This window comes from Rutilus rutilus (genome assembly GCF_951802725.1).
Source record: "Rutilus rutilus genome assembly, chromosome: 14".
NCBI classification, from domain to species: Eukaryota; Metazoa; Chordata; class Actinopteri; order Cypriniformes; family Leuciscidae; genus Rutilus; species Rutilus rutilus.
In genome coordinates, this window is record NC_140219.1 from 777,344 (window position 1) to 838,291 (window position 60,948).

General features: G+C 40.4%; 1 protein-coding gene across 1 annotated transcript; it reads right to left on the reverse strand.

Moving 5' to 3' along the window:
* Positions 1-50,298: 50,298 nt before the first annotated feature.
* On the reverse strand, positions 50,299-58,472 carry LOC311304130 (uncharacterized protein; the record flags this gene model as incomplete). Its single annotated transcript, XM_084430991.1, has 6 exons — positions 50,299-51,081; positions 51,175-51,457; positions 51,543-51,830; positions 51,872-52,385; positions 55,710-55,970; positions 58,397-58,472. The coding sequence occupies 6 exons, from the start codon at positions 58,470-58,472 to the stop codon at positions 50,434-50,436; spliced, it is 2,070 nt and encodes a 689-aa protein (XP_084287117.1). The 3' UTR covers positions 50,299-50,433.
* Between the last annotated feature and the right edge of the window lie 2,476 nt (positions 58,473-60,948).

Sequence of the window (60,948 nt, forward strand, 5' to 3'; positions counted from 1 at the left end):
ATCATTCAAACTAAAATTGTTAGAATATTTCCTAATAACAATATATGGATGTCTAGTGATCTTAAGGAATGTATTCGTGAGAAAAAAACATGCTTTTAAAAATGGTAATATTGAGTTACTCAAGGAAAAAAGAAGCGAACTAAGATCGAAACTGAGCAAAGCAAAAATAGAATATAAGGATAAAGTTGAATGTCAGTATTTCTCAGGAAATGCCAAGAAAGCATGGGAAGGTTTAAATGTGATGATGGGTCGGGAAACTAAGCAAAACCGTGGCCTGAGAGGGAGAGTTTTAAAAGAAAATGTCCATGAACTAAAAGGTATTGTGCTGGAGTTATTCCAGTACTTGCTTAATTCTTTAACAATGCCCAAATTATGGAAAATATCCTATATTGTGCCTATCCCTAAAAAAACCTGGAGCCACTGAACTAAAAGATTTCAGGCCCATTGCCCTTACTTCCATCTTAGGAAAATGTTTTGAGGGAGTTATAAGCAAACATATTACAGCATCAGTTTCTAACAGCTTAGATCATCTCCAGTATGTTTCACACCCTGGCAAAGCACCTTCAAGCCCCCCCCCACCTTGCTAGGGCCCAGTTTATCGATTTTACATCTGCCTTTAACAGCATGCAGATCCACATCTTGCTGCAGAGACTTATCGATATAGGAGTAAATGGTGGTATTATCCACCCTGTAAGGGACTTCCTCTCTGACCGCCCTCAACAGGTTCTGGTTAATAATACTCGGTCTGACATCCTTGTGCTTAACACTGGCGCCCCGCAAGGGACTATTCTATCCCCATTACTCTTCTCCATTTATACAAACGAATTCCAATTAGACCTGGAAAATTTTCGGTTGTATGCAGATGATATGACCCTGGTTGCTTTATTAAAGAGGGGGGACATAGTCGGAGAGGAAGTATATAGAGCACATGTGTCATCTCTCCAGAAATGGTGCGATGAAAGTTCCTTAGAGATAAATGTAACAAAAACACAGGAACTTGTCTTTCATGAAAAGGACCCTTATAATTAGGGGACAAATTTTAGGGGACAACATTTTCGGTGAAAACACAGACTACATTTTTAAAACCTGTAACCAGACAAGACTTTTGTCCTCAGTGAGTGTGCGAGCATGTCTGCTCAGGAATGGTATCGTGAAGCTAGGTCATCTAATGGATAAAGATGGATGGAAATCTGTCGAAAATATTAAGGAAGTGACTGGTTTACGATCACAGAGACTTGTTTCAAAAATGACGGAGGAAATCTCTCTGGCAGTACAAAGAACTTATGGAGAAAGTATAGCAACAGGACAAATGTCAAATCAGAATGACATGATAGTTTTTCCAAGGATCAAGATTTCGTCACTAATGTGTGATGAGAATGAAGGGGAGGTTGCCGATTCTATCTTGAATTTACAGACACCTCAACTGGAGTATCTGGATTGTGCTTCGAAGAAGGCACTTTACCACACAGCAGTTAAGGTGATACACCAGAGGTCACTGAAGAGACAAAAAGCTTCCAGATGGCTAGAGTTGTTGGGACCAGACTTCCTTGTTAAAAACAGGTGGAGGACCCTGTACAAACTCCCTGTAGAAAAGCGAACTGGTGATCCGCAGTGGAGGATCATACACGGGGCGATAGCTACGGACAGGCATGTGGCACACCTGAACCCAGCAGTGGGGGGGCAGTGTAGGTTTTGTGGTGAGGGTGAAGATCTAGAGCATCTGTTTTTAAAATGCAATTGATTAAATGATTTGTTTGAATTACTTGCAGCTTGGTTTCAGGGGTTTGCAGAAGAATTTTCAGACAAAATATTTATAGGAGGGTTGAAATATAGATTTTTATTAAGAAGGAGAGTATGTTTATTGAATTATCTAATAGGGACAGCAAAATTGGCCATATGGAAAACAAGAAAGAACAAGGGCCTAGAGTTGGCAGCAACAAATTCTAGAGTAATGTGTGTGAGTCTGGTGGCAGCAAGATTGAGGATGGAATTTACATATTACAGTCTCACAAATAATGTACCTGCTTTTTATGAAATCTGGTGTATCAATGAGGTTCTATGTGTTGTACATGATGATCAATTGGTCTTAGGTTTTAAAAAATTTTTTTATTTTTTTTATTTTTTTGAATATTACATTTTATTATTATTATTATTGTGAATGAGATATAAATGATGTCTAAATAAAAGTTGTTTAATCCTCTCTCTCTCTCTCTCTCTCTCTCTCTCTCTCTCTCTCTCTCTCTCGTGCTGCGTGCCTCACATGTCCTCTTTTTCATGGCTGCTGCGTCTCCCTTTTTAATCCGTTTGGAAACCGCATCTCAATTGCCGCCCCAGCTCTCCTCCTCTCACACCAATTCCACTCAATAGGGTATATGTCGAACGTCGCATGACGAAACCGGAAACCTGGTCTCATCGCATCCGCTTGTCATAGAAAGTGTTAACAGCCGTATGAACTGATGCCGATATCTATGGAATTTTAAGGTAATCAGCTAACCTACCTATCTCACTTTGTTATTGGCTTTTTATTCTATTTAAATATCTAAACGTTAGTGTGAAGATTTTTTTTTTTTTTTACTTTTAAATATCGATCTTCACATGCGAGGGACATTGGTTATGATCATCTTTGCTCGCTCCTTTTAAGTTATCTTGAGTAAAATAGTAAAAAAATGCATGAAGCACATACAAAAGACCTGAACCGGAAGCGATGCGTTCTGTTTTCCGGTTTCGTAATGCGGCGTTCGACAGATGCTGCGTTCCAGTCCACTTTTAGACACGCACTTGCAAACTTCCCTAAGCACTTCCCCTCGGGGGAATCCCTGCCGCCATTTTGAAGTGCGTTCCACTTCGTGAAGTGGACGAGGGAAGTTTATATGGACAGACCCTCGTTCCCTCGATTTTGACCGAGGGAGCGAGTCTGCTTCAAATGTACACTTCAGGCACCTATATGTCCCACAATGCAACACGATTGTGACGTCACCGCATATCTCGTCTAATCACCACCACACAAACAACTCTATGATATATTAATTATAATTTTTTTTAAATTTAAAACAACCCAAACACACCTATAAACATTTGGATGCTGCATTAAACAAATTCTTAAAGGGAAAAAAATGTAAATAATAAATCAACTCCACAGCTGATTCCAAGTGATCAAGGGCTTAGGACGTTCCAGTTCAGCCCATTGCAGTTTCCGCCAGTAGTGGGCACTCGCAATGACGTACATCCGAGTGAACGAGAGGAAGGGAAGTTAGCAAGTGAAGGGCATGACAATTTTGGACTGGAACGCAGCCATATACCCTATTGCCCCGATCGGCCATAACACACGGGGAAAACTGGAACCGGCCTGGTGTTGCACCGGAAGTGCTCCCCCGTAACAACAACTCCCGTGCGAAAGGTTCCGGCTCCGGTCACCCCGTGACAGTACCATCTTATCAACTACCTATACACATCTTCTCTTTGAGCTTGTTTGGTACTTTTCCATCCTCACAGAACTCTTGACCTAATTTAATCTGATTTATCCTGTTCTGACTGAGACACAGAAATACAGACTTTTACATGAGGCAAAGGAAAATCTCCAACACAAACCCAAACATTTGGACTTAATAAAACGCAGTTTTGGAGATACTTACAGCTGAGACACATTTTAATGGGGGGGGTTTGGTTCTAGTAGTCAAGGTCCACCAGAAGATAATTTTTTATCAATAATTCTAGAAGCATGAGTTAGAGGACATGAGGCATCAGTATATTTTAGATGGATCATGGAGAAAGTAGGTTATAGTTTCCATTCTGCTACTAATATAGTCTGGAGCAAGGATTTGAATGTCTCAATTAGTGATGAGGATTGGACCAAAATATGCAAAAATTGTAAAGTAATGTCGAGGAATTTGGGAGTATGACTTATACAGTTTAAAATACTGAATCGTTTTTATTGGACCCCGATCAGGTTATTTAGGCTTGGCCTGAAGGACTCGGCCGAATGCTGGCGATGTGAGAGAGAGGACGGAGACCTGATACAAGCTCTGTGGTCCCGTTCTAAAATACAAGAATTTTGGTCTAAGGTCCATAACTATATTCAAAGAGGTGTCAGAGCGTTGCTTTCCATTTTGTCCAGGTTTATATGTCCTTGGAGACCCATCTTTTTAAGCCCGGATGTAGAGACAACTGAATGGATTCAAATAAGTATTATGATTGGGAGACAAATTATAATGAGAAGCTGGCGGCTGCCATCTTTTCAAGAATGAGTTACAGAATTGGGCAAAGTTTGCGCTTATGAAGGAACAGCATACAGATTACTTGATAAAAATGAGGTCTAAAGGATAAAGTAGGGCAGATATCTGACATTTATTGCGGGTATAAGATGATGATGGGGAGACACAATATAAGAGTTGCTTTAATGTATACGGTGAATAACTCTTTGACATAGCTATTTTAATTTAAGTATTATTTTTTGCACATTTATTTATGTATTTGTATTATTTATATATATTTGCTGTGTTTTTTCTTTTTTTCTTTTCTTGCAGATGTATTGTAGCAATCTTCATGCAACTGTACTGACACTATATGGGCGGGGTATATGGGTGGGGTATATGGGCGGGGTATATGGGTGGGTAATTTGGGAGGATACAATTATGTTTGGAGAATAAATGTACTGTTTTGTCAATCCGAAAGAGAAAATAAAAAGTGTGAATCATATAAAAAAGAGGTTGTACAGTGCTGCAATATTAAAAACGCAAACGATAATGAATGTCTGAAGGTAACTTACTCGCTGTACAGCTTTTCTCATTACAGTGAAATCATCCAAAAATTGTTCAGACTGAAGAGGATCATCCAGAACTTGGGGGGATATTCTCTCAGCATGACTGAAGATGGACAGAACATAATGGACTATATCATGGGAACATGTACAGACAACACAGTTCTCTCCTGGCTTCAGGGATTAACTCATCAGATTGAATTTGTGAATCTTGTACGATTTCTTCTGGAGAGGTTGAGTCACATTCCTGAGGATTTGACAAAGCCTGGCGGAGATCACATCGACATTGTGTTTGTGGCTCATGGCAGAATTGTCGATGAGTTTATGCCAGCAGGAGGACTGGTGCCCGCACCTAACATCAGAGACACCATTCTCTACTCTCCGTGGAACTGCAGAATTGACTCCAACTCTGCATATGCAATTGCTCATTCGGGTTTCATTCGAGTGACAAACAGACAGTTTTACATCTCTCCGGCTGAGGTTGACAATATGGTTTACTGTGAGCCGGACCCTTTGCCAGATCACTGGAATGGCATGCGAAGATCTCTCCACAACATCCCAGGGATCCTTCTAGCCCCTGTGACCCCTGAAGAAGAAGCATGGACCCTTTTTCACCAGTTTTGGATGAATAGAATGGAAAGAGAAGACCGTGTTATTATTCCATATCTTGTCCCACAACATCAGGTAAATGCATTCGGAGAGATCCCCCTGTACATGCTCATATTTGTGACATCTTTTTTACTCATGCTGTCTAATAAAACAGCTACTGTGCACCTGGCTGCTTGTTTGGGCCGTGGCAGAAGTCCATTAAGGCCAGAAGAGTGGCGAACACAGTATGCCTACACAAGTGATGGAACGGTTATGACTGTGAACATGGGTAACAGGAACGTGGACTCTGTGTTATACAGAGCCTTTAGATCATTATTTGACACTAACCGTAGATAAATCAGCTGAACGGCCTCTGGGTCAGTCCTGATGTGTAGTAAACACAGGGCTGGAGAGCGACCCGGAGCGGGGCAGTTTAATGACCAAGACCAGACCATTGTTTTCATGTTTAAAAGAACTTATATTAAAGAAGTGACAGTTCAGGTCTTTCTATCCCATCATATTTACCACTGACATGTTTCAACAGCAACATGAAGATATATAACAAATTACATACAGAGTATTGTGCTATGATAATTACAACTGTAACATTATGGAAAAATGTTTGGTTTCCAAAAAAAAAAAAAAAAACTTTTACTTTTCTATTTCCAATTCAATTAAATTCACATTTATTTTTTCAATAATTACTAATCTACTATTAAAAATCTGCATTATATACTGTAATTATATTAATAACTTTAATCATCATACGTTTTTTTTATCCATTAATTTGTGTCTTAAGGCCCGTTCACACCAAGGATGATAACTATAAAGTATATAGAACTTTATAAAAATCATTCTCAATATTAAAGAATATGAGAGTTCACACCACAACTATAACGATAACGATATAGAGAAACAATATCGTTGGATAATATCGCAATATCACTTTCAGAACGATTTTATCATCTGATGAATGATAAAAACATTGGCAGCCAATCAGAATCCATCGTGCTGTAACGAGCTCGAGCATTTAAAGAGACAGACAAGCTTATAATAATCAGAGCGATATCGCCCGCTGGTGTAGACGCTGATATAGTTATAGTTATTGTTCTTGGTGTGAGCGGACCCTTCCACCCTTCCATGATAACACTTATACAATAACAAACTAATTATAAATCATTTGCAAACTATTAGTTTATTCATAGATTATTAATAGTATCGCTAACACATAAACAGACTATACACAAATAGTGAGTTCTTCATTCATTGTTACTGTAATAAACAAATTTTTAATTAGCTCATATGTAAAGACTTAGATAATGGGTTTTCATCCTTTGTTAAGAACTTGAATCTGATGTATTTTAAACCATATATTAAATGAGTTGTTAATATTCATCAAAACATTAAGAAGTCATTAACTCACGGTAAATAAATGCTCTTATATAAAGGGAATTGATGCAAATTTAAGGCTTGATTAGTGTCTATAGAAACACTTTACATGGAATAATGAATAATAACGGTAGGTTTAAAGATCATAATCATGTCCTCTTTTTATTCCTTTAATTACATTTGAAATCAATTGTAATCAATGTCTTATTCTTAGTTTTTCTTATTTCTTATTCTTATTACATTATTTGTTGTAAACCCTTTTTACGTAAAGCACGTTGAATTACCATTGTGTATGAAGTGTGTTATATTAATAAACTCGTCTTGCCTTGACTTTTGTGTGACTTAATCTAAAGTGTGAAATATTTAGCCCAATAAAACATTTATTAACGATAAAACATAACTGATTTATTTATTATTAAAATGGCTTGACAGAAAGAAACATCACACAGCCATTGGAATTTGTATAATATACAACACACACACACACACACACACACACACTCTCTCTCTCTCTCACAAACACACACACGCTCACGCACTCTCACACTCTCTCTCTCTCTCTCTCACACACACACACACTCTCTCACAAACACACACACGCTCACGCACTCTCACACTCTCTCTCTCACACACACACACACTCTCTCTCACAAACACACACACGCTCACGCACTCTCACACTCTCTCACACTCTCTCTCTCTCTCTCTCACAAACACACACACGCTCACGCACTCTCACACTCTCTCACACTCTCTCTCTCACACACACACACACTCTCTCTCACAAACACACACACGCTCACGCACTCTCACACTCTCTCACACTCTCTCTCTCACACACACACACACACACTCTCTCTCACAAACACACACACGCTCACGCACTCTCACACTCTCTCACACTCTCTCTCTCTCTCTCTCACTAGGGTGACCACCTGCTAATAAGCCCAAGGGGGGACAAGGGGTATGTTTCTGAGGGACAATGTGGGACACTGCCTGGCGCGGCGGTGCCCCCACCCCACGGGCAGACTCACTGATAGTGGTTTACCCATTTCTAGCACATACCACCTTACATGGTATATTAATAATGCCCTATTCCCCTAAACATGTGTAATTGCTGATGTATGCTCATGAATAGGCCAACCATTGTGTATTTTTTTTCTAAATAAAGATTCATAATATTTTGAACATTCAATGAATTGACAGATGCACTTCCACTTACAATTTACTATTTAATTTTATTTATTTTTCATTACAATTTATTCACTTTAAATAAATTATAATATAAAATTATAGGATTAACAGGAATTGTAGTTGCTCAACACTACAGGAACAGTAAAAAACAAATTTATTTAAAAAAAAATACGATTGACATCGTAGCCTATTCCCCTCCATGTCCGACTGAGAAGGACGTTTTGCAAAGGTCACAAAAAGCCCTCTCGGTATCCCCCTCAACACCTTTCAGCCACAAATATTCATTTTCCCAGTCTTTCTTGTACCCACACCTTCTCTTTTTAATTGATGATGGCGGTGCCTCTCAGACTCAGTCTCTTTCTCCATTTTTCGAATTGGAAAGCGCGCATCTAAAAGTTCCTTCCCATTGTGTCTGGTATGCACGTGCGTGCGCTGTCATGACAACAACGAAAAAGTTGACGACAACCTAGTCAGCAGTTCAACTGAGGGGTGGGTGTGGCAACAGTAGCGTGCTGAACTGTCAAGTAATGTTCGTTTGTCTGCTTGGGGCTCGAGGATATAGAGCGACCAACTGTTTTTTTTTAGCAAGCATAGATTATGCGTGACACGGTCTCAATTTGCGGGACGCATGAATTGGGCTTCAAACGCTGTGCGCGCACGCGCTACGCGGGACGGGTGGTCACCCTATCTCTCACACACACACACACACACACACTCTCTCTCACAAACACACACACGCTCACGCACTCTCACACTCTCTCACACTTATGGCGGCAAATCAATGCCAATAATAAACGAGCGCACAACTGATGCGGGCGCGCGCGGTAAATGACATACGCGAGAGGATAACAGATCTACACGCGAAGAAACGGGAACTCGCGAGCTCATTCAAACCCTGCGCGCGCGCATGACATCATCTCTGCACGCAATACAAGCCCTCGCGTGCGCGCATGATCATTCCCCACGCGCTCGCGCTTGATCTGCTCTCGCCTGCTGCTTTTGCTCGCTCGAACACTTTTATTTTTGGCAGTCGAGGGGCGGGACTTACTGTTTTAATAACCTCAAATGTCATTGGTTACTTTCCCCCTTTTCCAGAAGTCAGTTGCGATTGGACGCCTGTCCAATGACTCGTAATTCACTTGACTTGAGACATGAGACATCACTTCATTTGTTTTATTTATTGTGTGTAATGTGATTTAATGCATTGTTAGATACTTTATTAACAGAAAGTCTTATTGCATTGTGTCGTTAAAAGATATTTAGGCTACAGACTATGATGCATTTCCATGGTTATTAGCATTGCAAATTGACCCAAATTTGTATACATTTTTACATTTTATATTTATAACACTGTGATTTGTGATATTGGCATTAAAATATCTAAAATAAATTGGAGAAAAATGGGAATGTAAAGTCATACAGGTGAAACTCGAAAAATTAGAATAAGTTCATGTGCAAAAGTTTATTTATTTCAGTAATTCAACTTACAAGGTGAAACTAATATATAGACTTGTTACATGCAAAGTGAGATATTTCAAGCCTTTATTTGTTATAATTTTGATGATTATGGCTTACAGTTTATGAAAACCTTTTCACAATATTCTAATTTTGAATTTGTTTCTATTTTTGAACTTTTGCACGATGTTCTAACTTTTCGAGTTTCACCTGTATTTGCTGTATATCACCACTACATTACCACTATACTCTCATTCACCACTATTTACGTTTACCCAACCAAAATTATATTAGTTCTGTGAACCTCAGAAATGTAAAACGTGACCATTAAATAGTTGCAAATATAACAAGGGCTTTGGGTGAAAGATACATTACTTGTTTATCAATATTCAAGAGTTGTTGTGTAAGCTTTTGTTATCATCCTGTGTATTACTATTATGTCCATTTTGAGTGGTTTATTATATTTTCTATTAAATGTAAAAGGGATTCTGGCTTCTCAAGTTAAGATACAGTACACAGCATAAATGATTACACCCCTCTGAAACCCAACAAATTCAGAATTTTTTCTTTATCTAGGGCTTTTTTTTTTTTTGAAGATATGTTATGTTCAGATGGGGTGTAATCATTTATACGGTGTACTGTACTTGCCTCGTACTTTCTCTTATTAGGTTATTAGCTTACAAAAAGTTAGATGGTTAAGATCACTATATAATATTTTAATATCTAATTTGCTGGGTTTAATTTTGTTCCTCTATATTTTGTAGCAAATTCTGAAAAGGCATTTGTAAGCTAATTCATGCTGTGTACTGTATCTTAACTTTGAGAAGCCAGAACCCCTTTTGCATTTAATAGAAAACATAATTAACCACTTATATAAAAATTTATAAAAGATTTGGTCAATTTGCAATGCTAATAACCATGGAAATGCATCATAGTCTGTAGCCTAAATATCTTTTAACGACACAATGCAATAAGACTTTCTGTTAATAAAGTATCTAACAATGCATTAAATCACATTACACACAATAAATAAAACAAATGAAGTGATGTCTCATGTCTCAAGTCAAGTGAATTACGAGTCATTGGACAGGCGTCCAATCGCAACTGACTTCTGGAAAAGGGGAAAAGTAACCAATGACATTTGAGGTTATTAAAACAGTAAGTCCCGCCCCTCGACTGCCAAAAATAAAAGTGTTCGAGCGAGCAAAAGCAGCAGGCGAGAGCAGATCAAGCGCGAGCGCGTGGGGAATGATCATGCGCGCACGCGAGGGCTTGTATTGCGTGCAGAGATGATGTCATGCGCGCGCGCAGGGTTTGAATGAGCTCGCGAGTTCCCGTTTCTTCGCGTGTAGATCTGTTATCCTCTCGCGTATGTCATTTACCGCGCGCGCCCGCATCAGTTGTGCGCTCGTTTATTATTGGCATTGATTTGCCGCCATACACACTCTCTCTCTCTCTCACACACACACACACACACACACACACACACACACACACACACACACACACACACACACTCTCTCTCTCTCTCTCTCTCACACACACACACACACACACTCTCTCTCACAAACACACACGCTCACGCACTCTCACTCTCTCTCTCTCTCACACACACACACACTCTCTCTCACAAACACACACACGCTCACGCACTCTCACACTCTCTCTCTCTCTCTCACACACACACACACACTCTCTCTCACAAACACACACACGCTCACGCACTCTCACTCTCTCTCTCTCACAAACACACACACGCTCACACACGCTCACGCACTCTCACACTCTCTCACTCTCTCTCTCTCTCTCACACACACACACACACACACACACACACACACACACACACACACACACACACACACACACACACACACACTCTCTCTCTCTCTCACAAACACACACACGCTCACACACGCTCACGCATTCTCACACTCTCTCACACTCTCTCTCTCTCTCTCACACACACACACACACACTCTCTCTCACAAACACACACACACGCTCACGCACTCTCACTCTCTCTCTCTCTCACACACACACACAAACACAGCGCGGGCGGCAACTCAAACTTATAAACCGCTCATTAACACAAAACTCAGAATATACACAAAAATAACCACATTCAAACACATTAAGTGACTCAATCCAGCATTGCAACATGTCATCCACCGATACCAAAATCTTGACTTCATCTATTATATTTCAACACTTTATAACAGATCTATATTATGCATCATACCTGTCTCGATCAAGTCCAAAGCGGTTCTAGAGAGCGGGACGCGATTGGCCATCAGTGAGTGGAAATGACATCCAGGAGCGTAGCACCAGATGTTGGGCCCCGGTCACAGAACCAAGGACTGGGCCCTCACAACACCACAAACGCCCAACACTGCTTTATTTTCACGATTATTCAAAACTTATTTTTTTATTTTCACAAGGTGAAATTCAGAGGGTCAAAAAGAAACCATTAACATATCAACAAATTCATATAATACTAACATAATAAATATATATATCCTGACCTGCATAAATACTTTGAATCAAGCAATCAAAAAAATCTTATGCTAGATCCTTGACACCTACAAGATTTCATTTACAAAGCCCACTGGCGAGGTTTCATGTTAGGAAAGGCACTTCTTAGTGTCATGTATTTACTAGAGCAAGAAATACGATGACTAATAGTCTTGATTTTGATTATTTTATTTGCTGATTAACCAAAAGACTTTCAGTCAGGAAACTCAAACAATACACTTTCAGTGCTCTGGTAGACTGCATTTCTCTTGAAGGCGCGCTCCTTTTTATTGGGAGCTCTCACAGCCAATCACAAACATCGTTGCTCTCACAGCCAATAACAAACAAGATCAAAAGTCAACTCAAATACAAATGTTAATACACAACACTCCTCCCCTGAAATCTGGAACTCAGAATTTTACCATTTCAAACCACACAACAAAACAAAAATAAAACAAAACATTTGTTTTGTTTAGGTCTCTCTCTCTTTTTTTTTATTTTTTTTTTATTAATTGATTACAGATCCAATCGAATCGGGGGCTTTACTTGCCTCTTAGGTCTCAGTGCCCCTTCCTGAGTTACAGTGGTTCCTGGAACCCCTAATTCTAACGGCTTTCCCTGTACAGAATTGTTAGAATCCTCATCTCTTACATGTCCTGACACAATGCCATGAGGCCTTGTTTTTACCACATCCTTGTTAATTACATCATTCTGACACGGTTCATCATTTAACTCTGGTTGTTGCAATTCCGAACCGATGAGCTGGTTTACATGTCTCTTGTACAATTTCCCAAATACTTTTACCAAATATGTAACAGGACCTAGCACCTTAACCACACTTCCCGGTACCCACTTGGCACTTTCCCCTCCCTTGTGGTTTCGAACCAAAACTTGTTGTTTTGGCAAAAACTGTCTGACATTTTTACTATGAGACAGTTTAGCTTGCTGAGCTGCCTGCTTCTGCTGCATGCTCTCTGTGAAACTAGGTTTCAAGAGGGACATTCTGGTTTTGAATTCTCGCTTTATGAATAACTCTGCTGGGGTTTTTCCTGTAGTAGATTGGGGGGTGCTGCGGTAACAAAAAAGAAAATTGTGGATACAGTGCTGTAAAGACAAGTTGTCATTCTTTCCCTTTTCCAAAGCCCTTTTAAAATTTTGCACCAACCTCTCTGCAGCGCCATTAGAGGCTGGATGTTATGCCGGGCTCCGAATGTGTTTTACCCCATTGTTTTTCAAAAATGTTTGAAATTCACTCGCCACAAACTGCGGCCCATTATCAGAGATCAATTCATCAGGAAGGCCCCAATTAGCAAAGTAACCCCTTAAGACCTCAATGGTCTTTCCTGCAGTGGTACTAGTCATCAATGCAATTTCAGGCCAGCGTGAGAAACTATCTGTTACTACCAGAAAGTTATATTTCCCTTTTTGAGCAAAATCCACGTGAATTCTTTGCCAGGGCCTATTAGGCCAACTCCAATTATGCACAGGAGCTGTAACAGGCTGATTCCTTTCTGTCTGGCATGTTTGACATGTGCTCACTAATACTTCTATGTCTGCATCAAGGTTAGGCCACCAAAAATGGCTTCGAGCTAGGGCCTTCATCTTCACTATGCCCTGATGATTGTGATGCAGTTCTGTCAGCATTTGTGATCTTAACACTTCCGGCACGATCACACGGAAACCCCAAAGAACACACTCAGATTCTACAGTCAGTTCTGTGTTTCTCAAAAAATATGGCTTTAGTGTATCCTCTGTGACGTGTTTTGGCCAACCATTTAGCGTAAAATGTTTCACTTTCTGTAACACTGTGTCCAATTTTGTCTGTTTTGCTATTTCTTGTGCCGATATTGGAACACTATCCAAAAAGGAAACTCGGAATCGTAGTTTACTCTCATTACTCTCAACAGTCAGAGGTAAACGTGACAAAGCGTCAGCGTTACTGTGTTGCAGGGAGGGTTTATATGTGATGTCATACTGATACGCAGCTAAAATCAGTGACCATCTCTGTAATCTCGCTGCAGCCAAGGTTGGTACGCCTGTCTTCGGTCCGAATATCTTGACCAACGGTTTGTGATCTGTATATAGCCTGAATTTGCGCCCATACAAGTAGTCATTAAATTTAGTCACCCCAAAAATAATACTCAGAGCCTCTTTTTCAATCTGCGAATAGTTAACTTCAGTCTTTGTTAGTGTACGTGAGGCATACGAAATGGGCTTTTCTGTACCGTCTGGAAATTGGTGTGAAATTACTGCCCCAACCCCATATGGGGATGCATCACAAGCTAGGATCACCGGCAATTTAGGGTCATAATGTGTCAGCACCGGTGCCGAAGACAGCCTTGATTTTGTGCATTCAAATGCACTTTGACATTTTTCTGTCCATTTCCAGTCAGCATCTTTGTGAAGCAACTCAGTGAGTGGCTTAATTTCACTCGACAGATTTGGTATAAATTTACCATAATAATTCAGCATGGCCAGAAATGATCTCAACTCTGATACATTTTTAGGCACAGGGGCTTTGTCGATGGCTTCCGTTTTCTCCGGGATTAGGTGCAACCCTTCCGCATCGATGACATGTCCGAGGTACGTTACACTATTCTGAAAAAAAGAACATTTTTCTTTGTTTAGCCTAAGCCCATGTTCTTCTAGACGTTTCAAAACATTACTCAAATTTTTCAAATGCTCGTTGGTGTCTCTTCCGGTTATTAAAATATCATCAAGATAGCACACAACACCCTCTAATCCTTGCAAGACCATATCCATGGTACGCTGGAAGATTGACGGCGCACTAGCGACCCCGTATGGTAAACGATTGTACACGTATAATCCCCGCTGCGTATTAACAGTGAGGAAAGGCTTACTTTCTTCATCCATTTTCAGTTGAGTGTACGCTTGCGTCAAATCCAGTTTTGTGAAATGTTTTCCCCCAGCTAGGGTAGAGAACAAATCCTGCGTTTTGGGTATGGTGTACTGATCAATGTCTAGCCACGGATTGATCGTCACTTTATAATCGCCACATATGCGAACTGAGCCGTCCTGTTTTGGGATACAGACAAGGGGCGCGGCCCACTCGCTGTGTAATACCGGAGAAATGACTCCTTGTTGCTCTAGTTCATTCAGTTTCTTATCGACGGCCTCCCGTAGTGCATAAGGCACCGGCCTCGCTTTGCAAAAGTTCGGTTTTGCCTCAGGCGAAACGCGCAATTTGGCGGTTACCCCGTTCGCGCAACCTAATTGGGAACTAAACACAGCTTTGTGGTCTGCGCAGATTTTCTCAACCGGATCGCGTATGTGATTCACTCGAGACCAATCCAAATTTAGCACCCTGATCCAATCGCGACCCATAAGAGCTGGCCCTTTTCCTCGCGACACTAACAAAGTTAGTTTTAAATCTTGCGCCCCATTTTGAACTTGGACATTCATTTTTCCCAACAATTCCAGGGGTTGATCAGTGTATGTTCGCAAGTTCAAGTTACACGGTTGCAATTTTACCTTTTTGACCAGTACAAGCTCTCAGAAATGACCGACACAGCGGCCCCAGTGTCTACCTCCATACACATTTTAACCCCGTTACATCTCACCATCACCTTGTATGGTTTCACATACCCAGATACGTCCGTAGTTACTGTGTGCAGTCTCAAATCAGTTCGTTCCTCGGCAACATCCGACGGCAACGCCACGGCTCCATAAAATGAATCTTCCCGTCTGTCCATGAAGTTCACATCCGCTCCGCTCCGCGATTGAAAAGAACGCACAGTCATTTTTCCTGTTGACCGTTGCTGCTCCTTTGATTTGAAATCAGTCCGCTTATTCTTACAGGCCCGTTCCAGATGACCAGCTTTTCCGCATCCCCGACACTGGAACTCTTTGAACTTGCAGTCGCTCGGCCCATGTCCTTTCCCCAGGCATCTGTAGCACTCTCGGCCGCTGATGCTCCTTGACTCCGGCCGCAACGCCCTGGACTCACGCTGCTTCACTCCCCGCAGACCTAGATGATCCGTCCGCATATACGAAGGGGGCAGTCCCTTCTGCATAGACTGCATTCCACTGGTTGTACACTCAAAATTGTTCGTTATTTCCAGCATACGTGCCCATGTCAGGCCTTCATCACTTGCGGCATTTAACAGTTTTCGGCGCAGTTCTTTGTCAATTATGCCACACACGAATTGATCTCTTAGCTGCTCCTCCAAGCTGGCGCCAAATTCGCAGGTGCAGGCCAGCCCCTTTAAGCTAGCTATATAGTCCCCAAAAGATTCTCCCACTTGCTGTCGACGATTTCGGAACGTGAATCTTTCAGCCAACACATTCTTTTTAGGTGTATAAAAGTCTCTTAATGCCTTCAATAAGTCCGAGAATTCTGTCTCGCTCACCTTGCTCGGTGCAATCAGATCTCTTAGCAGTGCAAAAGTTTTCGGACCAACCACAGACAAAAATACCGCTCTCCCCCGGTCAGCTTCAATCTTGTTGGCCACCAGAAACTGCAAAAGCCTTTCTTCATAGTTTTCAAACGTTTCCGACGTTTCGTCGAACGTTAATCCCGTGTCTGTACTGTAGAGCGCCATGCTTGCTTCTTTCTTTTAGCTAATCACGGCGGGAGTGACCCGCTGCAAAATACAACACATCAAAGTCCCATCCTCGTCGCCAAACTTGTCATGTATTTACTAGAGCAAGAAATACGATGACTAATAGTCTTGATTTTGATTATTTTATTTGCTGATTAACCAAAAGACTTTCAGTCAGGAAACTCAAACAATACACTTTCAGTGCTCTGGTAGACTGCATTTCTCTTGAAGGCGCGCTCCTTTTTATTGGGAGCTCTCACAGCCAATCACAAACATCGTTGCTCTCACAGCCAATAACAAACAAGATCAAAAGTCAACTCAAATACAAATGTTAATACACAACACTTAGATCTTTGAAGTCCAACTTATTAGCTAGTTGGCTTTCGATGGAGAGAAGTGCCAAGCTGTTTAGCCTATCTTGAGACATTGCTGATCTCAGGTAGTTCTCAACCCTCTGCAACAGTTACTGGTAAAGTGCAGAAAATCCTCAGTGCAATGCACACTTCTCCAAAAATACTCTGCAGTTGCATCTTAAAGACGGCATTACGAAGCTCAAATGGGGCCAGAGTAGTTGGAAATGTTGCAGAATATACTGATTTCATTTTCAAATTCAGAAGTCAGGTCTTCTTATCAGTCTTTGACCTGCTTCAGTTATCTGAGCTTCACTCAGTACTGTCAGCTTCAGAACGGGAGCAAACGCTTCACATATTTCTGCTGTGATCTGAAACCTTGTGCTCAGTTCACCAATGATGCGCTCAAGTGCAACGAAGAAAACGTGTTTGAAAGCTGTCTCTGCACTGTCTTCGCTTGCATCATCTGCCATGTGTTTTCTTTTTCTTTCCCGTCTGTCTGCCTTGTGGAACTGAACGGGAATCTCCAATGCTTGTGCAACTATAGGGAGGCTTCAGCCAGCAAGGAGGTCCATTTATTGCGGATGCCCTGCATTTCATCTATACTCTTAAAAATAAAGGTTCTTAAAAGGTTCTTTGCTGAGGTATATGGTTCCATGAAGAACCTTTAACATCCAAGGAACGTTTCCACTGCACAAAAGGTTCTTTGTAGCGCCAAAAGGTTCTTTAGATTATAAAAGGGTTCTTCACCATCAATCTCATGTGACCTCACATTGTTGGAGTAAATTTATGTTTCCCATACACTGATTTATTTGTGGCGGCCTGCCACAACATCTACAGTGACCGCCACAAATAGATTTGTTCTTCCTATGTTAACTAGACTGTGGCGGCCCGAAAATATATTTAAACTTACAATAGTAACATAAAAGGAACATTGAGAAGGGCTCTTTGCAGTACAGAAAAAGGTTCTTTATGGCACTAAGAAAAAATAGGTTCTTCAAGGAACCTTTCAGTGAAACCCCCTTTATGGTTCTTCCTGGCACCTTTATTTTTAAGAGTTATTTGCTGCCTCGATATCGAGAGAAATATCTCCGGCTTGATGGACGATGTTTCTTTACTCAAAGCACTGTCGTATCTTCACCCACACAGTGAGAAGGACAACAGAATCAAACGTTGTGAAGTACTTCTTGAGCCCATGTGCTTCAGACCTGGCTTCATTGGTTAAATTACATGTGGTCAAGACAGACTTTATTGCCTCAATGACAGAGGGCAAGTGGGATGTCACCGCACGAACTCCATCGAGTGTCAGTCCATGTAGAGAGCAGCCTGTGTTTCCTTTCAAGATTGACCACCTCTCTGGACTTGCACTGAAAAAATTGTACAACCGATTGATAGAGCCCAAACATGTCGAGACCTCAGAGTAGACTCAGCTGCATGCACACCGACCAGGCTGAGGCTATGGGATGCACAGGGGAGAATGTTGCAAGTGGATTGACTTTTAAAATGTGTGCTTGCACACCTTTCACCCTCCCCTCCATTACCATACCCTTGTCCTCTACAGTCTCCTAATGATATATCATTGTTTTTCATCTCAGAGATTTCCCTGCCAGTCTTTTTATGGAAGTCTACAAACTTAATAAACCTCTCAATAGTCTTCCACAAACCATTATCTTTGTCTTCATACACACATCTCAGCATAAGCACATTCTGTTGTGTGATATATCTGGTGATGAGTAATAGAGAGCATCCCTTCTCTCTGCTAGGATATTTCTGAGGACTCTTCTGCCACAGAGTTCAATGAACTCCTTCTGTGTTTCAGCACTTAGATAATGAGATAATTGTGAGGGTTTTTGTGTGTGTGCTCATGTAAAAGGGGATCGTAGTGTGATAGCAACTCAAGTGTACCAAGAAAGTTGCCGTTAGAGACATCATCTAAATTTGATGTTTTACCCCTGAATGTGAGATTCCTTCAGGCTAAATGAGGGTCACATCCAAAAGCCTCTCCAGAAGTGCTTTATTTTTCTCTACTTCTTGTTGCCACTGTTTGGAGGAGACTGTCAACACCTGTTGCTGCAGTTAAGGGATGTGCAAGACTTTTCCATTTCAGCTAACACTGCTTATGTGGGATGCTTTTCTCATGTTTTGTACATTTTTCTCCATGTAATATTGGCCAGCTTTAATCCATCTTTGCTATTGTAGATGGCTTGGCCAGCTCATGGGAGAACAGAAGGCATGGGATGCAGTAAATTGCTTTACAACTCTTACTGTACATCAGCCGATCTCTTTGGGTTTGTTCACGGCCATTTGCATACTGATGGTATTTTGGAAAGGATTTGCCTTCCATATCTATGAGCTCCACATCTGATAATGTTGTTGCACCTGCACAAGCCAGTTTGCTAACAATTAAGTCTCTTTGAACATTATTTATAGTTGCAGGCCATAATCCTGGATGTCTTCTGCCAAACAGTCTTCTGCTAAAGCATTCTGCTCTGTCTTTTCCTTGGCCAGATGCTCATCACGACGACCTTTATCTTTCCTGCTCTTTCCATCCTCCTCCTCCTCTGGATCTTCCTCATCTTCTCCTTCCCCTTCCTTCTGCTCACCCTCAGCTACACAAACACACTCTTCTACAAACATAATTGATGATGTCCGTGCCACTCCATAGCATTTACTGCAATAAAACAAACTATATATTCTTATTATAATTTTCACAAAAACACTGCCTCTGAAATAGCGTATTCATTCAGTTACATATAGCCGGCTGATTACAGGAATTTAAGGTGTCACCTGTCACACAGTTCACAGTTAGTGCTGTCAAGGTGCCAATACCAGTCAAATCTCACAGTTCTCGGTACCAGTTGCAATAACATGGCAAGAACTTTTAAAACAGACTAATTTTACCTACTTAACTATTTTATTTATTGGCTACTGTTTTTATTATTGCTTGACACAAATTTCATGATCTCAATTAAATTATTGTAATTTGAATCCGATCTTGATTCAATATCGATTAATTTGGATAAATATTAGGTACTAGGTATAAAAAATATCCCACCTACTGCTGTAAACATACAGCGAGAGCCCTGTAAGCTGGTATTATTATTAGAGGTTAAAATAACAACTCAAATTTAATATAATATGCTTGTTGTATAATATAATAATGTTATAATATTTTTAAAATATATGTAAAAAATAATTAATATGTTATATGCAATATAGTGCACATATTTAGCAAAATACTCCTCTCTATGGCTAATTTTTCTATGGTCATTAAAGGTAAATGTAACGTTATGTTTTATTGACCTCTTTCTGCGGTTAAAGAACACTGATTGCTCTATATTATGTATGAGGGATATGTGGATATACATTTTGATAAGTTGTACGGTATCTTTCAACATACCTATGGTTCATTCGTGTTTATTTAGGCTAATAAACTAATGAAGAATAAGAGATGATCGGTTCACATGCCGCTTGAACTGAGGCACAGCGATCTGTCACGTCACATTTACAAACGCCAAAACGGTATTTATTGATTGAATTTCGAAATAAAATTGACAGAATCTGAGAATTAGTTTCATGTTAAAAGTGAACTGCTCTGTCTGTCTGTGTCAGTGTCCTCTTTGCACTGTGATTTTTCTCTGTGTGAGAACATGGATGTGTGGCGTGAGGGAGTGTGAGTCTCAGTCTCAGTCTCAGTCGGCAGCCCTGTTAACAGCAATAATACAAATTTAAATAATAGCTACATTAAAATGTTGCCTTCAGTTTTTAATGACGGTAATTCTGATTTGTCTCTCACTCATACGCCCAGCAGGCTTCTCTGTGATTGGCTACAGTGCTCAACAGACTTCTCTGTGATTGGCTACAGTGCTCAACAGACTTCTCTGTGATTGGCTACAGTGCTCAACAGGCTTCTCTGTGATTGGCTACAGTGCTCAACAGGCTTCTCTGTGATTGGCTACAGTGCTCAACAGACTTCTCTGTGATTGGCTACAGTGCTCAACAGGCTTCTCTGTGATTGGCTACAGTGCTCAACAGGCTTCTCTGTGATTGGCTACAGTGCTCAACAGACTTCTCTGTGATTGGCTACAGTGCTCAACAGTCTTCTCTGTGATTGGCTACAGTGCTCAACAGGCTTCTCTGTGATTGGCTACAGTGCTCAACAGGCTTCTCTGTGATTGGCTACAGTGCTCAACAGGCTTCTCTGTGATTGGCTACAGTGCTCAACAGGCTTCTCTGTGATTGGCTACAGTGCTCAGCGCTGCAAACAGAAACGCTGTAAACCTGGACCGTTCGAAAGCAGCCGTACATCTGTGTGTATCTAATGAAGTGTGTCTGCGTGTATCTGATGTGAGGTGTATCTGCGTGTATCTAATGAAGTGTATCTGTACTCAGTAAAACCAGTAGGCTACTGCAGATATACTGGTATCGTCACATTTGCACAATTTCATTATTTAACGTTTGAACAAAGTATCGGTAGGCTACTCTTGACAACACATACTTCACTGAGGTAAAGATAAGTAATAAGTTACAGTTTTCTCTCGCAAGTCTCACCATTCTTCTTACCCCCCCCCCCCCCCCCCCACACACACTCAAAACACAACAATAATATTAACATTTAATGAAGATCAAGCAAGTGTGAATGAGCACCGCAGTTACGCCAGTTTTCAGCGTCTGCCGTCTCACTATATCGGGACGTGGACATATGAACTCCATCAGAAGCAGAGCTGCAGTGAAACACTTTATTCTGATGCAGCAGATACTCTACTGACTATGAGTAACTTTGTGAGTCTGTGTCAACTAATCCTCTCAGTCTACTAATACTCAACTCTTATAGTCAACAGAATGTCTAAAGAGGATCATCAAATTAAAGTCACCAAAAAATCCACTGTTTTGTTGTAATTAAATTGTTCCATTATCATTTCATTCCATCATTTTGATGCTAAATTTCTATTAACTAATAAAGACAAGAAGCAAAATTTGGGAGAAAAATAAAATGGAATTTTGGCATATATATATATATATATACCACATATATAGACATATATACAGTGATATTATTGTTTATTATTAATAAAAACGGGCTCTTCTGATATAAGCTTTAATCACTGTAATATTAAATGCCCACAGCTTCTGATTGTCTGCATTTCTCACTGCTGCTGAAACACACTGTAAAGGGGAACAGTTCAGCAGAGAATAATATTATATTATTACAGTATCAGCTGAGGTTTGCTCTCGCTTCAGGGCTTAGATCTGAATTTGACTTTTTGGGCCCTATCTCACACCCAGCGCAATTGACTTTGTACAACGACGCATGTATCATTCCTATGAGTTATTTAAACCATGTTTAAACAGTTTTATTTGTGATCAAACACATATATGCGGAAAAACCTTGAACTAATTAGGGAACTAAAGAAAACGGTAATAGAGCAAACAGAGTGAAAACTTAACTAAAGAATATCACACACACTACAACATGGAGTTTGTTGTGTATTTCTGTGGACAATGACGGACAGAATCAGTCAATAATATCCTAAAGCACACACCAAGTTAAGTCAGGTTAGCAGTTTAATACAGTCTACATGAGCAGCAAGTGAACTGGAATACACACGACCCATCTGGAGACGCCATTACTCAGCGGGTTTACTGGATCGAGTTCAGTCACACTGGCTCACGGCAAGAGGAGAGATCTGCAAGTCTGATCATCTTTATTTCAGTTCTTTCAAGGTCAGCCATGAAACTGCCAGATACTTTATCAGCTCCTACTGACAGTTGAACCAGTTTTGTTTTAACACACTCATGATAACACAGTACAAGGAGAATATTGAACATCTATATAACTCAGCTAGGTAATTTAATGACAAGTTGTTAAACATTATACCAGTGCCAAGATAACGGCAATTACAGTGTTATAATCAGCAGCGCAATTGCAGGTAGAATTAAAATGAATCACTTTGCATGTTTATTGAGAACATTTATGAATGAGAGGCAGAGATAAAACATCTTTATGTCTACACTGGAATGAACTGTGTGTGAAAGAGGATTTGAACACCTAGAATACATTTCCAAAACATATTTCTGAATCTTAAGACTCTAAACACATCTTAAAGATCTTATAGCCTCTTATGTCCATCTCTCCTATAAAATAATCCTGCGATATCCTCTGGGACCCAGGAATAGACTTTTATCCACTGTAGTGGACATTATATTGTAGTGAATTTCTCTGACATCATACATGTCACACCTGGGTGTCCTGTAAAGAGCAATCAGGACTTTTCAGAGATACTGAATGTTTGGAGGTTTACCATGAAAACAACTTCTCCTTGGTCTTTAAAAATGTCTGACATTAATTTAGTGATCAAATGTAGGAAATATGATAATGTATTGTAATTATCATTTAAATCGGACTACTTTTCAAATTGTATTTCATAAACCAAAATCTCAGGAAAATGTTATGGGGTTTCAAATAAAAAAAATACTTTCTGTTCCAGAACAGGGAAACATCAGGACTACATGTTTATCAGGCATTCTGGGAGACACAACAAGTGAATATGGGAATAAATTATACATCAATATTCCTATAAAATATTAGATATTATTATTAAAATGTTGCTAATTATTACTCCAATTATTACACTTCTTTTTTCATTAAATGTTGCTCCAAGAACACATTAATGTGCACATTAGATACAGTGTATAGATACATTGCATTGAATGGGAATATTCATTTATGGCCATTTTACCCACATATTGCATCAATTTCATTTAGTTGAGAATCATCTTTGTACAAATTTTGGTTAAAAAAAAATCCTGAAAGCCCAAAATTTATTGGATTTGGATTTAAAAATCCCATTGTTTTTTCATTTCATGTCATTTTATTTTTTAAACAACTTAGTCCTGGTGTCCACTACAGAGGACATAGCATAACGTATGCATAAAATATTATTTTTCAAAAATGTTTTTTTTTGTATTATTATTATTATTATTTTACCATTTGTTTCTTATGCTCTGAACAATGTGATGACATGAAAATTCAAAAAACTTTTTTTTTCTGGGTCTCAGGAGGATATTTGGTTTAGATGTGGCTCACTGTGTCATCTTCTATGCCTTACAAGGATGATAAATAACTAATAAAAAAATCTATTGAATTTTGCCTCATTGATGCCTTTATTATAAACTTTATGAAGAAGGGATGCACTGATACCGGTATAGGGCCCGACAGTGTGTGTAGTTGTAGCAGATGTAGGCCAGTAAGAGCTGTGTGTAAACCTCACTCCCCTAATCTCAAGATCTCAAGAATATTATGTTGGATATGTGCAGTCGAGCTCTAGAGGCTGTGCCGTCAGGTCGGATTCACGTCTAATTTTATTGGGTCTGTCTTGGGTTGGGTTTTTCTTTAAAAAAATTATTTATGCACATCGGGTTCGGGTCAGAAGTGATTCGGAATCGGTCCAGATTTAGGGACCTGAGAAAGGCCTCTGACGTGCAGCTCTTAAAGGGACAGCAGCCTAATAACCATCTGTCTCTGTCCTCAGTGTTCATCCAACAACAAAATACAAAGAGAAAATCTCTCACTGCTCTTGACTGAATAACTTTTGTAACTTTAATAATGATTTATATTTATTTTACACAGTGAAGACTATGCAGTTTTTTTAAACATTTGATTACTTTATTCAATTTCTGTACCTGAAAATTGTAATGTTTCACTGGTATCTAAAAATTTTAATCACAACCAGGCCAGTAGAAAACAATCCCTATTGTTGAGCCCTGGAGCAGCTCTACATATTCACTGTGCTATTACATTAAAGATAAAATATTATAGAACAATAATATTAACAGTAAAGGTAACAGTAGCTCCTACAATACAATTTAACAGGCATAACTGGGCATGAAAAAACTGCTAAGCCAAATAATTGGATTAGTATTGTTTTGGTTTCTCTTCTGGACATTTAAAAAAAATAAAAATGCAAGAAAATCCAGGTATCGGTATCGACAAGCACTGAAAATGAAAGTATCGGTCTCGTTCTGGAAAAGTGGCATCGGTTCATCCCTAATATGAACATCTCCCTGGGTGTGACGACATACACTGGAGGGGAAAAACATTTGCTTTTACATTATTTCTGAAGACAGAATTATTAGATTTTGTGTTTTTGATTCCATTTGATTTGAACAAAATCTAAAAAAAGTTACATTACTGTAACAAAATATGGTTTTGGGCAGAAAATTATCTATTTGGCTACATAGTTAATGCGATGTAGGTGTGTTGTGTGCTAAGAGTTTAGAAAAAGCTATTACAGTAGTTGTGTTTGGAATAATTGTTATTTAAAGGTGCAAACCCATACATGCTTAAACAATTGCCCGATGGGCTGAATGAGCCCTTCTCTGATCACTGAGATTGTCTCTATAAACCTGTAAAGTAAAATAAATAAGAGGGATTCGGGCCGGAATTTTAGACTGGGCGTGACGTCATGCGCGTTCACGGCATGCTCACATAGCTATGCCTGGCAGGTTTGTGTATTCGCCGGCATTCTCCGTAGAAGATGGATTGTAAGAGACCTGCTTGTAGTTCATTTCAAACACCAACGCAAACTCCACGTAAGATAAAAAAAAGAAAACTTTTGTCTAGTGCAACCAAAAGGGCCAAATTGGACTCAGACAGGCGTCGGGGTAAGACGAGAGTAAACATAGGGAAGGCTGATATATAAGTTAGATAATTAGACACAAATTTTGAGCAAATTACTGCTTAATTAGGATGTATTGCTATTGGAATATGCTACTTAGCAGATCAATAAAACAGGCTAAACCCCCGCAAATCTTCGGCGGATTAGCCTGTTTGGCTTTTATGGTAACGTCATAGTGCCATTTAATTGTTTATTACCTTGAGACAATTGAGTGTACTTTTTTGACCGACTGTGTAGCTTTGAGCTTTTACAAAGTAACAACTTATATTGTTCATGAACGTGTTTCCATAATAATACAATCATAAGTGGATACAGTAAACACATAACACAGTTCAACATGGAGATAGATGGAAATAAAAAACGAAGTTTTCTACTACCCCCGTTTTTCCCTCACACATAAGTGTGTAATTTACTCAATTGCCTTTCCTTTCACATATTTAAAATGACTTGCAGATTTATAACTTTATTACCTCTGAAGACATTATGATTGTAAACAAAAGATTTGCGGCTGATGCTCCTTTGGTTATGAACAGCTCGTGCTCGTGCAAGCGTGCGTGTGCGTGTGGTCCATGAGCGTGCACACCTCTGGCTGCAGTTTCGCTTGCCGCCAGAGGTGGCATAGTTCTGCAAAAACTCAGAAAGTTGCTTAATGCACCTTTAATTCCATTGTAAATATTCTTCTAAGATGTTATATTTCAATATCATTCCTGCAGAAACACAGAGTTTGCCATCATTCTGATTTAAATGTGCTTTTATCAGTTTTGAAAGTGCGTTCATTTGTAAAATGTGCTGCAAATATGTAGTTTTGCAGATGGTGAAGTATGAATGACACAAGTGTGCTCAATGAATGCGTTTTGTGTGAAAGTAATGAAAAATTATTCTCAGTTTGGTACAAATAGACTTCTATATCTCTGAACGAGTGAAGAGTTTTGCAAATATAAGTCTTCAGTGTTGACAGATGGAAATAACTGTATATTCTGGCCACGTATGATAACGGTCTGGACTGTATTTGCATCAGGGCTGTGATATATATACGAGTGCACTGGACAGGGTCAGGGAACTGAAGAGCTTTAGTCTCCTCAACTCATTCACAGGTGATCCTTCACAGGTAAGACATGCACAATATTTCACATGTGACTTCAAATATGGTGTCTCGTTTCTTCGAATTTGTGATATAAATTATTCTTTTTGTTTAAAAGCAGAGGCTCTCTTCTTTCTTTTGATATATTGCATGTTCAGATATTCATAGAACAACATATTCTGGGGGCCGTGAAACTCACAATCAAAAATGCTGGTGGAGAAAGAGTTATTAGCAATGTTAATGTCCACCACTCCTCAACTCTACATTTACAGGAGATCCTCCACAGGTAAGACATGTACAATATTTCACGTGACTTCAAATATGGTGTCTCGTTTCTCATTTTATATTAGGAATGTCCTTTCAAATTTGTGATATAAATGATTCAAACTATATATAATGTGAAGCAAACTAGTTCCATAAAGTAGAATTTATTATATATTTATTATGAGCATGTTGTGGGTCTCCTCTTCTCGTGATGTTTGGTGATATTCCCCAGACACTGAGCTGAAGCTGATGATGGGTTTCAGCGTGGTCTTCATCTTTGCTCTGCTACAGATCTGCACACTGTGTGATGGGGGGAACTCAGAGGATCTTTCTAACATCTCTGGTGTGTTCACCTTCAGTTCTTGTGTTCAACATTCTGCAGAACTCCTAAACTAAACTATAATCCATAGGGGCTTTCGCACCAGATAGTTCCAGGTTCCCAGAGAAATAATGGTTCCCTTAGGAACGTTTTCGTGGTTGCGTTCACAGCGCCAGTAGGAACTCAGAAGGGACGTAAGACACGTTTGTTGACTTATTTTGACGGCGCTGAGAACGACGGCTTGCATTCTCCTGTTCATTAGTGTATGATCTGTCTCATACGTCATTAGATACTGTCATACACAGAGAGGAGACGATGAAGAGCTATTAGCGTATGTGTGTGTTTGATGTCAGTGTTGCTGAGCAGAGACACATGATCATGTTCCTCTCGTCTCCTCAAAGACACGGTGGGTTTCTCCTCAGTGTAAAGGTTTAGAGGCTCATCTATCAACGTCTTCCATTTTCGTAGAGTTAGTGTCTGGAGTAAATATATAGGCTGTAATCTGTGTGTTTACACAGCTTTTATTAAAAACGGCGGGTGCTGGTGTTTCACGTGCGTTCGGCCAATCAGCGAACACGGATAATTCCTATAGAGCTGGTTTAGACCGACTCTGAAGTAGGAGTAAATAAGTTCCTCCAAAAGGAATTCCTGGAACTAAAATCGTTCCTAGTTCCTGCGGTGCGAACACGCTGACATCCGGGAACGTCCAGCAATAGTTCTAGGAATCATGAAATGGTTCCTCCGGTGCGAAGGCCCCTCATGTGTGAAGCTATACTTATTTAAAATTATTATAATTAACATAAGTTATCAGTCTTTGATTTGTGTGTTTCTTTTGGATTTGTCTTGCAGACTCTTCTAACCATCCTCATCACCTTCATCCTCGTGAAATAAAGCTAAAAAACATTTTCAGCATGTTTTCAGCTGGGAAAGATAAGGACCAGAGCATTCTTGACATAAACACTAACCTGGAGTTTGTTGCATCAAAAGTTCCACCTAAAGATGCAGTTAAAGGTTCTGATGCCAACAACAATCATTTTTACGTTCTTGGATCTGGGAAATGTAATGAGGTGAAGTTAGAGATAATTAAAACTTCAGAAATATCAAGCCAAGGTGCCAATACGGCAGAACGTACATTTCTAGTGAATAAAGACAACTTTGAAGTTTTAGAGTGGAAAACATGGGAAGAAATACAGAATGACCAGATTCCATCTAACCCAGTAATGATTTGCAATAAATTCTATATTATTCACGATGACACTGGTCTCCTTCAGGTGACCAAAAAATTTTTCAAAAAGAAAAACAACATGCAAACTGAAGTTTTCTGCCTAAACAATGACATAAAAGAACAGCGTTTAAAAATTGATGATTATGTAATCAAAGAAGAGAAAAGCTCAGAAAGGGAAGAAGTGCTGAAACATTTCACAGCTCACAACAAGAACTGTAAGTCAGCCAAACATGTGGTGAAGCTGGATCACGGCAGCGACAAAACAAGATCTTTCCTAAAGAGCCGTACGCATACGTTTGGAGGAGCGATAGAGGGATCAGTCACTGGTAAGATTCCAAAATTAGTTGACTTAGGTGGAAAACTTACTTTGAAATATGACTATAGTCGCTTGAAATCTGAAACGACATCGAATCTTACTAAGGTCCTGCACTCAGTGAGTATGGAGATAGAGGTTCCACCCAACCAATCTTGTGTGATTGAGATTAAAAGCAAAACCTTTAGTGCTCGAGTCCCGTACTCTGGTCAGCTCATCCGACAATACAACAATGGTAAAGAACGCAACACCTCCATTAACGGCATCTACGATCATTATGAAATAGCAAACCTTGAATCATCTGTGTATCCCTGCACACCCGTGACAAATGCGACGCAATGCTGAAATACATGAAACCTGCGTAACTTCGGAATAAATAAATGCCATGTTGCCGTGTGTGTTCATAACAGAATGTAACAAAAAATGTTTAAAAAAAAATCCTTTCTTTCAAATTATTTCAAGAATGAATTAAATTGAATTTTAGCATGCAAACAGGGTTTTTGTTGTTGTTGTAGTTGTTGTTTTCTCAGAAAAAGAAGAATAAAAGTTTGAGGGGGAGGATTGTGCTTGACGTCCTGGGTCAATAAAGACTGGGTCAAGGAATTTTTTTTATTTGATTTGATTTGATTTATTTGACAATAGAATTTAAAACAAGTACAATCAAGCCCAAAAGACCAATTCATACACATCTTTAAAAAGAAACTGTCGAGGATAAAATACACAAAAAAGCCATAGGCTTATTTCCATTGTGGTCCTCAGAAAATGGACGAGCAGTTCGTAATGGGAATGAGATCAACACAACACACATCATCATACACATAATACCTCAAACATTGTTAAAAAGACATTTTTTAGATAATATTTCTGGAACTTTGATTAATTTCAATGATTATAAGATTATTTTAGGCGCGGATTTCAATGCTTGTGTCCACCCTGAGTTAGACCGCTCCTCCACTGACTCTGTCACAACGCCCTCATCAGTACCTCTTAATAGCTTAATTGCAGTGCTCAATGTTGTAGACCCATGGCGTATTAAAAATGGTCATTCTAAAGTTTACACATTCTATTCTGCCCGTCACAAGTCGTTCTCTAGGATCGATTATATTCTGGTTGATCCTTCTCTAGTCCAATACATCAGTACTATTGATATTTTGCCCATTTTGATCTCGGATCATTCACCGGTTATCACTATAGGTGCTAAAGTCTCTAAAGTCAATAGATGGCGCTTTAATACTACATTATTATACGACATCTCCTTCCTAGATCAACTTAAACAAGAATTAATAATTTTTTTGGAAATTAATTCCCACTGCCATAATCCACAGACGTTGTGGGAAGTTACAAATGCTTTTTAAGGGGTAATTGCATTTCATATTCTGCCAAAGTCAAGGCCTCTAGGAATAAACGGTTTGAGGAGCTAGAAAAAAAGATCAATGATCTAGAATAGATCGTCAACAGGCTTGTGCTTTTTCCGATAAGCTTAATCAGGAGCTATTTTTATTGAAAGCAGAATATACTTCTCTATCTATATCCAAAGCTGAGTTTATCATTCATAGAACAAAGCAAAAATACTATTTTAATGCAGATAGGCCTAGCAGATTGCTTGCACTGAAACTTAAAGAGTGCGAATCTAAAGCCAGCATTGATGTTATTAAAACTGACTCTGGTGAAATTACTACGGACCCAAAGGCTGTTAATGATGAGTTTAGATCATTCTACTCTACGCTGTATTCTTCTGAGGTCTGCCTTGACAGAGGAGAATGTAGTGATTTTCTCAGTCACCTGAATCCAAGGGCGTAGGTTTGGCCTCAGCTTTGGTGGGGACATCCCCCCTCCCCCTCCCCCTGGAATTCTTTTGTTGTAAGATACCAGTGCTTTAATGGCGATTTCAGACTGTTGGCAATACAGAATATCACAATACAGAAGTGAATCTACTTCATCTCATTATATTGTATCCTGACCCCAATACACCATCCTGTATAGTGTCCCTAAAGAGCTAGTATAACTGTATAATCTCAAAAATGCACTCTCAAAAAATAAAAATAAAAACCTGAGACTGTGTAATGCTGAACAACCAAACGTTTTATTAACATAAATTATTAAATAATGAACAAATGAATAAAATACACACGTATCATAGTATGCATTCAACACAACAAATCCATTATTATTATCTATTATTATTATTATTATTATTATTATTATTATTATTATCCATGATTACAGTATTCCATTAATACTAAAATTGTATCTACTATTCTATATCAAATTCTTTTGATATATTCTATTCTTAAATATTAAATTCTTAGGCTACACTCACTCACAAATACATTACATACATTACATAAATAGAATGTAGAAACGAAAAATGTCTCAGATCCACTGTTTATGTTGACTGCAAGATTCTAAGTTAAGGTCAGCTAATTAACATTCAGTGACTTGCTAACGTAACATTCTATCATGATAGCGCGACTTCTATGAGTCTATCAGTGCTGTGCTGCTAACACAGTCTAATCAATACTCTTAACCTTAGTTGAAAGATTGCTGCTGCTAGGTTTAACTGTAACAACATCCTGGGTAACACATACGATCACCAATACTATTTTCCACAGTAGAATCTGCATTTGAAAGCCTGGTCAGTCACTACTACTGCTAGTTTATTTGTGTGGCTAGTTATTTTGCCTACTTACACTCTGCTTTATGAAAAAGCTTCGTATGTCCCCTTTCTTCTTCTTGGGTGGCATAGCTGATCTATCTACAAAGTACAAAAAGTGGCAAAAAACGGAATATTAAAATGTTTTACTCTGGCCTTTGTATGTGGCAGAGAGACAGCCCTGGTAACTTACCGTCGGCGTCGTCGACACGCGCACGCGCACACACACACACACACACACACACACACACACACACACACACACACACACACACACACACACACACACACACACACACACCACCCGCTCGCTGCCAGTGCAAGCACAAAAGTAGTCCCGGCCCGCGCGTGTAGCCTGTCAGATACACCGCCGCCAATCAAATTACGGCGTTTCTTGTACTGTCGTTGTTTTGGCCGTTGGAATCGATCCAAATAGCAGTTCAAAGGAGCTTGCTGAATATTGGTGGGGACAAATTTGTCATCTCAAAATATTGATTGGGACTAGTACCTAGCGTCCCCCCCTAAACCTACGCCCATGCCTGAATCTTCCCACTTTACCAATATCTGCTCAAGAATCACTGGATGCTCCTCTAACACTGGAGGAACTCCACAATGCAGCTAAATTGTTGCAGAAAGGTAAATCTCCCAGCCCTGATTGAATTCCTCCGGAGTTCTATCTAGCTATCTGGGATATTGTGGGCCCCCTAATTCTGAAGTCCATGAATTATGCCATTGATCATGGCACACTTCATAGAGATCAAAATGTTGCCATCATTACCCTGTTGCTTAAAAAAAGACAAAGATCCACTAAGTTGTTCTAGTTATTGTCCAATATCTCTGATATCAGCCGACGTCAAGATCCTAGCCAAGGCATTGGTTTTAAGATTGGAACCATATATGGACAATCTGATTCTTTATGACCAGACTGGCTTCTTGAAGGGCCGTTTAGCATCGGATAACATGCGCCGACTATTACACATTATTGATACGCTCAGACCACCAATGCTACTTCTGCCATTTTTTCTTTGGACGCTCTCAAAGCATTTGATAGGCTTGAATGGGATTATCTGTGGGCTGTTCTGGAGCGTTTTGGATTTGGCTCCAAGTTCCTAAATATTATAATTAAGGATATATAAATGTCCTTCTGCTTCCATATCAACAGGTTTCTGTCAGTCACAACCTTTCTTACTTCGAAGAGGTTGTCGGCAAGGTTGTCCCTTGTCACCAATCTTATTTGCACTCTCACTAGAACCTCTCGCACAAGCTCTTAGACAAAACCAAACAATAACACCTATAACTATTAACAACTCACACCACCACATCTCATTATATGCCGATGACATTATGCTTTATCTTTCAGACTTAAATACCTCTCTACCAGAAGTTTTGCATTTGTTCAACTCCTTTAGCACTATGTCTGGTTATAAAATAAATTGGGATAAGTAATCCTTAATGGCACTTAATAGCATTACTAAAGCAGCATCTCTACCTAGTGGCCTTGTCTTTGCTAATTCATGCACCTATCTTGGTATTAAAATTGCTGATTCTTTGTCTAGGATTGCTCAGACAAATTTTTCTGAAATCAGTCAGAAAATTAAGCAGGACATACAGAGGTGGGACAACGTAAAAATGTCAATGCAAGCTAGAATTAGCACGGTTAAAATGAACATTTTACCCAGAGTTAACTTTTTATTTTTCATGCTCCCGTGTTTTCCTCCCCCAAAATTTTTCAAAGAAATTAATTCATTAATCTCTAAATTCATCTGGGGTGGTAAGCGTCCTAGAGTCAGTCTTTCAATATTACAGCGTGCAAAACTGCATGGCGGTCTTGCACTTCCTAATTTAATGCTCTACTGCTTTCCAAATTAGGGCCATGCGTGTCTGGGTGGACACTCACTCCAAAGTACCCTGGAGAAGCATTGAGTCTGACCGTGTTCTTCCCCATAGACTTCAAGATCTGCCTTTTACTGGTGTAGGCTCAAGAAGTTTACATCAGAAGTTCGGAAATATTATTTCAGTTACTTTAAAAGCTTGGTTCAATGCAGAAAAGATTACAGGTCATGCTAATAAAATCTCACGTCAGTCTCCTCTCTGGAACAATGCCCGCCTATTATCTGGTAATCAACCTTTCATTTACCCTTCCTGGTCCTTAAAAGGTGTGTTCACATTTGGTGATATATTCAATGGCAGTGGATTGCGCGCATTCCAAGACATTCAAGCGGATTATTCTTTGCCAGGTACCTCCTTTTTTATGTACTTGAAGTTGAGGTCTGCCATGAAAGCATACGGGGTACCTTGGAATTCTAGCCTAGATGATCACCCATTGTTAAAGTGGTTCAAAAATACTGGGAAAATTCAGGCCACAGTCTCCTTGATTTATAAACAACTACTTGAATGTTCATATAAGACCCTGAAGGTATTAGCTGTGTGGGAGAGAGAACTCTCATGGTTGGGCTATAGTCCTGACTGGAATACAGTTTGGTCAAATCTCTGTCTTACCTCCAAAAACCCCTCGCACATTCTTATTCATTTCAAAACTGTACACAAAATGTATTGTACCCCATACAAGCGATACTTGATGAAACTCTCATTAAATCCTAATTGCAGTCTGTTTAACAATAACTCTAAAGGTACTTTTTTTGCATATGTTTTGGGACTGTTCAGTTATATCCAATTTTTGGAAACATGTAGTTCAAGTACTAAAACATATCACAAAGTTGCAGTTTGACCTTGACCCCTGTCTTATGTTGTTGAATGATGATTCCTCATACAACTTTACGTTAGTTCAGAGAAGATTGCTAATGTCTGGTTTCACTGCTGCTAAAAAAAACAATTATACAGCAATGGTTCACTCCTGACATGGATCTTAGAAGATTCTGGCTGCTGTCTTTTCATTATATTGCTTGTTTAGAACGCAGCATTGCAAGGATTAATGGGGCTAGAATACAAACGGTCACTTATTGGAGTAGTACAGCCCAAGCTCTAAAAGAATTGTTTTAAATTGATGATGCATTATTCTGTGCTGTAATTGGCTGCTGGGGTTTATTTGTATGTTCCCTTTAAGTTACCCTTCCTTGTGTCCTTTGTGTGTTTTGTGTCTTTTTCTTTCATTGGTATTCATGCTGTCATCCAACATTTGTAATGTTATTATTTCAAATAAAAGAAAAAAACAATCACAAAAAAAAGTGTTGGTGTGACGGCGCGTCAGCGGTGGTCGCTGTTAAAGAGCATTTCCTACACTTTACTGCAGTTCAGCTTAAAGAGCAGCTGAACACTGCAGACTTTATCTTTATCTGGTTTATCAGTGTGTGCTGTGGCCATTTCCCCTTCAGCACATAAAGAGCTCGTTTCCTACACTGCAAAACATGCTTTTCTTACTTAGTATTTCTGTCTTGTTTCCAGTCCAAATATATAAATATTCTTAAATCAAGATGCATTTACTAGATGAGTAAAATAGCATAAGAAATTCTGTTGTTTCCTGATAAAAAAAATGTAAGTGGGTTTTTGCTTAAAACAAGAAAAAAGATCTGCCAATGGGGTAAGAAGAAAAAATCTATTAAAATGGAAAACATTCCCACAATTGCTGATCCAAGCGCGCTTCCTTATATACACTCTTTTTTTGGGGCGGGTGCACGATGAAGAGCTCGCATGGCAATGTCCATTGGCTCGTTTAGTTTACACTCAAAGATGATTGGGCTCTCAGCCTAGACCAGAATTCATCAGTTCACGTCTGACGTAACAATCCCGTTCCCTCCTTCAGGGAACAGAGGTTACATTAGTAACCTAGACGTTCTTCATTCATTGTTACTGTAATTAACAATGTATTATTTTTGAGAAATAAATGTAATTTTCTCTCTTCACAGTTCCTGCTCTAATCATGGAGGAAGCAGATACTTTATGTGATTCGCTCTTCCGCTGGCTGGAGAACCGAAAGGAATGTGCAGGAAAGCTGCTGGAACTGGCGCAAGAGCTGGAAGATCATCAGCGGAGCAACACCACTCAGGGGGTCGGAGCCACATCTGTTCTCTCAATATCTGCAGGAGCAGCATTTTTCTCTTTCATCAAATATGTGACCAGCGATTCCACAGCGGAAAAGGAAGGTGTCAGTACCTTTAATAAAGCTTCTGAATTATTTAAGGAAGATGAGAAGATTGGCACAAACATTCAGAAGCAACTGCGAGATCTGAAGGACAGGTGTGGAGAAGCGCTGCTCGGGGCTCATGCTGATGAGCTGAACTGTGAGGTCACCACTCTACTTATGTGGGCTCTGGCCAGAAGTCACATGACACCAGGTGGACTGGCTCCAGTCGAGGACACACACTTTATTTGCAAAGCTCTGGGACTCGATCATTTCCCTGAGATCACGAGAGGCCTGAAGGTGTCGGCCACAGAAATGATGAAGAACATTGGACGAATTGGCATTAAAGCTGCTAAAGCAGGATCAGAGGTATCAGCTTTCTGTTCTCAAGCATCCCATTTGAAGAAAATTGCGACTTTGAAATTCGCTTGCTGTGACTATTCAAGAGAACAACATGAAATATTCACTGCATTGCCTTTATATGTTAGACAGTGATTTTGTGATTGTGACTTTCTATGTACAGGGTGCGACTGGTTTAGGCATATCTCTGTACGACCTGATTATGAAGAGTGAAGAAATAGCAAACAGAAGTGGGATCACGGAGGCCAGCGAGTTCCTACGGGATTCAGTCAGGAAAATACTGGAAGGCCGACAAAAGCTAAAGGAACAGCTGGATGCAGTGCAGTATGATATTTAATTTTCTACACATTTATAAAATTGTATACTAAATTTATACTAATTTATCTGTCTTGGCCAAAGTCAAAATGTCAATATGTATTTGTCTGAGATTGTACATTACTGCAATATTGAAAACGCAAACAATAATGAAGGTCTGAAGGAAACTGACTGACTGAATGACAACTTTTCTCATTACAGGGAAATCATCCAGAAATTGTTCAAGAGCCTCATCAAGGACTTGGGGGAATATTCTCTCAGCATGACTGTAAATGGACAGAGTGTAATTGATTATATCATGGGAACATGTAGAGACAGCACAGTTCTCTCCTGGCTTCAGGGATTAACTCATCAGATTGCATTTGTGAATCTTCTACGATTTTTCTTGAAGAGGTTTGAGCTCATTCCTGAGCATTTGAGTATGTCTAGCGGAGGTCACATACACATTGTGATTGTGGCTCATGGCGGTATTGTCGACCAGTTTATGCCAGCAGGTGTTCTGGTGCCCACAGATAACATCACAGACACCATTCTCTACTCTCCGTGGAACTGCAGAATTGATGCCAAAACTGCATTTGCAATTGCTCGGGAGACCATTCAAGAGGCAGACAGAGCGTTTTTCAATATTGCTCACTGTGAGCCGATCCCTTTGCCAAATCACTGGAACAGCATGAAAACATCTCAAGAATCTCTCGACAACATCCCAGAGATCCTTCTATCCCCAGTGACCCCTGCAGATGAAGCATGGGCCCATTTTCAGCAGTTATGGCAGAACAGACGCTTGGAAATAAACAACCGTGTTATTATTCCATATTTTGTCCCACAACATCAGGTAAATGCATTCGGAGAGATCCCCCTGTACATGTTCATATTTTTACTCACGTCATTTATACTGCCGCATGATAGAACAGCTACTCTGCACCTGGCGGCTTGTTTGAGCCTTAAACAAAGGCCAGAAGAGTGGCAAAGACAGTACGCCTACACAAGTGATGGAATGTTTATGACTGTGAGAATAGATCAGCAGGACATGAACACTGACTTATTCAGAGCATTTAGTTCATTATTTGACACAACAAACACAGGGTAGGAGAGCGACCCGGAGCAGTTTAATGCATGAGACCAGCCCATTTTTCTCATGTTTAAAATAACTTATATAAAAGAAGTGACAGTTCAGGTCTTTCTATCCCATAATATTCACCACTGACATGTTTCAACCACAACATGAAGATAAATAACAAATTACATAACAACTATTGTGCTATGCCGGTTCCAGCTGTAACATTATGGGGAAAAATGTTGGTTTGCATTTAAACAAACATGAAATATTTCAGTAGAAAAAAAAACTTTGACTTTTCTATTTCCAGTTCAATTAAATTCACGATTATTTTTCATTTGCTTTCTTTATAAAACGTATGGGTTTAACCTGTATCCGGCATAATTACTAATCTACTATTAATAATCTGCACTATATAATTATATTAATCATTTTAATTATCATACGTTTTTTAATTCATTAATTTGTGTCTTAAGGCCTGTTCACAAAAATAGTTCTCAATATTAAAGAATATGAGAGTTCACACCACAACTATAATAACGATATAGAGAAACAATATCAATGTAATCACTTTCAGAGCGATTTTATCAGCTCATAAACGATAAACACTGGCAGCCAATCAGAATCCAGCGTGCTGTGACGAGCTCGAGCATTTAAAGAGACAGACAAGCTTATAATAAACAGCTCTAATTGTTTGTATCTCCTTTATTTAATTGCTTATCTTTTCTTGTATCCTCATTATTGTAATTTTTGTCCAATTTTTTATTATTTTTTTATTTCTTTATTCTTCTCTCCTCTGGTGTATGTTCCGTTTCATGTTATCATGTTGTTAGTGTAATATTTGTTGACTTTTGTTTCTCTATATCTTATTAAAAAAAAAAAAAAAAAAAAAGAACACCAAACATAACCTGCTTTACAACAAAAAAAAAAAAAAAAAAAAAAAAAAAAAAAAAAAAAGCTTATAATAAACAGAACGATATCGCCCGCTGGTGTAGACGCTGATATAGTTATAGTTATTGTTCTTGGTGTGAACGGCCCTTACACCCTTCCAAGACAACACTTAAACATTAATAAACTTATTATAAATAATTTGCAAATGTTAGTTAATTCATAGTTTATTAATAGTATCGCTAACACATTAACAGACTATATACAAATAGTGAGTTCTTCATTCATTGTACTATAATTAACAAATTACTTTTTAATTATCTCATATGTAAAGACTTAGATAATGGGTTTTCATCCTTTGTTAAGAACTTGTATCTGATGTATTTTAAACCATGTATTAAAGGAGTTGTTAATATTCATCGAAACATTAAGAAGTCATTAAATCACGGTAAATAAATGTTCATGTTTAAAGGGAATTGATGCAAATTTAAGGCTTGATTAGTGTCTATAGAAACACTTTACATGGAATAATGTATAGCCTAATAATGGTAGGATTAAAGCACATTATGTGTCCTCTTTTTATTCCTTTAATTACATTTGAAATCAATTTTAATCAGTGTATTATTCTTTGTTTTTCTTATTTCTTATTCTTATTACATTATTTGTTGTAAACCCTTTTTATGTAAAGCATGTTGAATTACCATTGTGTATGAAGGGTGTTATATTAATAAACTTGTCTTGTCTTGCCTTGACTTTTGTGTGACTTAATCTAAAGTGTGAAATATTTAGCCCAATAAAACATTTATTATGGATCCATTACTTTAAAAGTTGACCATCACTTAACTCAAAACAAACATAAATGATGCAGAAAACATAACTAATTTATTTTTTATTAACATGGCTTGACAGAAAGAAACATCACACAACCATTGGATTTTATGTAAAATACAACACACACACACACACACACACACACACACACACACACACACACACACACACACACACACACACACACACACACACACACACACACACACACACACACACACACACACACACACACACAGGGGCGCTGCTAAGGATTTTGGGCCCCATGAAAAGAATCTTGACAGGGCCCCCAACACAGCTGAGACTTTTTTCATATTAATTTACATAAAATCATGGTTTATGGTATTTTGACTATCATTCTCATATATTTAAGTCAATCAGACAATTGAACTCCATCCCATGTCCACACCCGTAATTTGTCCTCTGTAATACTGCACTACTTCAGTACTGTATAATGTATATACTGTGCATAGCTGTACATGTGTCATATAGTGTATTCACATATATTTATATTTGTATGTATGTGAGGCAAAGCCGTGCACCCGCTGCACCCTGCTCTATCGAAACGTGCTAACTTGTCGAAAAATGCTACCGTAGAGACCTGGAGCCTCATGTACAAAGCGTACGTATGCACAGAAAAGTGCCGTAGGCTACGATCATTGTCACGGGCGGTCCACTAACAATTTAGGCCTACTTACAAACCCACCTTTTCGTGTGAAATATTGGGTAACATACTGTCGACCCTTTGCCTCTTTCCAGGGTTTCCCCAGGTTTGATCACCCCAAATTTAAGACTTTTTTAAGACCTTTTTAAGACCACTTTAATGAAAATTAAGACCTACATCGCACCCATTATGCAGTCGTAAAACACCAGATCAAATTCCAATTATGACTATTACTAACAAATGTTTTAATTAAAAATACATTTATTATAAAAAAACTCATTCAACAACACACTGCAAAGTGATGTTTTTGGTAAATATCAAACATTCATACCAATAAACAGATAAACTAACTTTTCAAATCGTCTTAGTAAAGTTTCTCAGCATTCAAATTGCTTCAGCCATTGCTTCAGAGGGGTAGACAGATAGGTAAGAGAGATATAGATAGTAGGGGTGTAACGGTTCACAAAATTCACGGTTCGGTTCAATACGATACACTTGTGTCACGGTTTGGTACGTTTTCGATACAGCAAAAAGAAATAAATGCCAGAGAATTTTTTTATTATTATTATTATTATTTTATTTATTAAAACTAATACACTTTGACCAATGATGGAGCTTTAATAGACTCTTCTTAGGAGGATAAACAAAACAGCTCCTTGGAAAAAAAATAAATGTAACCTAATATTGTAGTAGTTATAAACAAAGGTCTATTTTTAGTTCAGATTAACATTTGAGGGCAGCAATTGTATTCATAATGTCAAAATGAAACCGACGTAATGTTACTTGAAGCCATTATAGCCTACTATTCCTGCCAAACTTCCATGGTTGCAGTTAGTGTTACTACAGTAAATCCATGGTGAATTTTGCAGATCTGTGAAAGCTAGATAGTTCATTCATGGCACGATGTTTCTTCCTGGCTTCCACGCGCTGTTTGATAATGTGAATGTTTCTCACTAGATCTCACAGCGATGTTATTACTTCTGTGGCGAATTCAAATGATTTATTTACTGGATCTCTTATTACCGCTGTGTAATAGTGTCGCTTGATCAAGATCGCTCGCGCTGCACTGGTCCAAACTGATAAACGGTCCTTCAACCACACAATAACGAGCAGTTTCGTTCCGCTTACATTACGTTTGCACATTTGATGTTGGACAATGTTGTGGTCGAGCCGGCGTCTCTTACATTATGAGCGCGCTTGCCACGCGCAACGCGCCTTAATTTGAAATAATGAAATTTTGGTCGGCAGGAAAAATGGTCCAACGAACCGTTCGGTTCTATGATACTTCATCACACCGGCGCTATAAGTGAAATCAAGCTGTTTGTGTTGCCTGGATACAATTTGGGCGGACTGAACCATTTTATGATAATCGAGAGGGGGGGAGGGGCCCACGGACGTTTGTGTTTCCTAAACAAATACATTTTTTGACACCAGGAAACAGCAAATAGAATAATTTAAAGTGAATAATTTTTACTATCAAATATTTTTTTAGCACCACAATTTTATTGGGGGCTTCTCTGGGCCCCCTCTTAGTCATGGGCCCCGAGAATCGTCATAGTTTACCCCCCCCCCCCCCCCCCCCCCCCCCCCTTTACAGCGCCCTAGGGTATAACAGAACTTTAGTGATGCAGAAACAGTCCGAGGGGAACTGGGGCTCATAAAGCCAGGGACCGTACGAGAACTGAAGGGGTTTTACAGACACACTCGTGTGGCAGAAGCAGGACTGAACTGTTCCACAGGGTTCCCACGCCTTGGTAAGGACTTTCCAGGTCCAATACCCTCACATTCAGGGACTTAATGTGGGAACATTTCAAGTGAGAGCAAGGTTACATCGTGTTACCTTGTAAGATATATTGTTACAGTTTTCATGTGTCAAACACAACTATGCAAAAAAGCTTTTTTTGCATTTATTTTTGGCCATATGACAGAGATCTGATATTCTATTTGTTGTAATTGGATCTCTGGCAAGTCATTCTTTGCAATCTTCTTTGGTGAGCCAAATATCTTGAAACTTGCATAGGCCATGAAGTGTTGGCGAAATAACACATTAGCGGAACAGAGGGAATAATATGAAATTAAATAAATTCAAGCACTTTCAAGGCCCTGTATCTGTGTGTTTATTTGCAAAACCTTTCCAGAGCCTTGACCTTTTTTTCAGATTCACAAACTTTCAAGGATTTCAAGGACCCGTGGGAACCCTGGATCCAGGAGATGATGAAGATCATGAAGAATCTCGAAGCATGAGTTTAACAACCACTTGAGTCAGTGCAAATCACACACACCACAACACCAAACACACTAGAAAGCTCTTATTTCAATATACTTTGACAGGTTCAGCATAAGACACACATTCATAGAAGACAGTAAAACCACTTGAATATGAAGAGCAGAGAACTACAGCTGTACAAGAGTGTAAAAGAGCAGAGAACAAACTCTACAGTTCGTTTACACCAAACATCTCAGACTCATTAACAGTTAAAGTTAAAGACACACACACACACACACTGTAATGAGGGGTCAGAAGCATGTGGATCCATTTGCAGAATATCTTTAATAATCAAGAACAGGGTCAAACAGGCAGTGTTCAAACAACAGTGGCAGGAATATCAGACCTCACAGTGTGTGTGCGTGTGAATGCTGCTTAAGTAGAGCAGATAATGGAAAACACCTGTGCAGGTGATTAGTCTCTGTACGGGGTGCATGGGAAATGTAGTCCTGGAAAGTCAATACTCGGGTGAGGGTGCCCTCCGGTGGCCATCGGAGAGAGCCACAGAGGTCTGATTCATGACACACACACACACACACACACACACACACACACACACACACACACACACACACACACACACACACACACACACAGGAGAAACTCGACGTGAACAGGGTATTCAACAAACATTCAGAACAAATGTTACAAAATAATAAAATAGCACTCCAGTATTAAGTTAAGAATACTATGCATTCTCAAAACTTGAAAATAACAAAATGTCATTTGAATTCCTGAAAAGAAGTTCTGCAAATCAAACCTCCAATTAGTCTTATATTTAAGAATTTATTGGGTCGTTTCAAATATTAAGCATATTATTACATATTCCCAACACTGGGGACGTGCACAAGGTCTCTGAAGTGACACCAATGATTAATAATGTTACAACAATCAACCATGACTGTGTGATATGAGTTCTGAGAGAAGAGTCGGCGTCCTTGTAAGATGCCGTGCCAGCCGACCTCCGCTTCCCACCATTCTTCTGACCAATGTACAGTCACAGGACAACAAGCTCTGTGAGTTAAGGGCTTGAATCTCCTACCAACGAGAGATGAGGGATTGCTGCACCACGTGGACAGGACGAGAGACCTCTCAAGGAAAAGCAAAGGAGGAGGTGTATGTTTTATGATCTATGTCTCTTGGTGTGATCGGGGAACGTACCGTCTGTCAAGGCCTCTTGCTCTGATCTGGAATTCCTCACTCTACGGTGTCAACCATTCTGGCCACTGAGGGAATTCACGGTTGTAACAGTCACTGCCAGTTACAAGGCATGCTATCTGGGGGCTATGTTTATCTTCGCCACTAGGGGTCACTAGTAGCGCTCCATGTTTAGATTTAAAAGGAAGAATGAGTGCCCACTACTGGCGGAAACTGCAATGGGCTGAACTGGAACGTCCTGAGCCCTTGATCACTTGGAATCAGCTCAAGAGTTGATTTATTATTTACATTTTTGTCCCTTTAAGAATTTGTTTAATGCAGTTTCCAAATGTATATAGGTGTGTGTGGGTTGTTTTAAATTAAAAAATATATATAATTAATATATCATAGAGTTGTTTGTTGTGGTGGTGATTAGACGAGATTTGTGGTGATGTCACAATCATACTGCATTGTGGGACATATAGGTCCCGTCACATATAGGTACTCTGTCAAAATCGAGGAGGAACGAGAGTCTGTCTATATAAACTTCCCTCGTCCACTTCACGAAGTGGAACGCACTTCAAAATGGCGGTGGGAATTCCCGAGGGGAAGTGCTTAGGGAAGTTCGCAAGTGCGTGTCTAAAAGTGGACTGGAACGCAGCAATAGTGTGATTTTAAAAAAGGGGGAACTAAAAATAGCACAAAATTACTGTATCTAATCTCTGTGATCTTCAGGGTTAGGCCACATGTTTTCATCAACATCACATCTGATATTATCCAAGGCGATGCACCTGGGATAAAACTGCTTGGTATGTCGGATCCACCCTTGGCAATCATGAACTGTGATGTCCCTGCATCCATGGCTCCAAGGAGGGACATCTGGTCATGTGGCTGATGGTCATAAACCTTCCACCTCCATGCAGAAAAGAACTCCTCTATGGGGTTGAGGAAAGGTGAATAGGGTGGAAGGAAGAGAATTACCAGGCTTGGGTGGACTTGCTGGACTTGCAAACCATGCTGTTATTGCTTGCGAATGATGGAAAGCAACATTGTCCCAGGTAAAGGTCCTCATGTTTTCACCCTCCTGCAGGGGCGTAGCAAGCTTTTCAAAAGTGCGGGGGATGGATGTGGTTTGTTTATTAACAATAAAAACGATGACTACAATGACAGAAGGGTACAAAAGGTATAACATACAAGATATAAAAAGCTTCCCATTTAAATGAGTGATACTAGAAAAGTATAAAAACACACACACGGAAAATAAGTCAAAACTCAGTTGTGAAAATACACTACTGTAGACTTGCTAAAGAATCAGAAATACTTTAATAATCTTTAATATATATATATACTACTGGTCAAAAGTTTTAGATCAGTAAGATTTTTTTTAATGTTTTTAAAAGAAGTCTCTTCTGCTCACCAAGGCTGCATTTATTTGATAAAAAAGTAATATTGTGAAATATTATGACAATTTAAAATGACTGTTTTCTATTTTAATATATTTTAAAATGTAATTTATTCCTCAGATGAAAGCTGTATTTTCAGCATCATTACTCCAGTCTTCAGTGTCACATGATCCTTCAGAAATCACTCTAATATGAGGATTTGATGTAAAAATCTAATTATTATTATCAGTGTTGAAAACAGTTGTGTACAATTTTTTTCAAAATTCTTTGATGAATAGAAAGTTCAAAAGAACAGCATTTATTTAAAATAGAATATTTTCTAACATTATAAATGTCTTTACAGTAACTTTTGATCAGTTTAACTCATCCTTGATGAATAAAAGTATTAATTTATTTTATTTCTTTCCCCCAAAAATAAAATACAAATTCTTACTGACCCCAAACTTTTGAAGGGTAGTGTTTAATGTTACAAAAGCTTTAGATTTCAGATAAATGCTGTTCTTTTGAACTTTCTATTCATCATAGCATCATGAAATAAAAATGTAAAAAACTGTTTTCTCATTGATAATAATCGTTTATTGAGCATCAAACCATCATATTAGAGTGATTTCTGAAGGATCATGTGACACTGAAGACTGGAGTCAGGGCCTGAATTTCATTTTGGAAAATGGGGGGGAAATCCCCCCTTATTCTTATGGCGGGGATTTTTAATTTGAGGGGGGAGTTTAGCCTTTTTTTTATTATTATTACATTTATCTCGCCTAAATGTATGCTCACTCATTGTATTTTTACAATTGGGTAATTTTGTTCTAAAGAATTTACACAACACAAGGAAGCTTGATTTCAATCTTTGAATTAAATTGAAAAAAGTAGCACAAATAAATAGCCTACAATAGAATAAAGATACCAATAAAGAGAAATAAAGAGAAAAGTTTTTGCTTAGGTCTAACACTATACTAAATACTAAATAAATTCCACTAGAAACAAACCTTGTTGTATTATTTTATTTTAATTTAATACTGTGAAGCTGCTTTGATACAATCTGTATTGTGAAAAGCGCTATACAAATATACTTGACTTGACTTACTACAGAGACTGAATAAAGTAATCAAATGTAAAATAACACTGGGTAGTATTTTAGTCCTGACTAAGTTAAATACATAGGCTATTAATCCTGATTCCTTAAAATGAAAGCTATGTTTTGTTTGACAACCAAATTAATGACAGACACATATGGCTGCTGTCACTGTAAGAGCTCGTGCACGGATCCTGTTTTCATTATACGGTCATGTGCGATTTATGCTTATTTAAGACAAAACTGACTGTGTTTAGAGGATACTCACCAAGACCGAAAATTGACATAATTTTTGCATGTTTTTGACTGTTAAAGCGATGTAATCCACGAAAAATAACTTTTGTTACTTTTGTTAAACACTCGTTCAAAGTACCTGGAAAAGGGAGATGTAAATAACCATAACAATAAGTTCCCGCCTCCTCAGCACGAGCTGACCGATAAATCTAACACACCTGAGGCGGGAGTCTTAAGGCAGAACAGCCAATCATCAGCCGGTCACACTCAAAGCCGGTGCATGTTTGAGAGGAGGCAGCCGCAGCGAGCGCTGACACAGAGCGGCCAGAGAAACGGAGGAGCGACTGTAGTAAGGCGTTTGTGCAAAACTGCGGAAAAACTGCAGAAAAAGTGCGGGTGTTGAACCCTCTCACCGGGAAAAGTGTGGGTGTTAAAACACCCACATCCCCCACGGGTGCGACGCCCTTGCCCTCCTGATCCTGCTCTGGAACCAGGCGCTGGCGGAGATCACTGAGAAAGGCAAGGAGGCGCTCGGTGTTATAGGGTCCATACTGACATCTGTGAAGGAGTAATCCTGCATTTGCCATTGCTGCACACATGGTAATGTTTGCCCCTCTCTGTCCTGGCACATCAACTGTGGCCCTTTTTCCAATTACATTTTGTCCAGGTCAACGCCTTTTGGCCAGATTGAATCCTGCCTCATCTATGTATATGAATTCATGAGGGGCCTGGTTGGCTTCCAATTCCATAACTCTCTGAGACAAAGTTTATGTAAATCATGTCATTACTGTATACTATACTGTACTGTAACCTATTGCTGTGTAGGTTACCTACTTGCAAAGTGCAAAGCTTATAGAACTGGACATTGAATTGAATATACACTATAGCTGGACATATTGTTGTCGTAGCTCCTTGACTCTCTCAAAGGGAACAGTGTAGAGCTGCCTCATCCGCACTCTATGTTTGGACAATGTCCGTGTAATGGTTGTGAGGCTGATGCTTTCTATATTGCCAAATATCTCATGGTCCTCCACAATTCTAGTTTTAATTTCATGCAGTTTTATTGCATTATTTGCAACAACCATTTCTACAATGGCAAGCTCTTGATCATTATTGAGGAGCTTTCCTCTTTCCCCAGAGGGTGGAAGACGTTGCATTCTTTAGAGAGACAAAAAATTCAACATATGCATTACAGTATGACCTTATTGACATGTCAAGTGAGAATAGAAACAATCCATGTAAAATGCAATACTAACCTGTTGGTTGGTTGAAAGATGCGAATAATGGAGGCAACCGTTGACCGCCTCAAATTGGGCTGCACTCTTTCACCAGCCTCTCTTAGTGAAAGGCGTGGTTGATTACTGTACATGGTCAATGATAGTGGCACAAATTCCATCACTGCCTACTGTACTTGCAGCCCTTGGAATGCCACCACCACGCATCCTTACACCTCTACCTTGCCCTCTCCCTGGGCCTGCTCTTCTCCCTGGGCCCCTTGCTCTTACTCTTCCTCGTCCAGAAATTACAGTGTTTGTCTTTTTCTGTTTCTGTTTCCAAAAACATCACTCCTCAAAGTCCTCATTTTACTGTATAAGTGTCAATGTAATAAATAAAAAAAGCCAGGCAGGAATCAGCTGTGGTTGGCCAAATTTACCCAACATAAATCAGCTGTGTGTCGTCAATTATTCAATTGTTTGTTTATTATCAGCTGAGATATATTGTTTTTGAACTGATATCATTGCAGAAGCAGAGGTTTTCATACTGTATCTAAGGTTTGGAATATTGTTTTTGCTATTGTGGGATGTTGTGTGTTGTGTGTTGTTGGGAGGTATAGCTTGTCTGTTAAGAAAATATAAGTATTGTGGAAATGTGTTCACTGACTGCATATTGTGTGAAAACGACATATGTGTGAATGGTATGGCCACAAAAGACCGATGCTGTGCTAATTGTGTTTAGAGTTTTGAACAACTGGTTGGACAAACGCTTGTTAGCGACAAAAAAAAAAAAAAAAAAAGATTTTCTGCTTCAAAAAAACAAAAACAACAACAACAAAATGCATGCATTTACATTACAAACAAAACAAAAATGTAGAGAATAAAAAAAAAAAGAAACTGCAGTGCAAAACACAATCTATGATCAGTACAGTATACTGTGTGTTGTATAAGGGCAGACCTGACACATATACAATAATGCAGTTTCTGTAATTCCATCTGATGATAGTGTTTTTATGACATTGTGCTGTGATTGACTAAATGTTCCTGTTGGAAGAGAACATGTGTTCGTGTTTTGAATAATTATTTGATTTTGAAACATGTTTGCAGTGTTTTGTTAGACATAGTGTATTGTGTTAGTGTATTATTGTGTTTTGAAAATGAGTTTTGGAGTTTAGTTTACAATGTGTGATTTTGAGCATGAAATGAACCGTTTTGCCAGTTGTGTGTTTTAGGTGTGTTGGTGCGTTAAGAGTTTAGGAAATTTGTTAAATGTATTGAAAAAACTGTCATAGCGATTGTAAAAAAAACTGTAATTTCAATTATATATATATATTTATTAAATACAGGTTAACTAGTTTACATCAAATGTACTAATATATAAAATAAAAATAAAAGTAAATAAAAACCAAGTAATTTACAAGCTTTAACTGCAGGAGGCGCAATGGCAAGGCATCTCACACCGGAGACGTCCTTGGTGAATCAGCGTCTGATGGACGTGTCATTCCAGTCCTTTACCTTTTTTACATGTTCAGAAGTCTCTCTCCTCCTGGAAACTCCCTCTGCATACGTTCAGTCTTGTCCAGCCAATCGGTCAAGCCCAAAGTCTTGAACGTCATTATTTCTGGAAAGCCCCTCAGGTCTTCCGCATATAAAGCACTTCGCCTCTTCATCCTCCTCCTTCTGGACCTTTTCTTCATCGCTGGATCTTCTGGATCTCGTCCACAACACATAGACGGTAATGATTGCATTTCTCTCCTTTCTTTAGCAAAGCTCTTTCTAATACATGTTCAATTCCTCTCTACTCTGCTGTAATAAATAAATGCTTACAACATTCAGTGTGGTATATTTTTCTATATAAACCATTTTCTCAATAAATGACCTTTATACATCACCAACTGCAGTGTCTCTTCTTTATAAACCATTTTCTTAATAAATGTTTTTACAAACAACAGTTGTGGTGTCTTTTCTTTATAAACCATATTCGTAATAAAGAACTTTAAAATAACAGTTTCAGTGTCTTTCTTCATGACAAAATCTTAATAAACGTGTTTATAAAAACAAGTCTCAGTGTCTTTTCTAATGAACCAGATTCAAGGGTTTCTTATAAAAACTCTTTACAGTGTTTTTCTTAACAATAAGGTTTCTTATACAAAGTTACAATTATACTTAATACCCTATTATAAGCCTATACATATGAGGCATTAATCAGAACAGAATAAATTACGTTTACTTACAGTTTTTTACGATTGCTATGACAGATTTTTTATTACTTTTAACAATTTTCCAAAACTCTTAACACAGTTAGCACTACATCCGTCTGTGTAAGCTTATATTAACACATTTCTTGTTGCACAAAATGCATACAATTAACACACATTTAAAATGTGTTATATTGTGTATTTTGAAAATTAGTGTTGGAGTTTAGTTTACAATGTGTGATTTTGAGCATGAAATGAACCGTTTTGCCAGTTGTGTGTTGTAGGTGTGTTGGTGCGTTAAGAGTTTAGGAAATTTGTTAAAAGTATTGAAAAAATTGTCATAGCGATTGTAAAAAACTGTAACAAAACACAAATCCATAACGTCTCACCCAATTCCCCAAACATCCTATTTTCAGGTCAAAATGAAGCTCTACACTCAAAACCATTCACTCTTGCTGAAAAACCAAACTTTGCCCTCAGACAGGACACACAAGCCCTCAAAATCACACACACTACAACATAGTCGCAACATAGGTGCAATACATTCAAAACAACATTTCCAAAACTGGTAAGTTATGTTGCTTGTGTTCAACAAATCTGACTCATGGGTCAAAACAGGGAATAGTGTTTATAGATTAGGGAAATGGGTGTGCCTTTTGATAAATGGCATTATGGTTTTGAAATTTTAGTTCAAGAGCCTGGTTATAGTGTTTAAGCAATCGAGAAAAACTGTAATCAGATGCCTTTCTACACATTTTACATTTAGCAACTGTTAATCCAGTAATACTGCTTCTGCTTATTTGATCAATACACTTATAAAAAATATTATTATAGATTGTTCCTTCAAAAGGATTCCCTTAAGACTTCAATATTTCAATATTTTGACCTTGTTTTTATCTCTTATTCTTTAGACGAACACTTTGATATCGTCATTTACAGTTTTTTCTGATTGCTTAAGCACATTTTTTGTAACTATTGGCTATTTTTGCAAAACTCTACACACAAATAAGAAAACCTTTCACCCAATTATCAAAACATTGTAGTTCTCTTGCAAAAGCGAACACAGCTAGATTAACTCTTCACACCTTCGTAAAAATGGTGTTTTCGTATCAAACAGTAAACACAAGTCATCATCTACTAAGCACACAATGTGCCAACTACACACTGATGGTATGAATACAAAACACATCTGGCTTTTGCTTTCTCTGTGTACAGATGTCAATTTGAGATCATACTTTTGTCATAGTGTCATGTAAACATATAAGGATCCAAACTTCAAGTATTGGTGTTTCACACTCATCAAAACCAAAGACCAAAGACAAAGTCAGAACACAAAATAGTAATTTCACAAAAAAAAAAGGAAAAAAAAAGACAATCAGCCTCCATCATGTCGTCTTTCTGGGTCCGGCCACAAAATTTCGTCCACATCGCATGCGATATCCTCCAGCCCAAGGCACCGGGGAAAATATCTCCTTGAATGCCGTATCCAGGCCTGACATGATGCCTGGTCAATATCTCCACATGCCTCCTCCATTGCCTGTAAAAGGGCTACCTGTTGATGAGGATGACGGTCGTACACTTTCCAGCGCCAGGCAGAGAAGAACTCCTCGATGGGATTTAAGAATGGAGAGTATGGAGGGAGGTTGAGTGCCATGAAGGATGGGTGGTCTGTAAACCAGTTGCGGACCAAAGCAGCCCTATGGAAACTAACATTGTCCCATATGATGACATATCGGGTATGCTCTGGTCTCTGAACAGTGAGCATGTCATGTAAGGTGTCCAGGAATGCAATAATGTGTGCAGTGTTGTATGGGCCTATGGTTGCATGATGGTGAACAACACCATTCTGGCTTATAGCTGCACACATGGTTATGTTACCACCACGTTGTCCTGGGACATTGATGATGGCACGGTGTCCAATAATGTTCCTGCCACGTCTCCTGGTTTTACTGAGGTTAAAACCGGCCTCATCTACAAAAAGTAGCTCATGTCCCATGGCATCTGCTTCTAGTTCCATCACTCTCTGGACAAGACAAAACAAATGCAACACATCAGGCCCATGCACAGCACTACAGTATGCACTTCCAAATTCAGAACCAATGACACTATAGCTTACCTGCACATAGTCATATCGCAGTTGCTTTACACGTTCTGTGTTTCTCTCGAAAGGAACTCTGTAAATTTGCTTCATTCTTATTCTGTGGCGCGCAAGTACACGACTTAGTGCAGAAATGCTTACACTGTGTATATTTTGAAAGATGGTGTCATTATCAATTATGCGCTGCTGTATTTCGCGCAGTCTTATTGCATTATTGGCAATCACCATGTTCACTATATGGGTCTCTTGCTCTGGAGTGAACATTCTTCCTCTGCCCCCAACATCTGGACGTCTAGCAATTCTGTAAAGTAACAATTTCAGTATTTTTGCATGTATGGTACTGTTGTGTTTCTCATTAGAGTTTGGCAGTACCACAAAGTACTTACCGATTCTCATTTCGAAATGTCCTAATGATGCTTGCCACAGTGTAGCGGCTCAAATTAGGCTGAACCCGTTGGCCAGCTTCCCTCAGGGTCATCCCATGGTTGATGACATGGTCCACTATTGTAGCTCTGATGTCATCAGTTATTCTATTTCTTACTCTTCTTACCCTTCCTCTTTCCCCTCCTCGTCCTCTTCTTGCTCCTCCTTGTCCTCTTCCTCTAACTTCCTCTAACCCTCTCGCTTCTTCACCTCCACGTCCTCTCCCTCCAACTTCTTCACCTCCACGTCCTCTCCCTCCAACTTCTTCAACTCCACGTCCTCTCCCTCCAACTTCTTCACCTCCACGTCCTCTCCCTCCAACTTCTTCAACTCCACGTCCTCTTCCTCCAACTTCTTCACCTCCACGTCCTCTCCCTCCAACTTCTTCAACTCCACGTCCTCTTCCTCCAACTTCTTCACCTCCACGTCCTCTCCCTCCAACTTCTTCAACTCCACGTCCTCTTCCTCCAACTTCTTCACCTCCACGTCCTCTCCCTCCAACTTCTTCAACTCCACGTCCTCTTCCTCCAACTTCTTCACCTCCACGTCCTCTCCCTCCAACTTCTTCAACTCCACGTCCTCTTCCTCCAACTTCTTCACCTCCACGTCCTCTCCCTCCAACTTCTTCAACTCCACGTCCTCTTCCTCCAACTTCTTCACCTCCACGTCCTCTCCCTCCAACTTCTTCAACTCCACGTCCTCTTCCTCCAACTTCTTCACCTCCACGTCCTCTCCCTCCAACTTCTTCAACTCCACGTCCTCTTCCTCCAACTTCTTCACCTCCACGTCCTCTCCCTCGGCCTCCTCTGATTCTCACTCTTCTCACTCTTCCAGCTCCTTCCATTGTACTCCACACAGACAGCTTACCTGTGGCTTATTTATAGTGCTTAGGCTGATTGCAAAGTGAACCTATTATCTAAAACAGTTTTCACATGTGAAAGTGTGCCAGACAGTTGGCAAAATAGTGTTAATGATTGCCATACATGTGTATTATTTTGCTAGGAGTGTGTTGGAAATTTGGTAATTGAGTGTAAGCAGTGAGTTGTGTTTAAAGTTCTGCAAAAAGAGTGTTGTGCAGTGAATTGTGCCTACAGTTTTGCAAAGTGTGTGTTACAAAATTGCAAACTGAGTGCAAAGCAGTGTTTGTGCTTTTAGTTTTGCAAACTCAGTGAATGGTTTTGCTATACATATTAATAGTTTTAGAAATTGTGCTACAAGAATCACGATTAGCGCTTAAGCATTCAGAAAAAACTGTAAACACTGATCTACTTTCAAACCCACATTACAGTTTTTCTCGATTGCTTAAACACTATAACCAGGCTCTTGAACTAAAATTTCAAAACCATAATGCCATTTATCAAAAGGCACACCCATTTCCCTAAACTATAAACACTATTCCCTGTTTTGACACATGAGTCAGATTTGTTGAACTGTCACTGCAAAACTCTACACACAAATCCCTTCATTTCTCATTGCCTACACCATGTTATAATGTATAAAGTACTAGCATTCAATATTGTTCACTCAAGTCAGCACAGCTTCAGCTCAGTTACACACACAATTATCCAGGTGGAAACACTAAGAGTCAAAATTTAACACACTTCAATCAGAGCCTTCAATAGATGGATAAAAGTGCACAAATCAGTTTATTGAGTTTTGGAACAATGGATCCATAAAGACATGAAGGAAGAGATCGAGGAGGAATAAGGAAGAGGAGGAGGAGGAGGAGGAAGGGCAAGAAGACAAGCAGTCTCAGATGAAATTCAAGCCTCTAGTTGCCCATGTCTTTGTCAGTTGTGTGACTATGAGGGAGGCTGGGCTACGAGTAAGGCCAAATTTGAGTCGCTTTACCGTCGCCTCGAGAACCTTCAGGGAGGAGTGGTGGCAAACACAATTCTATCACTGAATAAGAGACAAACTTTTCCAATAGTCTTTGATGAGGTTTATTTTCTTGCAAGAAAAGGCCAGCAGTCGTACAGTCACACAGAGCGGCTGCAGAGTGTGCAACATAACTTGCCAGTTTTGGAAATGTTGTTTTGAATTTATTGCACCAGTGTGTAAGACTATGTTGTAGTGTGTGTGTTTGTGAGGGCTTGTGTGTGTTTGTGAGGGCTTGTGTGTGTGTCTGAGGGCTTGTGTGTGTGTGTCTGAGGGCAAAGTTGGGTTTTTCAGCAAGAGTGAATGGTTTTAGTGTAGAGCTTCATTTTGACCTGAAAATAGGATGTTTGGGGAATTGGGGGAGACGTTATGGATTTGTGTTTACAGTTTTGAGAATACGAGGCATAGTTTCAAGAAATGAGTTTAGGCAATCGAGAAAAACTGTAATACTAGAAATTTCTGTTACTTTCACCTCTAGTTGAGATTTGTATCATTTTCTTTTTAATTTCACTGGTTTGTTTGTTCTGGTCTGCAGATTCAACTGTAATGTTATCATTATTTTCTCAGTCCCACTTATCTCTGCTGTTTCACAAAACTCAAAATATTATATTACTCATATCTCAATAAAGTGCACAGACAGCCATTATAGCTGCTTGCTCCTTCAACTCTCGTTAGGAAAATTCTCTAGACATCATTATTTTACCACTAAAATATAGAATTTTCCCCCATTCTGCTTAATAAAACTTTTGTTCATTCCTCATCCTTATATCACTTAATTTGACTTAACGGGCGTTCATAAATAGTGCCATAAATTCTATCAGAAAAAAATTATTTTCATAAAATACATTTTCATATCTACATTTCTTCTCATCTTTCCCTCTTTCCCTACATGCTAGTTCCTTCTGCTTCCTTTTCCTTTCTTTTCGCTCTGCCTCGCATCTAACCAGTACACAATTGTTTGCTTACAATCCACACACACGTCTCTCACTGCTGTCAGCCTAGTGACACTTAACATTCCCTCCCTGGGAAAACCATGGTACTTGATCAACTTCTTGCCCTTAATTCTTTCATTTGACAGAAAACTGGTGTATAAAAATTATCGAGCTTACCGTGAGATGACCCGATATTGGCTGATTTCTATTTCCCTTGGATTTTCCTCCAACACGGAAAATCTTTCAGACGTCTCAACCTCTACCAATCTTTCAGACGTCTCAGACAGATCCGATTTTTTAACCCAAAATCAGCCAGGTCTGCACTTTCCAGTGCCCTGTAATTACGGCTTACTCAAAATCTTTTCGTGAGCACTTTCCAGCGCTCGATTGATTCCGGTTCACCAAATTAATCAGGTGTGGCTCTTCCGGACACTTTTACGAGTTAGTTACCGCCTCACGGTAACTTTCTATACCCGCACCAAAGAAATAGTCTCAGCCACTATGGTTCACTCACAGTCATACCAATTACACCACCACACAAAACAAAAAAGACTGTCTCTTACCAGAGATGCTTCTGTTGCCACTTGGTTCTTTCTGATTCCAATGGAGTTCCTCCTGGCCCTGATAGCAGTTTGCTCTTCTCTCTCAATTTCACGAGGTAAGACTAAAGCCTAGTGCTTCAGGATGATCAATCGTCAATCCGCTTTACTCAGGACCAGAAGAAACTACCATGGAACTACCAACTTCTAACACCAATTGATGTGGCAAAAACAATAATTAAACTATCATCATCACTGCATAAGAGACACCAAGAATCAAATTGTATTTTAAAATATATTTATTCTCCTCCATAAGGCTTAGTCACAAAATCACAGCAGCTCCCCCGTGACATGAGCAAGACCTGACAGCCAGCCCAGGAAATTCCCTTCTTAAACTCCTTCTTCAAGGTCTTTCCTCTGTAGTTCCCTTTCAAGGGAACTCGCGTTGCGTCGAGTTTGACGCTATGGGAACGCTTTGCGTGATGATGTCTTGAAGCACATGTAAAATCAGTCCAATGGCGTGGCGGAGCGTCAGATGCGGGTGACGTCACGTACCAGGAAACTATAAAGCCTGCTTGAAAACAGAGAGCGACAGCTTCTGTGTCTTCAGTAGCGCTTTATGTGAAATCTGTCTCTGTCTATTTATTGTTGTCTGTCACATTATGCAATCCAGCGATCAGTTCAGAATGTGTGTGCATCCCTGCCCGCGTTTTTATTATGGGTAGGGACACTCACGTTCTGTGTATTGTTTGTTTGGGAGAGGAGCATGCCCAGTCAGCACTCGAGGGTGCTGGCTTGTGTGCATTGTGAGGCGCTGTCCATGCGCTTGCTCCGATCCCGGCTGAGTTTCTTCCGGGAAGCTCGCGCTCCCCAGGGCTCGGGTCCCGCTGCTGCCGAGGCACAGCGGCGATCTCAGTCCTGGGGTTCGCAAATGGATCTATCAGCGGGGTCTGAGACGGGCTCTGCCTTATCTCAGCCCTTGCCTGATAGACCCGGTGTTTCTCATCAGGGTGCGGAAGCACGCGCGGCGGTTTCTTCCCCCCTGATGGTTACACAAACACTGCAATTGTCCAGTTCTGAGGAACTGGATGTTGTTAATGTTGAAGAATTGCTGGATGTAGAGACAAGAGCAGTCGATAGACTATGTATTGTGTGGCAATCTTATAAACAGGACGTTCGTTCAAATAAATAAATAAATAAATAATAAACTTGACGAACGCTTCCTGCCCTCACGTGCACAATCACAACGCCGAAATCTGCCGTTTTTCCCCGATCTCCATACTGAGGTGTCGAGATCGTGGGAGAAACCAGTGTCATATAGAGTGTTTAATTCCAAATATATCTGATTATTCCTCTATTTTCTGGTTAAAGAGACATGGTTATGAGGAGATGCCAAAGGTGGGAGAGATGCTCGCGAGCTATCTCTCTCTAGCAACAGCATCGTCCCTAAGTGTTTCGGCATTGCCTAAATAAGCCCCTCAGAGTGACATAAAAAATAAAAAATATATCTCTGGTGGGCAAGGCTTATTCCGCGTGTGTTTATACACGATGTCTTTGCCATTTATGCTAACCCTGCCACTTTGTGTGTTTCGGGGCGCAGTGGTCTCCGGCGAGCACATATCTCAGGGTCCACCCGGAAACGTAGTGGTCCTGGGATGCTTGCCCCCTCCGAGGAGGGTCCTAGAGCAGTCAGTTCAGTCGTTCCCTGCCGGTTTGCCATACAGGGCACTGAATTGGTCGCTCGAGTAACATCTACACCAGTCTTGAGAGGCTGGTTCTCTTAGTAAATTTTTTGTCCTGATGCTCGAGGGCTCAGGACAATGAGGGTAGTCCCCCCCCCCGAAGTGCAGCGGTCAACACCTCTTTTCACGGTGCCCGTCTCTCTTCGGTACCCTTAGGGGACCGTTCTGCCAACCCTGCCACCTCTGGTGTTTCAGGGCGCAGCGGTCTCCGGCGAGCACATATCTCAAGGTCCACCCGGAAACGTAGTGGCCTCGGGATGCCCGCCCCCTCTGAGGAGGATGCTAGAGCAGTCTGTTTGGTCGTTCCCTGCCGGTGCGCCGTTACAGGGCGACGAACCGACTGCTCAACAGCAGGAGAAAAATACGGTGCCGTCTCTCTTCGGTGCCCTCAGGGGACCGTTCTGCCAACCCTGCCGCCTCCGGTGTTACAGGGCGCAGCGGTCTCCGGCGAGCACATATCTCAAGGTCCACCTGGAAACGTAGTGGCCTCGGGATGCCCGCCCCCTCTGAGGAGGGTGCTAGAGCAGTCTGTTTGGTCGTTCCCTGCCGGTGCGCCGTTACAGGGCGACGAACCGACTGCTCAACAGCAGGAGAAAAATACGGGGCCGTCTCTCTTCGGTGCCCTCAGGGGACCGTTCTGCCAACCCTGCCGCCTCCGGTGTTACAGGGCGCAGCGGTCTCCGGCGAGCACATATCTCAAGGTCCACCTGGAAACGTAGTGGCCTCGGGATGCCCGCCCCCTCTGAGGAGGGTGCTAGAGCAGTCTGTTTGGTCGTTCCCTGCCGGTGCGCCGTTACAGGGCGACGAACCGACTACTCAACAGCAACAAAATCCAGAAACCAGTCTCGAGAGACTGGTACCTCTAGTAGAATCTTTGACAGCATGGAAGCTACTGTCAAATGTTTCTCGTTGGGTCCTGCAGACCGTGGAAAAAGGGTATTAGATACAATTCTGGTAACGCCCACCGCGGTTTATGGGGATCCTGCCCACAATGGTGGGCCCCGAGCAGGTTCTGGTTATGGAACAGGAAGTAAACACTCTGTTAGAGAAAGGGGCCATAGAATATGTACCTCCCTCCAACAGGGAAACCGGGTTTTACAGCCGGTACTTCATAGTTCCAAAGTAGGACGGGGGATTGCGTCCCATTTTAGGTCTTCGAGTTGTCATGCAGCTCAAGTTCAAAATGTTAACATTGAGACAATCGTGCCACAGATTAGTCCGAGGACTGGTTTGTCACGATAGACCTCAAGGACGCATATTTCCATCCGTCCGTGTCATTGGAAGTTCCTGAGGTTTGCTTTCGGGGGCAAAGCATACCAATATCGAGTTCTTCCATTCGGCCTGGCTTTATCACCCCGCACTTTCACCAAATGCGTGGATGCAGCTCTGGCGCCTCTGCGCCTCCGGGGTATTCGCATCACGAACTACATCGACGATTGGTTGATTTTAGCTCAGTCGCATTAGATGGCGGTTCAACATCGAGACGTTGTTCTCGCCCATATGAAAGAGTTGGGGTTACGGCTGAACGGCAAGAAGAGTGTGCTTCTCTATTTTTGAGGACCACTTTTTTAGGCGTGGTTTGGGATTCAGTGTCGATGCAGGCGCGCCTGTCATCGCCACGCTTCGATCCTGGCAGCTGTGAGAAGTGTAAAGCTAGGCCAGCTACTCACTGTCAAACAGTTCCAGAGACTGTTGGGTCTCATGGCAGCAGCTTCCAACGGGATACCTTTTGGACTGCTGTACATGAGGCCCCTGCAGTGGTGGCTCAGGACCAGAGGGTTTTTCCCCGAGGGGCAACCCATTTCGCACAATCAAGGTCACGCGGTGATGCCTACGTGCCTTGGTTATGTGGAAGAAACCTTGGTTCCTGTCCCAGGGCCCAGTGCTGGGAGCTCCTTGTCGTCGCAAACTGCTAACGACGGATGCTTCCCTCACGGGTTGGGGAGCGATCCTGAGGGTCGCTCATCTCAAGGTCTGTGGGAAGACCATCATCGTTCCTGGCATTCTATAGCCTAGAGATGTTAGCTGTCTTCCGGGCTCTGAGGAGCTTTATCACAGGTCTCAGGGGACACCATGTGTAGTACATACGGACAACACGTCGGTAGTCGCCTATATCAACCACCAGGGGGGTTTGCGCTCGCGCCCGTTATGCAACTTGGCACGCCATATCCTCTTGTGGTCCCAGGGAAAGCTGCTGTCTCTCAGGGCAGCGTACATCCCCGGGGTCCAGAATATAGGAGCAGACACTCTGTCGAGACAGGGGCTGAGGCCCGGGGAATGGAGGCTCCACCCCGAGGTGGTGGAGCTGATATGGAGGGAGTTTGGCAAGCACAAGTGGATCTGTTTGCGTCTCGAGAGACGTCTCACTGTCCACTTTGGTTCTCCCTCACGCATCCAGCTCCTCTGGGACTGGATGCTATGGTGCAGACGTGGCCGAGGCTACGTCTGTACGCTTTTCCCCCAGTTGCTCTGCTCCCGGGAGTTCTGGAAAGAGTTCGCAGGGACCGGGTTTGCCTGCTTCTGATAGCCCCGCACTGGCCGGGCAGAGTATGGTTTCCCGACCTCGTGTCTCTCCTCGACGGGCCTCCCCTGGAGTTACCCGTCAGGAGAGACCTTCTGTCCCAGGCAGGGGGCTCAATATTTCACCCCCGCCCAGAACTGTGGAACCTGTGGGCTTGGCCTCTGAGGGGGCCCAGCTCATAGTGTCAGGTCTCTCAACTGAGGTTGTTCCTCCCTCCACGAGGAAACTTTATGCCCTGAAGTGGAGACTATTCACTTCTTGGTGTAGTGACTGTCGGTTGGACCCAGTTAACTGCCCACTTGGTACAGTGCTGGAGTTCCTGCAAGAACGGTTCACTGCAGGTCTAACCCCGTCCACTTTAAAGGTTTATGTGGCGGCCATAGGTGCTTACCACATGCTTTTGGGTGGAATCTCTGTGGGGAAAGACCCCTTGGTATCTCGTTTCCTTCGTGGCACTTGAGGCTGAGGCCTGCAGTTTGCTCTAGGGTCCCTCCATGGGGTTTGTCCTTTGCGCTGCAAGGCCTTTCCCTGGCCCCTTTTGAGCCTATTGAGGAGGCTCCAGAGAAGTTCTTGACACTGAAAGCTCTGTTCCTTCTAACTATTTTCTGCAGGCCTTCTGTCCTCTTCCTTTTCACGGACCAGGAAAGAACTATTTGCTTTGCCCAGTTCGGGCGTTAGACGCTATGTCCACAGAGCTGCCCTGTGGCTTAAAACTACCAATTATTTGGGTGTTTCGGGTCCCCTAACAAGGGATATCCAGTGTCTAAGCAAAGGATGAGCAAGTGGGTGGTTAGGCCATTTCGCTTGCTTATGAAGCAGTCGGACAGCCTTCTCCTATGGCTGTCCGGTCGCACTCTACTAGGAGTATGGCGGCCTCCAAGGCCCTTATATCAGGAGTTTCCTTACAGGACGTTTGTGATGCGGCAGGCTGGTCCTCACCGCACACATTCGTCAGGTTCTACTCTCTGGATTTGGACTCTACTCCAGGGTCTCATGTTCTGTCTTCCTAGTGCTGCTCACTTGATTTCACACAGGACAGACATTCGTAGCTATGGTGGCGTTGGTATAGACGTTCCCATAGCGTCAAACTCGACGCAACGCGAGTTCCCTTGAAAGGGAACGCCTCGGTTACGACTGTAACCTCGGTTCCCTGAAGAGGGAACGAGCGTTGCGTCACCTTGCCATATCTCCTTCATGCCTGTCAGCGGCTACTTCAGACTTTTTACGAAGCTGTCGCTCTCTGTTTTCAAGCAGGCTTTATAGTTTCCTGGTACGTGACGTCACCCGCATCTGACGCTCCGCCACGCCATTGGACTGATTTTACATGTGCTTCAAGATATCATCACGCAAAGCGTTCCCATAGCGTCAAACTCGACGCAACGCTCGTTCCCTCTTCAGGGAACCGAGGTTACAGTCGTAACCGAGGCGTTTTCCACACACCCAGCATGGCCACATCTAGCTGATTTAGAAGAGAATGACCCCTTTAACCCATAGACAAAAGAAATATATTTGAAATATATTTTCAGAATATATTTTGGAATATATGCAAATATTTGAAATTGTCCCAATAAATACATTTCACACTTAACATCATATATTTTTGTTATATTTCAGAATATATTTCAATGTATTTGGAATATATGCCACATATATTTTTGACACTTTTGGGGACCTATACAGAAAAAAATACATTGAAATATATTCTGAAATATAACAAAAATATTATGATGTTAAGTGTGAAATATATTTAATGGGCC